The sequence below is a fragment of the Apodemus sylvaticus genome, chromosome 20 (assembly GCF_947179515.1).
Source record: "Apodemus sylvaticus chromosome 20, mApoSyl1.1, whole genome shotgun sequence".
NCBI lineage: Eukaryota > Metazoa > Chordata > Mammalia > Rodentia > Muridae > Apodemus > Apodemus sylvaticus.
The window spans coordinates 58,627,953-58,684,312 of NC_067491.1; the positions used below are offsets into that span (position 1 = coordinate 58,627,953).

At 42.7% G+C, this 56,360-nt stretch overlaps 2 pseudogenes; one reads left to right on the forward strand and one right to left on the reverse strand.

Moving 5' to 3' along the window:
* Positions 1-14,719: 14,719 nt before the first annotated feature.
* Positions 14,720-15,528, reverse strand: LOC127670638 (sperm motility kinase X-like; annotated as a pseudogene).
* A 3,020-nt stretch (positions 15,529-18,548) lies between these two features.
* On the forward strand, positions 18,549-19,200 carry LOC127671178 (peptidyl-prolyl cis-trans isomerase FKBP3-like; annotated as a pseudogene).
* The last annotated feature ends 37,160 nt before the right edge of the window (positions 19,201-56,360 follow it).

Here is a 56,360-nt window from a genome sequence, read left to right on the forward strand (position 1 = left end):
CCAGAGAGAAGTACTTCTATCAGAGTGCAAGGTGGAATGACACACTTAGGGACCTGTGATATCTGCAACCATCTGATCTTTCTTCCTGGAGCTGTAATCTTGAAGGCCATAACTACGGTGATGGTTTTGGCCAACACAGTGGATAGAGTCACAGTGAACAGAAGTCCAAACACGTTCTGTTGCAGGATACATGTGGCTGTGTTTGGAAGACCAAGGAAGAGAAATGGACAGAGGAAACAGAGGGTCAGAGTGATGAGCAGGATGTAACTGAAAGATCTGTTATTGGCCTTAACTACTGAAGTGTCTCTGTGGTTTACAAAGACCCCAATAACAAGAGCTGTGAGAGTAGAAAATCCAAGGGACACGAGTGTGAGTCCCTTCCCCAAGGGATCATCATAGGCCAGAAAGGTGACAGTTTTCTCCAGGTAGTGTGTCTTCTCTGCATTTGCATAATGAGTTTCTGGACACTGCACACACTGATCCATACCTGGTGGAAATGAAGTTGATCATGAATGCACAGTCAAGTTTCCCTTTACCCTACTACATTTTATGCTTCAAACTCATTGGATTGTTATTACAACCATGTCTCCTTGTCACTTTTGGTATGGAGATATGAGTATTCTAAAGTGAATAATCACACAAGTTAAGGTTTATACTTCTTTCCAAAAACCCCATGAAGAGTATCCTTTTCTGGAGAAAAGGGTATTTTTTCACATTATACATTATAAATATATCACTGAGGAAACTATGCAGGAATTGAAGGGAGGATAAGGAGGTAAGAACTGAAGGTGAGTCCACTGGGGTGTGGTGCTGCCTGCTCTGCCTCTGACCTGCTTTGCTATGTAGCTTGTGATCACCTCCTCAGAGCTGCACCAACCCAGTGAGGCAGCGCAGCCCACAGCAACCACTAAACATGAGTATGTACAAAACTCTTTGCTACAGTCCAGCCCTTCAAAGGATTTTCAATTGTGGTTTTTCTTTTATTACATAAATCTTGATTGTGTCAAATTGACAATGAAAACACCCATAAAATCTCATACCGAGAGCCTATTTATTTTAGTTGTATATTGAAGTATTCTTATTTTTTGCTTTTTACCTCTCTTTTATTTATATTTTGTAATACATTTGAAGCACATATTTTCAAACTAGAAAATACCAAATTACATGGCAATAACTAATTCAATTTTTTATGCCAGTTCTCAAAAATATTTCTAAATTTCCAATAGAAGATGCGAATTCAATTTTGAAATAGACATTTTTCATTGAATTTCTTATGTAAAATGATTTTTTAGTCTGGGATATATGACACGAATTCATTTTTATTTATAAATTTCTTTCAGTTTGAAAATGTTTTCATCTCATGTGATCTTGGTTGGAAACTACCAATATGTGTTCAAAGCATTCATTATCTTTCCCCAGCTTCTTTCATTTTTGATGGAAAGAAGTTCGCACAGGTGTTATAGTGAATATATGGATGTTTGAGAAAAGTTAGTAGGCCTTTTCTCTTTTAACTACTTCTGGGTTCTGTGATGAAATTAAGGGTAGAGTAGGGGATGTAAGTTCCTTTTCATATTGAGATAAGTTCGTGGCTATTAGTTTACTGTGTTGGAAAACTTTTTGAAAGATTTTCAGGAAAACAACTACTTAATAGTTAAATTTATGTTTTCTTTGTTCCTCCAGAATAGATTTTAAGAACTAAATCTTTGTGAATAAAACTCAGAGGAGAAAAATAAATGCTCCTAATATTATTTAATCACATATTTCTTGTCACAAATAACTTTCCGTATTTTTGTAAAGGCTTCAATTCAAAAACTATTTAGTTTCACTTTTCCTTAAAAGATACAGAAAGACTACATTTACTTCTTTTTACACTGAGCCCTACATTAGTGTATCTTTCTTTTTTTTTTAACTTTTTGTATTCGATATAATTTATTTACATTTCAAATGATTTCCCCTTTTCTAACCCCCCCACTCCCCGAAAGTCCCATAAGCCCCCTTCTCTTCCCCTGTCCTCCCTCCCACCCCTTCCCACTTCCCCGTTCTGGTTTTGCCGAATACTGTTTCACTGAGTCTTTCCAGAACCAGGGGCCACTACTCCTTTCTTCTTGTATCTCATTTGATGTGTGGATTATGTTTTGAGTATTCCAGTTTTCTAGATTAATAACCACTTATTAGTGAGTGCATACCATGATTCACCTTTTGAGCCTGGGTTACCTCACTTAGTATGATGTTCTCTAGCTCCATCCATTTGCCTAAGAATTTCATGAATTCATTGTTTCTAATGGCTGAATAGTACTCCATTGTGTAGATTTACCACATTTTTTGCATCCACTCTTCTGTTGAGGGATAACTGGGTTCTTTCCAGCATCTGGCAATTATAAATAGGGCTGGTATGAACAAAGTAGAGCATGTATCCTTATTACATGGTGGGGAATCCTCTGGATATATGCCCAGGAGTGGTATAGCAGGAACTTCTGGAAGTGAGGTGCCCAGTTTTCGGAGGAACCGCCACACTGATTTCCAGAGTGGTTGTACCAATTTGCAACCCCACCAGCAGTGGAGGAGTGTTCCTCTTTTTCCACACCCTCTCCAACACCTGCTGTCTCCTGAATTTTTAATCTTAGCCATTCTGACTGGTGTAAGATGAAATCTTAGGGTTGTTTTGATTTGCATTGCCCCAATGACTAATGAAGTTGAGCATTTTTTAAGATGCTTCTCTGCCATCCGAAGTTCTTCAGGTGAGAATTCTTTGTTTAACTCTGTACCCCATTTTTAATAGGGTTGTTCGGTTTTCTGGAGTCTTAACTTCTTGAGTTCTTTATATATATTGGATATTAGCCCTCTATCTGATGTAGGATTGGTGAAGATCTTTTCCCAATTTGTTGGTTGCCAGTCTGTCCTCTTGATGGTGTCCTTTGCTTTACAGAAACTCTATAACCTTATGAGGTCCCATTTGTCAATTCTTGCTCTTGGAGCATACGCTATTGGTTTTCTGTTCATAAACTTTCTCCCTGTACCGATGTCCTCAAGGCTCTTCCCCAGTTTCTTTTCTATTAGCTTCAGAGTGTCTGGCTTTATGTGGAGGTCCTTGATCCATTTGAAGTTGAGCTTAGTACAAGGAGACAAGGATGGATCAATTCCCATTCTTCTGCCTGCTGACCTCCAGTTGAACCAGCACCATTTGTTGAAAAGGCTATCTTTTTTCCATTGGATGTTTTCAGGCTCTTTGTCGAGGATCAAGTGGCCATAGGTGTGTGGGTTCATTTCTGGATCTTCAATCCTGTTCCATTGATCCTCCTGCCTGTCACTGTACCAATACCATGCAGTTTTTAACACTATTGCTCTGTAGTATTGCTTGAGGTCAGGGATACTGATTCCCCCAGATTTTCTTTTGTTGCTGAGAATAGTTTTAGCTATCCTGGGTTTTTTGTTGTTCCAGATGAATTTGATAATTGCTCTTTCTAAGTCTGTGAAGAATTGAGTTGGGAGTTTGATGGTTATTGCATTGAATCTGTATATTGCTTTTGGCAAAATGGCCATTTTAACTATATTGATTGTACCGATCCATGAGCATGGGAGGTTTTCCCATTTTTTGAGGTCTTCTTCCATTTCCTTCTTCAGACTCTTGTAGTTCTTGTCATACAGATCTTTCACATGTTTGGTAAGAGTCACCCCAAGATACTTTATACTGTTTGTGGCTATTGTGAAGGGGGTCATTTCCCTAATTTCTTTCTCAGCCTGCTTATCCTTTGAGTATAGGAAGGCCACTGATTTGCTTGAGTTGATTTTATAACCTGCCACTTTGCTGAAGTTGTTTATCAGCTGTAGGAACTCTCTAGTGGAGTTTTTTGGGTCACTTAGGTAGACTATCATGTCGCCTGAAAATAATGATAGTTTGACTTCTTCCTTTCCAATTTGTATCCCTTTGACCTCCTTATGTTGTCGAATTGCCCTAGCTACTACCTCAAGTACAATATTGAAAAGATAAGGAGAAAGGGGGCAGCCTTGTCTGGTCCCTGATTTCAGTAGGATTGCTTCAAGTTTCTCTCCATTTAGTTTGATGCTGGCTACCAGTTTGCTCTATATTGCTTTTACTATGTTTAGGTATGTGCCTTGAATTCCTGTTCTCTCCAAGACTTTAAGCATGAAAGGATGCTGAATTTTGTCAAATGCTTTTTCAGCATCCAATGAAATGACCATGTGGTTTTGTTCTTTGAGTTTGTTTATGTAGTGGATTGTATTGATGGATTTCCGTATATTGAAGCAACCCTACATTCCTGGCATAAAGCCTACTTGATCATGGTGGATGATTGTTTTGATGTGTTCTTGGATTCGGTTGGCAAGAATTTTATTGAGTATTTTTGCATCGATGTTCATAAGGGAAATTGGTCTGAAGTTCTCTTTCTTTGTTGGATCTTTGTGTGGCTTTGGTATCAGCGTAATTGTGGCTTCGTAGAAGGAATTGGGAAGTGTTCCTTCCATTTCTATTTTGTGGAATAGTTTGAAGAGTATTGGTGTTAACTCTTCTTTGAAGGTCTGGTAGAATTCTGCACTGAAGCCATCTGGTCCTGTGCTGTTTTTGGTTGGAAGACTTTCTATGACTCCTTCTATTTCTTTAGGCATTATGGGACTGTTTAGATGGTCTAGTTGGTCCTGATTTAATTTTGGTATTTGGTATCTGTCAAGGAAATTGTTCTTTTCCTCCAGATTCTCCAGTTGTGTTGAGTACAGGCTCTTGTAGTAGGATCTGATGATTTTTTGGATTTCCTCAGTTTCCGTTGTTATATCTCCCTTTTCATTTCTAAGTTTGTTAATTTGGATACTTTCTCTGTGCCCTTTGGTCAGTCTGGCTAAGGGTTTATCTATCTTGTTGATTTTCTCAAAGAACCAGCTCCTGGTTTTGTTGATTTTTTGTATGGTTCTCTTTGTTTCTACTTGATTGATTTCGGCCCTGAGTTTGATGATTTCCTGCCTTCTACTCCTCCTGGGTGAAATAGCTTCTTTTTGTTCTAGGGCTTTCAGGTGCGTCATTAACCTGGTATTGTATGCTCTCTCCATTTTCTTTTTGGAGGCACTGAGGGATATGAGTTTTCCTCTTAGCACTGCTTTCATTGTGTCCCATAGATTTGGGTATGTTGTGTTTTCATTTTCATTGTGTTCTAAAAAGTCTTTAATTTCTTTCTTTATTTCTTCCTTGACCAAGGTATCATTGAGTAGAGTATTGTTCAGTTTCCACGTGTATGTGGGTTTTCTGTTGTTTCTGTTGCTATTGAAGACCACTTTTACTCCATAGTGATCAGATAGGAGGCATGGGATTAGTTCTATCTTCTTATATTTGTTGAGGTCTGTCTTGTGACCAATTATATGGTCGATTTTGGAGAAGGTACCATGAGGTGCTGAGAAAAAGGTATATTCTTTTGTTTTAGGATAGAATGTTCTATATATATCTGTTAAATCTAATTGGTCCAAAGCTTCGATTAGTTTCATTGTGTCCCTGTTTAGTTTCTGTTTTCTTGATCGGTCCATTGAGGAAAGTACAGTGTTGAAGTCACCCACAATGATTGTGTTAGGTGCAATGTGTCCTTTTAGTTTTAATAATGTTTCTTTTACGAAAGAGGGTGCCCTTGCATTTGGGGCATAGATGTTCAGGATTGACAGTTCTTCTTTTTGTATTTTTCCTTTGACCAGCAAGAAGTGTCCCTCAGGGTCTCTTTTGATGACTTTGGGTTGAAAGTCAATTTTATCTGATATTAAAATGGCTACTCCAGCTTTTTTCCTGAGACCATTTGCTTGTAAAATTGTCTTCCAGCCTTTTACTCTAAGGTAGTGTTTGTCTTTGACCCTGAGGTGTGTTTCCTGTAAGCAGCAAAATGTAGGGTCCTGTTTACGTATCCAGTCAGTTAGTCTGTGTCTTTTTATTGGGGCATTAAGTCCATTGATGTTAAGTAATATTAAGGAATAGTGATTGTTACTTCCTATCATTTTTGACGTTATTTTTTAAATTTGAATGCTTAACTTCTTTTGGGTTTGATGAAAGGTTACTATCTTGCTTTTTCCAGGGTGAAGTTTCCCTCCTTGTATTGGTGTTGTCCTCCTATTATCCTTTTTAGGGCTGGGTTTGTGGATAGATATTGGGTAAACTTGGTTTTGTCATGAAATATCTTAGTTTCTCCATCTATGGTGATTGAGAGTTTTGCTGGATATAGTAGTTTTGGTTGGCATTTGTGTTCTCTTAGAGTCTGCATGAGATCTGCCCAGGACCTTCTAGCCTTCATAGTCTCAGGTGAAAAGTCTGCTGTGATTCTGATAGGTCTTCCTTTATATGTTACTTGGCCTTTTTCTCTTACTGCCTTTAGTATTCTTTCTTTGTTTAGAACATTTGGTGTTTTGATTATCATGTGACGGGAAGTATTTCTGTTCTGGTCCAGTCTGTTTGGAGTTCTGTAGGCTTCTTGTATATTCATGGGCATCTCTCTCTTTAGGTTAGGGAAGTTTTCTTCCATAATTTTATTGAAGATATTTGCTGGCCCTTTAAGTGGTAAATCTTCACTCTCATCTATGCCTATAATCCTTAGGTTTGGTCTTCTCATTGTGTCCTGGATTTCCTGGATATTTTGGGTTACAAGCTTTTTGCATTTTGCATTTTCTTTAACTGTTGAGTCCATGGTTTCTATGGAATCTTCAGCATCTGAGATTCTTTCTTCTATCTCTTGTATTCTGTTGTTGATATTTGCATCTCTGTCCCCTGCTTTCTTCCCAAGGCTTTTTCACTCCACTGGGCACCCGATCCTCCAACCGGACTGGCGCACACAAGGTTAGCCTGACCGCCCAGTCCCTGAGTCCAGGCAAAAGCCTGGGAGGACAAGGTCCGAGCAAAGTTCCCCTAGGGCTATGACTGTTAATTGGGTCCACCAGGTGACTAGGATGGTGGGCGTGCGCGCCCGCGCTCCCTGAAAGCGCCGGGAGAGTCTGCTGTGCTAACAACCTCCTGGGTGGGTTGACTCACAGATGGCCCACCAAGCCGCCCAGTTCTTGGGGTCAGTCCTGTGCCTTTTGGGGCCTAGACCCCCTCTTTGTTAGCCTCAGGCTATGCCTGTTACAGGTCTGCCCGCCAGAGCTCTCTGTAGTCCTGCAGGGAAAATGGCGGCGCGCGCGCAGGCCTGGGCAAAAATCCTCCTGGCTGTGTTGGCACCCCAATGGCCCCCCGACCCGCCCAGGGTCTGGGTGCAGGCCAACGCCTGTCGGGCTCAGACCACCACGGTGTTGGCCTCAGATTATGTTTGTGTACCTCAGTCTGTCCAATCTCTGGAATCTGAAACCAAGATGGAGATGAGCCTCTCCTGACTGGCGGGAGGCTGAGTTTTGAAGTGGCTTCCGTGCAGCGAAAGGCGCTGCACAACCGCAGCTGCTTGCCGCCCGGCTGGTCAGCGAAGGTCAGTGGTCATGGGCGCAGGGCCTAACTGGACCCTGTGTCGCCTTGGTTCCACTGCTGTTGGCCCTTCAGCTGGACCAGCCACTGCTGCACTGCCGCCGGCTCTGCTGCTGCCCCACACTTTCCCTTTAAAGTAGGCCTAACATCACCTAAAGGCACCCAATGCTCTGGGTTCTATATTCTGGTCCATGACTCTGGAAGCTTTCCCAGAGGCCATGTGGGCAGTAGGGACCCAAGGTAAGACATGGTCCCCTGCATACGAGCTCCCCTTAAAGTGTACCCCAAAACCATAAACTACACCCCATCTCCTGGGCAACCATATTAGACACTACAATGTTGCTAGAAGATCTTTACATTCCCAGAGGTCATGCCAGTTCTAGGGATCAAGAGGTGATGGTGGTTCCCCAAATCCAAATCCAAGAGGTTGTCCAGGCCAAAAAGTCTTAGAAAAGAGACCGCACTGGACCTGAAGTCTGACTGATCACCAGAACTGCAGGCAACCCAGGACAGAAGATCAGAACAGAAACAAAATTAAAGGAAAACAATACTCCTGTGATGGAATTAGGGATGAGGAGGAGAGTAACTCTGTAGGAGGATCAGCAGTCTCAATTAACTTCACCCCTGAACTCTCTCAAACACTGGACCACCAAACAGGCAGCATACAACAGTTGATATGAAGCTCCCAACAAATGTACAGCAGAGGACTGCTGGATCTGTGTTCAATCAGAGATGATGCACTTACCCCTCAAGAGACTGAAGGCCCAAGGAAGTTTAGAGGTCAGGTGGGGTGGGGTGGGAGTTTGGAAAATCCTGTGGAGAGAGGCGGTAGGGAGGAGGTGGGATGTGGAATAGTCGGGAGGGCGGATGGGGGGGAATAAAATATGGAATGTAAAATTTAAAAAAAAAATTAAAAAGAAAGAAAAGACCAAACCTCAGAATAATAGCAATAGAAAAAATATTCCCAGGTCAAAGGATCAGGAAATAACTTTATTTCCTGATAAATAATTTTATTTTCAATAAAATTATAGAGGAAAATTTCCCCAAACTAAAGAGATATCTATAAATGTACATGTAGCTTACAAAAAACCACATAGATTGAGCCAGAAAAGATCTTCCACCAAAAGATAATCAGATATATATGTATATGTATATGTATTTATGTATATATGTATATATGTATATATTATTAAAAAACTATATATAGGAAAAATATTTAAAGCAGAAAGGGAAAGAGGGAAAGTACCATATGAAGGCAAATGTGTTTAAATTTCACCAGAATTCTCAACAGATACTCTAAAACCCAGAAAGACCTAGAAAGCTGACTTACAGACTTTAAGACACCAGATATGTCATTCCAGACTATGATATCCAGCAAACCTCTCAATCAACAGAGATGGAGAAAATAAGATATTCTGTGGGAAAAGACACTAAATAACATCTACAAATCCAGCCCAAAGAAGATACTAGAAGGAAAAATCCATTCTGAGCAGGTTAGCACCAAAGAAAACACAGCAAATAAAAAGTTGCACAGGAAAAAAACCAAAGGAAATTACACACACACACACACACACACACACACACACACACACACACACACACAACATGTCTCCAGTATCTAAGAGGTCATCTTGCATACAGCTCCACAAGTGAGCCCAGTTCTCTGCTAAGTGGAAGCAAGGCCCAGATCTGAGTGCCCCATCATCATGCTGGTCTTGAGACGGTCTCAAGACCCAGATTTACTGTACGCTTGTACTAGGGCAAACATAGTATTTAGGCCACGAAAGGCCACTCTAGGACAGACCCAAAACCTAGGATGCAAGTAAATGCTACACACACTCAGATGCTTGGTATCTTAAACACTGAATGCATACTGGACCTAAGGGCAACTCAAGTTCCTTTGGTCAGCCAAATCTCATGGGGTAGACGCCATATATTTATTGCACAAAGACTGGTCAAGTAGCCTCTAGCATCAAATAGTGACTGCTTTGTAATATTAGTAACCCGGAGAACATGCAATGACCTCCTAAGTGTCCAGTGTCCAGAGGACCCAGCCCATTTTTATTACAAGGCAGGACTAGTGCGCAAGCAGCCACATACTGTTCCTCAAGGCAAAAGCAGTGACCAGGGATGGGACTGCAGCGTGACACCGTAACAGGACAACACCTAGGGGAGGCAAAGAAAGGGCATGTTCCAGGAAGGAGCAATAGCCAGGGACCACCATATTGTACTTCCATGTCGGATAAAATATCCACAGCCTATCCCCTAAGTGACCTCATAGAAGACACAATTCTATGGAACTGGGTCTTAGGCTGTGTACAAAGCAGATCAGTATCTATGGGGCACTATCATACTTTTTACGATTTTAAGCATTTGTACCTAGCAGATGCACACACTGATCCACCCCAAGACGGGTCTAGTATCCTAGGTGTCAAGTATATAATGAACAGGTGTCAGGCTTCTATCAAGGATGTCACCAATGAATCAATGATACCACATGACATTAGCAGTATTCTGGGAGCTCAAACTTCTTCCCTTTTGGGAAGGTTCAGTACCACTGGGCCATTGTCATGTGTAGCAGGAACAGAGGTTCTCGAGAGCTTATTTTGGGAACAGGACACCCATTTCTATCAGCAGCCCCTCCCATGACCCTATTGGGGACTATTTGTTCAAATAAAGTTTCAGCTTATTGTTGTACCACATATTCCCCTACGACAGGGGCCCACAATCCTCTGCCAGCAGCTTTTGAATTTTCTGCCTAGACCTATGGCTAGGACATATAATTACTAGTCTATCCCATGGACATACTCCCTAGATGAACATACTATATCCACCGAAGAACCTTTTAACAGTCGTGTCATGAATGAACTTTCCATCCAACCACCCCCAGGTTGCACACCCTTAACTTAAGTACATAGAGGGGACTCTGAGTAAAAGTGCCTTGCTTGTTGAGATTACTCTGGAGGATGTGCTTGACAGGGCCCCCGCCTATTGTTCCAGAGGAAGAAACATATACTGGCTGTGCGACAGACACTGCCAGAAAGTTCCTCCACATCAACGATGGCTTCTGAGAACATCTTCAAGCCATCAACTCTTTAAGGGACTGAAGTCAACAGGCAATGTAAAAACAAGTACAGAAAAATTCTAGTCACAGTAAATGTTTGTGAAGTCTCAATACCTGGGGTTATGATAAGGGTTTGAACCCATGAAATGCTTGCTCAAGACACAAGTCAAGGAAGAAGAATGCCTAAAAATGCAAGAGATACAAACCTGTCACCACAACATAAAGGACCTAGAAAAAAAATGTGAGTTGATTAGCCTGTGCTTCACATTAGCAACCTGTTTCAGAGAAAGAAAGGGCCAAGAAATCCTGACATTTATGTCAAGATAGGTAAAATGAGAGTGTAATATTCTGAGAAAAGGAAGCTACAAAAGGAGGAAAATATTGGATAGAGGGACCAAACACCTGATGCTAAAATGATGTTGGCCTAAGAATGGGAATGAACCAGTGTGTAGCAGGAAGAATTCAGAGATGTACTTCAAGCCATGAATGTGGTAGATTATCATCAATTACCCAGGTTCTGTTCACTAAGCCCAGTAGAATGGTGACTGGTGGCATTGGGCAGCTGAAATTTCTTTTGAAAAGAAAATAATCATCCTTCTTTTGCAGATACAGGGGTTTATTCAAGGTTGCCATGTGTGTGGGGGGGCTCTTCTTGGTAACACTTCTGTTGCTGGCACAGCATGGTACCAAGCTCTCTGTCCACATCCTGGGTCTTCACCCAGACACACAATACCTAAAATCAACAACCATACAGATTCCGCACTCTGGGTCCTTTGAAAATTGATCAGTTCTGCACACATGTGTTGATGTAGCTGCTGTGGGTAGTGCCAACCCAAAGAGCACCCAGTTATCTCTCTTTGCCCCCATGCATACAAGAATGGAGGTGATGGAAGGACGGAACTTGAGAAGTGCCTTGACCTTGTCACTTGGCTCTTGCCAGAACAGAAAGGAACAGTTCCCCGTGAGGAAATTCCTCAAGATGTCTCAGATAGTCTTCCCTTACAACCGTGGTAAGGCTAAGGTGCCAGATGTTCCTGGAATCAGAACACATCTTTCTTTTCTTGTTCTTAGCCCACCCACTTGTGGGACTGGCTTTGCCCTACCTCTGTATCAATGAACAGGTGCCTCTTCTATCAAGAAGACCTGAATAAAAAAGGATTTGCTAAGAAATACAAAAAGTCCAATTGTGCATCCCTTGTAAATAACTACCCACTCCCAATGGCCTGAGCCAGGAAGATGCCATGTGCCCCTTTTTCACGCGGGTTGTCTGTGATGGAAAAGGCGTCAATTTCCAGGTCCCTACAGGTGAGGCTGGCTGCAAACCTTGTTCTGTGTTGAGTGATGTCACTGGTGTTTTCTGCAGTTTCCAGAGCATCAGGCTTTGGAATGCTCACTGAGTGGCTCCATAAGCATCTGGCCTTTCCCTGCTTGCAATGGACATGAGAATGAAGCAGCAGCACACACAGCAGAAGCAGGAGCAGCAGGAGCAGCAGGAGCAGCAGGAGCGGGAGCAGCAGCATTAGCAGTAGCAGCAGCAGTATGGCAGAAGTAGCAAGGACATGATCATGCCAGGAGACAGCTCTAAGGGAAAACTGATCAATATACACCAAATAGTTTGTAATACAGAGTGGTGTCAGGGGACAGAGGGGTTGAGTTACTCTTTAACACATTTGAAGTTCTCTTTGTCTTTATACTTGGAGGGAATGGGGCATGTCACCATGGGCCACCCAAAGGAAAACTTACACTGTCCTGTCAGGGGGACTCATCTGTTTTACCATCAACATTGCCCCCCCATCCCACCCCCACCCCACTGCAATGCTTTTTACCAGCACCTTCTCTGGAATCAAATGGCAAGCACTTCAGATCTCACCTTGGATCTCCTCAAAAGATGGTGCATAGGTCAGCCTCACCTTGCACATGGCTGTGTACCCTGGGCCAAAGTGGGGAACAATGCCCATGCTCACTTCCCATGACTCCCAGAAAGGATGAGAATAGGGAGTTACTTTGTCAGAAGGGAGTGGAGACAAGAGAAAATTGATTTGGGGAAAGGTTACAGAAGGCAGAGTCACTCAAACTATGAAATTACCTTGTTTTGTAACGTGGGCTCTCTCCACTTCAAGGAAACAGCATTAGTACTGACTGTGCCTCTTTGTGTGTCTCTCTGTGTGTGTGTGTTGTGTGGGTGTGTTGTGTGTCCAACCAGAAGTAAAGAATACTCAACAAATGGCTCAAATTTGAGTGCAACATAGACAATCAGAGACTAGAGCTGGTAGTTTTGTGAGGGCTTCAGGATCTCTCTCAGTGTGACTGTGCAGTAATCAGGATGCTCTGCTCTGCATCAGAGCTGTGGGTCTGAACCATCTCTGCCCACTCTGTATTCACTTCTAGACTCCAATGGACACTCATGGCTTCGCAGTTCTGTTACCCCCTTTACAATATCAGACATATCTGTTGGATACATGCAACAGGTCAGGTCTTCTGGGTTCCTTCCTCTGCCTCCAGGACCACTCTCTCCTCAGCTCACAAGTACACCTGGAGACAGGCTGCTGAGCTGACATTCTCACTGTGCATGAAGGTTCTCTGAAGTCTGGTGTTTCTTATCAGTATCCTTGGTAACCACTAGCACTCCATGGATGTTTCTTCCAGGGGCATCTGAGTGCTGTGAAGATTAACTCACTGGGCCACAGCTTTCCTGGGACTGCTGCCCAGTGTGGAACTCCCTACAGGGGACAGGAGGAAAATCATTCAGAACTTCTCAGAATCTTCCTTCAGACTTCAGAGGAAAATAACATTTTGCCTTTAATTTAAGCCTGCACTATAGAAAGATCTTCTCTCTGCCATACAGCCACCTGAAATTCCTGTCTGGCTCTGTCCTCCCTGCTCCTGTCTGCATCCTCAGCAGACTCCTCTCCACTCTCTGGTATCATCCTCCAGGGACCACAGGGCCTCTGATAGCCCTTGAAACAGACAGAAGAAATCTTAGAAATCTGCAGGACTTATGCTTGGCTGTGCTGGCCCTGTGATGGCATGGGACCTCAGGCTGATTCCGCCCAAGTGCTCCATTGATCCCTTCACACATTTCCAGCATCCTTGCCTAGCATTAGGCCACTATCCTCTGCTGTGTACATGTTGCTCAAGTTTTGAGGAAAGGTGTAGTCTTAGGAGGAGGAAGAACAGGATGGGACTTTTCTCTCTGGCATGATAGACCCAATGTCACCAACACCCTTAGTGTGCATGCTGGAATATGTTAAGGGAAGGAGGAACTAGAGAGTGCATCCTTTCCAATCACACCCCACCTACTTGTTTCAGCCTGTGTCTCTGAAGCACTCTTCATTGGCTGCCATGGCCTTGTTATTTTTCACTGGGAGGCAGCAACACAAGTTCCTTAAGGCTTTGGAAATCCTCTTCTTCAGGCTCCTCCAGGCCCGATTTCTCAGTGGGACTCTGGGCATACCCTGGGACCTCCTTCAGAGCTGCTTCTGATGGACTGTTTCCCTTGAGGATGAGCTAGTGTCTTGTAAGGATTCGATGCCTATATTCTCTTCCTGGTTCTCCTCACTGGGGGAAGGGCTGCTGGTTCTGGACTCCCAGGAGGACATGCTGCTACTTGTGTCTGTAGCACTAGAGCTCTCTTGGGCCATATCTTGCGTGTTTTCAAAGGTTGAGGATTGTGTGTATATGAAAAGTGACCATGGGGATTTGATGATGAGGTAAGCGTTGTTGTTGTTGCCTTTCTTTTTCTTGATGATGATTTTGTGGAATTGATGCTTCTCTCCTTCTCTCTGCATGTTCTCTTTCCAACATGAGGCATAAGCCCCTGGAGTGGGGAGGTGTTCTCCAGAAAGCTACTCTCAAGGGAAGAAAGGCTGGGAGGTACACTATGCCTCCTCCTACAGCCTTTCCTTCCACATCCGGGCAGCTCAGAGAGAGTGGGCAAAGTGAAGGTGGAAAGAGTATGGGCACTGGTTCCCTTCCTTACGGGACAGGGAGGGTTGGGGGCTTTTGTAGGGTCCAGAGTACTGCCCTGCCCTCCATCGTGATAAAATTGGGGCTGCCTGGTATACTTCTTTTTTATAATCAAATAAGTCGCCATATCATGATTGTACTTCCGTTCCCTCAAAGCCTCCCTGAGCTCTTTAATGTTGTACCCCATAAGAAACATGTCAAAAGCGAGGTTGGATTCTGGTTCTCTAGGGATTTCCTCTGAAGATCTCAAAGGGTCTTGATCATGGCACAGCCACGGGTGTACCAATATTTCTTTAATGGATGGCCTCATTTTGGGGTCTATAGTCATTAATCTCTTTAATAGGTCTCAAAGCTCTGGAGACAGGTGATACAGGATCCAACAGCTCCGGGCTAGGATCAGATGCTTTATCTTGGAGTGCACTGTCTCTCGGAAGGGAAGGTGGCCAATAACTAAATAGTATAATACTACACCGAGACTCCAGATGTCAGTTGGGAGGCCATCATATTGTTTGTGATCAAACACTTCAGGAGCACAATATTGTGGTGTGCCACAAAATCCTTTGAACTTTTCCCCAGAGGCCAGTCTTTTGCCTAAGCCAAAGTCAGTAAGTTTCACATGCCCCTCCCAATCCAATAGGATGTTCTCGGCCTTGATGTCTCGGTGGACAATATTCTGACTTTGGATATAGTTGACGGCCAAAGAGAGTTCTGTAAATATCCTACGTGCCTCTTCCTCGTCCAGATGCCCACACTTGTTGATGTGTTTCAGCAGGGATCCCCGGGCTGCATATTCTATCACCAGGTACGTTTTGTGCCTTGTCTCAAATATCTGGAACAACTGTATTATGTGACTATGGTTCAGGGATTTCACAAGATCTATCGCAGAGATGACCAGGAAGTCTATATTTGTGCCCCTTTTCAATATCTTGATGGCTACCATGGTCTGGGTCATAAGGTGGAGAGCCACTTTGACTTCTGCAAAAGACCCTTTATCTAGGGTGCCCAGGATATAGTAATGCTGTGCCAGGGGGTTCCCTTCATGACAACTGGCCTCGAGGTCCCCCGACATCGCACTTCCATTCTCTTGGTCACCAGGAGCTACAGCAAGCAAAGATGGCAGGGAAAACAGATCAGAATTCCTTCTAAGGTAGGTTACTGCTAGAGATTCTGAGATTAAGAGACACAGACACTTCCATAGACGAGTCTGGCTCTGCCTAAGGACACAGGGAAACCAGAACAAAGCAAAGACAAACACAGAGGATGGAAAGAAGGAAGAAGGCTCAGAGCAGAAAGAGAACCAGGGTGATGGAAGATAAAATTTTAGCCAGGAGAACAAGGATCCCGATTTCAAAGGAGCAGAACATTGACAAGCTTACCCAAGATGTCCATCTGAAGGACTGAGCTAAAGGCCACACTTAAACATCAAGATAGCTTTACCCAGAAATGTGTGAGATGCAACTTGCCCCAGTAGATACAGTATCTACACGGGATGGGGCCAAAAGTCACACAGCACCTATGAATAAGAATGAAAATTTGTCAGTATTTTTCTGGAATGGATGTTGAGGTCACTCTGATATACAGAACATCTTAGTCCAACAGAGATATATACCACAATTTTTTCCTTATATGCAGGATACTGGTGGTTTGAGGTTGAATTAAAGGGAAGGGGAACTCTGAGGGGACTGGAGGATAAGAGGCAGGATGAGCTAGAAAGTAACAGACAGTGACAAAGTCAAAAGAGAAGTTAGGAAAACAAATATGGATGTTGGCCAGGGAGGGAAGCTGCTCAGGTTTCTTCCCACATTTCATCCCAGAACTCCGGAGGCAGGCAAATCTTTGAGTTTGAAGCTACCCTGGTCTACACAGAAAGTTACAGGTTGGCCAAGGCCATACAAAGAAATCCAGTCTCCCAGGACCAATAAAACAAACTGAAGAAGGAAAGAGAAACGAAGAAAGGAAGGAGAAAGGAGGGGGAAGGAAGGAAAACACATGGATGTTAATCCAGAGAGCAAAGTGAAAATAATTAAACGAACAAGCAAACAACAAGAAGGCAAAGCTGTAAACAAAGCTCCCAAATGAATGAAATCACATAAACAGAAACCCAAACTTCTGAGTTTACGGAAACAGCAGGAAAGAACTCAGTCTGTGGACATGTAGCTGATGTTCAATGTCGAAATCCAAACAATCACCGATGTCCAAATCTGATCCAACTACCGAGTCCTGCAGTTCACTACCAAACAGCTCTCTGCACAGAAGGACAAAAAAGAGCCCGGACAGTGCACTATATGATCAGCTCTTGGTCATTCCTCACAATGGCTCTCTGTGTCATCAGAGCATTAGTGACCAATCAGAGCTGGCACAACCCACAGTGATTTTTCTCACTCCTTACAAGTTGCTCTGTCTGTTACTGTTCATTCATTTCACTGAGAGCAAGCACTGGACAAGAGACACCTTAAGGGAGGGAGAGCTCTATTTAGATTCATGGCATGAGGGGTTTGGAGGGAATGTTAGGGTTCCCCCACTAGGGTTTTAGTCTCATGTCAAAAGGAATGTTTTAGATGGGTTGGGGACAAGAGAATCTCCCCCCCCCTCTCTCTCTCTCTCTCTCTCTCTCTCTCTCTCTCTCTCATGTGTGTGTGTGTGTGTGTGTGTGTGTGTGTGTATGTGCACACATTTGAGTGTGTGTTTCCAACCAGATGTATAAAAGTACAACAAACTTCATTTCGGAGATTTGGGGGTGAGGAAGCATCCAGGAGAGGGGCTCTCTGCTCCAAGACCAAGCAATCAAAGCTTGTCCTGGATTCTTAGCAGGCACAGATTTCTAAGGCTAGGTATTTCCCTTAGAAATAGGTGAAGATTGCTGGAATGTCATGTCCTGATCTTCTGGAGCTCAGAGTTTGGTGGCTTTTTTTCCCCTCAGGAACTAGTGGGTTTTTTGCTTAGTGATTACTCAGTTTTGTTTTTTGGTGTTTGTATTTATTTGTTTCACCCTGTTTCTTCCACATATGCTCCATTGGCCAGGCTGGGAAGTCCTTTCAGGCCACAGGTTGCTTTGGCTTAGGTTCTAGGGCTCAGTCATGGAGCTCTTCAGGACGGGTGGAAAGGACACTGCCCCATGGCAGCCCCTGTGGTGGCACCTCATGTTGATGGCAGGAAGAGGGTGGAGAGTAAGCACACTGCAGTGGTGGCTACTGCTGAGGTACCTCACGGTGGTCACAGGCTGAGGCAGAAAAGGACATGCAGTGGCCTTGGCGGCTTCTCAGCTGTAACCTCACAGGAATGGGGACAGGGAACGATAACAACTCAGGCACTACAATCTAAGCAGAATGTAATAAAGCTTACAACTAACAACAAATAAATCCCTAAGAAATTTACAAACTCCTGGAAATAAAAAAAAAGCATTACTGAATAATTATGTTAATGAAGAAAAAGATTTTCAAAATGTGAAAGCGTAAAATTCCAACATTACATAATCAGTGTCACATACTTAAAGTAGTCCTATGAGGTAAATAGATACCTATAAGTGCTAACATTAATAAAAGAAATCAGTAAAACAAATATTTTAATTTAATGAAACCTGAAAATTTGAGGAAAAAAAAATTCAAACTTAGTTGTTCTGTAAGTCTCTGGTGAGCCTTAGCTTACCAGGACCTCCTGAATGAGCAACTCAGAGTCAGGAATCGATGTAAAAAACAAGAGGAATTTGTCATTCTAACATGATGGGTCACCCTGCACATGGAGAGAGAATGACCAAGTGCAACCCACCCAGCAGGCCTTTATACAGTCCTCAGGGCAGCCGCCATTAGGCACAATGTGATTGGAGGAGGGGGGAAGAGGAGGAAGAGGAGGAGGAAGAGGAGGAGGAGGAAGGGGAGGAGGAGGAAGGGGAGGTGGAAGGGAAGGAGGAAAGGGATGAGGAAGGGGAGGAGGAAGGGGAGGAGGAGGACGAAGAGGAGGAGGAAGAGGAAGGGGGAGGAGGAGGAGGAGGAAAGAAAAAAATGAAAAGGAGGAAATTAAGAAAGAAGATGCAATACTAAAAAATATTCCACAACACACTTGCAAACAGTGCAGCGGCAGCAGCGGGGGAAGATGGCTGAGGCTGTTCCGCAGCGTGTATGGACTGTGGAGCAGGGAGCAGCTGCCCAAGAAGGAAGGACATCATCAAGTTTCTGCAGGATCCCGGTTCAGATTCGTTTCTCACAGAGCATAAATTACTCGGAAACATAAAAAAATGTAACTAAGACTGCTAATGAGGACCATTTGGTTAGTGCTATAACCATATTTTTGAAAGTGTCTCAAGATTGCTGAAACCGGAAGTAAAGCGTCTGAACAGGTGAGAAACGTGAAGCTTGGTGACGATAAACCCAAAGAATCCTAGTCTGAGGAGACTCTCGACGATGGTCCACCAAAATATACAAAATCTTCTAAAAAAAAATGGAGATAAAAACCAACATTCCTAAAAAGCGAGATGTTGTTCACTGCTGGTAAAAGGGGACACTCCCAGATGGAACTGTTTTTGATCCTAATATTCAAACAAGATCAAAGAAGAAAAATGTCAAGCCTTTTAAGATTTAAGGTTGGAGTAGGCAAGGTTAACAGAAGATGGAATGGAGCACTCTTGACTATGAATAAAGACGAGATTGAACCAGAATGGGCGTACAGAAAGAATGGACAGCCCGATGCCAGAATTCCACCAAACTCCAAGCTCACTTTTGAAGTGGAACTAGTAGATATTGACTGAAACCGGTACTTCAGATCGGACGTCATCAAGGATAAAAACCTAATGTGGCCAATTGGAGCTTGTTACTATCGTGACAGAAGAGTCAACAGGAAAATTTAAAGAGTTAAAGTTTGTTTACTTGATCTCAACTTTTGAGAAATTTAATTCCCTGTAACTCCCCTTAAGTCTCAGACATATTCCTACAGTCATGTAAAGTATTCAAGAGAGCTAGATGCAGAAAATTTATTTGATAAATACGTTATGCCCTCATGATAAAAGTCTTAGGAGGGCGGCAGCGGCGGCAGCGGCAGCAGTGACTGCTCCAGCTGAAGGGTCATCAGCAGTGGAACCAAGGCGTCACAGGGACCAGTTAGGCCCTGCGCCCACGACCACTGACCTTCGCTGACCAGCCGGGCAGCAAGCAGCTGCAGTTGTGCGGCGCCTTTCCTGCACGGAGGCCACTTCAGAACTCGGCCTCCCACCAGTCAGGAGAGGAGCATCCATCTTGGTTCCCTACTCCAGGAATCGGACAGACTGAGGTACACAAACATAATCCGAGGCCAACACCGCGGTGGTCTGAGCCTGACGGGCGTTGGCCTGCACCCAGGCCCTGGGCGGGTCGGGGGGCCATCGGGGTGCCAACCCAACCAGGAGGTTTTTTGCCCAGGCCTGCGAGTGCACCGCCGCCATTTTGCCTGCAGGACGACAGAGAGCTCAGGCGGGCAGACCTGTAACAGGTATAGCCTAAGGCTAACAAAGCGGGGGTCCAGGCCCCAAAAGGCACAGGACTGACCCCAAGAACTGGGCGGCTTGGTGGGCCATCTGTGAGTCCACCCGCCCAGGTGATTGTTAGCAAAGCAGACTCTCCCGGCGCTTTCAGGGAGCGCGGGCACGCACGCCCGCCATCCTAGTCACCTGGCAAACCCAATTAACAGTCATAGCACTAGGAGAACTTTGCTCGGACCTTGGCCTCCCAGGCTTTTGCCTGGACTCAGGGACTGGGAGGCCAGGCTAACCTTGTGTGCGACAGCCCGGTTGGCAGATCGGCTGCCCAGCAGAGTGAGCAGAACACAGGGGAGGTCACAGTAGCATACACCATCGGCACTCCCTGGGAGTGCACACGGGCTCCATCTGCTCCACAGACACAATCTGGGGCAAGGCCTCAGGCAGAAGCCCTTAGCTCTACTCTCTCCGCTTCTGGATCCAGATCAGTCTGGGCGGCAGCATTACATCTCCAAGTCCTGCAAGTGGCTAGCTGGGGTTCCGGGCGGCCAGATGGGAGAAGTCAGTGTGCTCCAGTGAATCCAGCGGGCCCCAGCGGGAGCCTTCGGGTGCCTGCTTTGGGATCGGAACAGCCTGGGCAGCAGCACACTGTCTACAAGCAGTGCAGGAGGTAAGCTGTGCACCAGAGGCCAACTGCGAAGGGGCAGCTTGCACTGGTGAGTCCAGCACTGACAAGATAAACTAACACCAGTGAGATCTAGATGGCAAAAGGCAAACGCAGGAACGTCACTAACAGAAATCAAGGCAATATGGCAACATCTGAACCCAATTCTCCTCTACCAACATGTCCTGGATACCCCATCACACCAGTAAAACGAGATTTGGATTTAAAATCACTGGTCATGATGCTGGTACAGGAACACATGAAGGTCATACATAAAGAAATTCAGGAGAAAATGGATAAAAAGTTAGAAGCCCTTGCAAGGGAAACACAAAAATCATTGAAAGAAATCCAGGAGAATACAAAAGCCAACAAGGAGGAAATGCAAAAAACACTTAAAGAAATACAGGAGAACTTTGCTCAACAGGCTGAGGTCATGAAAGACGAAACACAAAAATCTCTTAAAGAAATACAGGAGAACTTTGGTCAACAGGCTGAGCTCATGAAAGAGGAAACACAAAAATCTCTTAAAGAATTAAAGGAAAACACAAACATGCAAGTGAAGGAGCTAAGCAAATCCATCCAGGATCTAAAATCAGAAGTAAAAACAACTAAGAAAACTCAAAGGGAGACAACTTTGGAGATAGAAAGCCTTGGGAAGAAATCAGGGGACAGAGATACAAATATCAACAACAGAATACAAGAGATAGAAGAAAGAATCTCAGATGCTGAAGATTCCATAGAAACCATGGACTCAACAGTTAAAGAAAATGCAAAATGCAAAAAGCTTGTAACCCAAAATATCCAGGAAATCCAGGACACAATGAGAAGACCAAACCTAAGGATTATAGGCATAGATGAGAGTGAAGATTTACCACTTAAAGGGCCAGCAAATATCTTCAATAAAATTATGGAAGAAAACTTCCCTAACCTAAAGAGAGAGATGCCCATGAATATACAAGAAGCCTACAGAACTCCAAACAGACTGGACGAGAACAGAAATACTTCCCGTCACATAATAATCAAAACACCAAATGTTCTAAACAAAGAAAGAATACTAAAGGCAGTAAGAGAAAAAGGCCAAGTAACATATAAAGGAAGACCTATCAGAATCACAGCAGACTTTTCACCTGAGACTATGAAGGCTAGAAGGTCCTGGGCAGATCTCATGTAGACTCTAAGAGAACACAAATGCCAACCAAAACTACTATATCCAGCAAAACTCTCAATCACCATAGATGGAGAAACTAAGATATTTCATGACAAAACCAAGTTTACCCAATATCTATCCACAAACCCGGCCCTAAAAAGGATAATAGGAGGACAACACCAATACAAGGAGGGAAACTTCACCCTGGAAAAAGCAATATAGTAACCTTTCATCAAACCCAAAAGAAGTTAAGCATTCAAATTTAAAAAATAACGTCAAAAATGATAGGAAGTAACAATCACTATTCCTTAATAACTCTTAACATCAATGGACTTAATGCCCCAATAAAAAGACACAGACTAACTGAATGGATATGAAAACAGGACCCTACATTTTGCTGCTTACAGGAAACACACCTCAGGGTCAAAGACAAACACTACCTTAGAGTAAAAGGCTGGAAGACAATTTTACAAGCAAATGGTCTCAGGAAACAAGCTGGAGTAGCCATTTTAATATCAGATAAAATTGACTTTCAACCCAAAGTCATCAAAAGAGACCCTGAGGGACACTTCTTGCTGGTCAAAGGAAAAATACAAAAAGAATTGTCAATCCTGAACATCTATGCCCCAAATGCAAGGGCACCCTCTTTCGTAAAAGAAACTTTATTAAAACTAAAAGCACACATTGCACCTAACACAATAATTGTGGGTGACTTCAACACTGCACTTTCCTCAATGGACCGATCAGGAAAACAGAAACTAAACAGGGAAACAATGAAACTAATTGAAGTTTTGGACCAATTAGATTTAACAGATATATATAGAACATTCTATCCTAAAACAAAAGAATATACCTTTTTCTCAGCACCTCATGGTACCTTCTCCAAAATCGACCATATAATTGGTCACAAGATAGACCTCAACAAATATAAGAAGATCGAAATAATCCCATGCCTCCTATCTGATCACTATGGAGTAAAAGTGGTCTTCAATAGCAACAGAAACAACAGAAAGCCCACATACACGTGGAAACTGAACAATACTCTACTCAATGATACCTCGGTCAAGGAAGAAATAAAGAAAGAAATTAAAGACTTTTTAGAACACAATGAAAATGAAAACACAACATACCCAAATCTATGGGACACAATGAAAGCAGTGCTAAGAGGAAAACTAATAGCCCTGAGTGCCTCCAAAAAGAAAATGGAGAGAGCATACATTACCAGCTTAATGACACACCTGAAAGCCCTGGAACAAAAAGAAGCTATTTCGCCCAGGAGGAGTAGAAGGCAGGAAATCATCAAACTCAGGGCCGCAATCAATCAAGTAGAAACAAAGAGAACCATACAAAAAATCAACAATACCAGGAGCTGGTTCTTTGAGAAAATCAACAAGATAGATAAACCCTTAGCCAGAATGACCAAAGGGCACAGAGAAAGTATCCAAACTAACAAACTTAGAAATGAAAAGGGAGATATAACAACGGAAACTGAGGAAATCCAAAAAATCATCAGATCCTACTACAAGAGCCTATACTCAACAAAACTGGAGAATCTGGAGGAAATGGACAATTTCCTTGACAGATACCAAATACCAAAATTAAATCAGGACCAACTAGACCATCTAAACAGTCCCATAATGCCTAAAGAAATAGAAGGAGTCATAGAAAGTCTTCCAACCAAAAAAAGCACAGGACCAGATGGCTTCAGTGCAGAATTCTACCAGACCCTCAAAGAAGAGTTAACACCAATACTCTTCAAACTATTCCACAAAATAGAAACAGAAGGAACACTACCCAATTCCTTCTACGAAGCCACAATTACGCTGATACCAAAGGCACACAAAGATCCAACAAAGAAAGAGAACTTCAGACCAATTTCCCTTATGAACATCGATGCAAAAATACTCAATAAAATTCTTGCCAACCGAATCCAAGAACACATCAAAACGATCATCCACCATGATCAAGTAGGCTTTATCCCGGGAATGCAGGGTTGGTTCAATATACGGAAATCCATCAATACAATCCACTACATAAACAAACTCAAAGAACAAAACCACATGGTCATTTCATTGGATGCTGAAAAAGCATTTCACAAAATTCAGCATCCCTTCATGCTTAAAGTCTTGGAGAGAACAGGAATTCAAGGCCCATACCTAAACATAGTAAAAGCAATATACAGCAAACCGGTAGCCAGCATCAAACTAAATGGAGAGAAACTTGAAGCAATCCTACTGAAATCAGGGACCAGACAAGGCTGCCACCTTTCTCCTTATCTTTTCAATATTGTACTTGAGGTACTAGCTCGGGCAATTCGACAACATAAGGAGGTCAAAGGGATACAAATTGGAAAGGAAGAAGTCAAACTATCATTATTTGCAGACGACATGATCGTCTTCCTAAGTGACCCAAAGAACTCCACTAGAGAGCTCCTACAGCTGATAAACAGCTTCAGCAAAGTGGCAGGTTATAAAGTCAACTCAAGCAAATCAGTGGCCTTCCTATACTCAAAGGATAAGCAGGCTGAGAAAGAAATTAGGGAAATGACCCCCTTCACAATAGCCACAAACAGTATAAAGTATCTTGGGGTGACTCTTACCAAACATGTGAAAGATCTGTATGACAAGAACTTCAAGACTCTGAAGAAGGAAATGGAAGAAGACCTCAAAAAATGGGAAAACCTCCCATGCTCATGGATCGGTAGAATCAATATAGTTAAAATGGCCATTTTGCCTAAAGCACTATACAGATTCAATGCAATACCCATCAAAATCCCAACTCAATTCTTCACAGAGTTAGAAAGAGCAATTATCAAATTCATCTGGAACAACAAAAAACCCAGGATAGCTAAAACTATTCTCAGCAACAAAAGGAAATCTGGGGGAATCAGTATCCCTGACCTCAAGCAATACTACAGAGCAATAGTGTTAAAAACTGCATGGTATTGGTACAGTGACAGGCAGGAGGATCAATGGAACAGGATTGAAGACCCAGAAATGAACCCACACACCTATGGCCACTTGATCCTCGACAAAGAGGCTGAAAACATCCAATGGAAAAAAGATAGCCTTTTCAACAAATGGTGCTGGTTCAACTGGAGGTCAGCATGCAGAAGAATGGGAATTGATCCATCCTTGTCTCCTTGTACTAAGCTCAAATCCAAATGGATCAAGGACCTCCACATAAAGCCAGACACTCTGAAGCTAATAGAAAAAAAACTGGGGAAGACCCTTGAGGACATCGGTACAGGGAGAAAGTTTCTGAACAGAACACCAATAGAATATGCTCTAAGAGCAAGAGTTGACAAATGGGACCTCATAAAATTACAAAGTTTCTGTAAGGCAAAGGACACCATCAAGAGGACAAATCGGCAACCAACAAATTGGGAAAAGATCTTCACCAATCCTACATCAGATAGAGGGCTAATATCCAATATATATAAAGAACTCAAGAAGTTAGACTCCAGAAAACCAAACAACCCTATTAAACAATGGGGTACAGAGTTAAACAAAGAATTCTCACCTGAAGAACTTCGGATGGCGGAGAAGCATCTTAAAAAAATGCTCAACTTCATTAGTCATTAGGGAAATGCAAATCAAAACAACCCTAAGATTTCATCTTACACCAGTCAGAATGGCTAAGATTAAAAATTCAGGAGACAGCAGGTGTTGGATAGGGTGTGGAGAAAGAGGAACACTCCTCCACTGCTGGTGGGGTTGCAAATTGGTTCAACCACTCTGGAAATCAGTCTGGGGGTTCCTCTGAAAACTGGGCACCTTACTTCCAGAAGATCCTGCTATACCACTCCTGGGCATATACCCAGAAGACTCCCCACCATGTAATAAGGATACATGTTCTACTATGTTCATAGCAGCCCTATTTGTAATTGCCAGATGCTGGAAAGAACCCATTTATCCCTCAACAGAAGAGTGGATGCAAAAAATGTGGTATATCTACACAATGGAGTACTATTCAGCCATTAGAAACAATGAATTCATGAAATTCTTAGGCAAATGGATGGAGCTAGAGAATATCATACTAAGTGAGGTAACCCAGACTCAAAAGGTGAATCATGGTATGCACTCACTAATAAGTGGATATTAACCTAGAAAACTGGAATACCCAAAACATAATCCACACATCAAATGAGGTACAAGAAGAAAGGAGGAGTGGCCCCTGGTTCTGGAAAGACTCAGTGAAACAGTATTCAGCAAAACCAGAACGGGGAAGTGGGAAGGGGTTGGTGGGAGGACAGGGGAAGAGAAGGGGGCTTGCGGGACTTTCGGGGAGTGGGGGGGCTAGAAAAGGGGAAATCATTTGAAATGTAAATAAATTATATCGAATAAGAAAAAAAAGTCTTAGGAGAATGTAGAACCACGGGGACAATACTTCAGCCTAGTGAAAAGATATATGTGAGTAACCCTCAGCCAACATGATCTGATATGGATTAAAGATTAAATCAATCAACCCCTCTGAATTCAGTAATGGGACAGCGATATCTGGGGCTCCAAACATTGTCAATAGCACTTGCTATCTTCACTGTTCTCAAAGTGCAGCTGAGGTAATAAGCAAGGGAAGGAAATTAGAGGCACACAATCAGGAAGGAAGATATCCAGCTATCCCAGTGTACAGTGGACAAGATACTAGATATTAGAGATCCCAGGAATCTGAACAAAAACCTTCTAGAAATGACAAATTCAGCAATGTGGCAGCATAGAGATTCAATATGCATAAATCAATAGCTTTTCTATACATCAAACATTAAAAAATGAGAAAGATCATGAGCATACTCCACTCCACCAGACTCAAAGAAAATAAAGTGCCTGGAAATAAACAACAAAGAGGTGATGGGAATCTACAACGGAAGCTTTAAACCTCTGAAGAAAGACATAAAGACAATGTATTACTCCTGGATTGGTAAAATGAATATTACATCAAAAGAATGAGTATTATACCAAAACCTTTTATAGATTTGATTCAACACCCCCCCCCCGAAAATCCTCATCTCATTCTTCATTTCAATAGAAAAAAGTGAAACTTACCTTCATATGGAACCACAAAAGACCCCGGGGTGCCAATAGCATCAGAAGCAAAAGGGAAAATATTGTGGGCAATACATTCCATATCTTAAGATGTATTACAGAGCCATAATAAGAGGATCAATTTGGTCCTGACCCATAAAAGATCAAATAAACAAAATCAAGGTTGCACACATGACTTCATGTTGTGAGGTAATTGCACCAGCAAAAAAAAATGTTTTTTAATAATTTTTTATTTAATATTTCTTTTTACTTATTCACTTTACATACCATTTACTGCTCTTTTCCTGGCCCCATCCCTCTTTCTTTTCTGAGCCAGTGGGGGCCAACTCTGGTTACACCCCCACCCTAGCACATCAAGTCTTTGTTATACTAAGTGCATCCTCTCCTACTGAGGCCAGAAAATGCAGCCCAGAGAGAACATATCCCATATCTAGGCAAGAGCTCTTAGGATAGATAGTTCCTGCTCTAGTTGTTCGGGACCTGCATGCAGAGCAAGCTCCATATTTGTTATATATGTATGGGGAGGGCTAGGTCTACCCCTGTGTGTTCTTTAGTTGGTGGTTCAGTCCCTGAGAATCCCAAGGGTACAGGTTAGTAGATTCTCTCTGACTTCCTGTGGAATTCCCATTCCCTTAGGGCCCACAATCCTTCCTATTCTTCCATAAGAGTCCCCAAGCTCCATCCAGTTGTGGCTGTCTGGATCTGTCTGAGTCATCTGCTGGGTGGAGCCTCTTAGAGGACAGAAGAGAGTCATGTTAGCCTCCCTTCTTCAAGCATAACAGAGTATTATTAATAGTGTCAGGGATTGGTGCTTGCCCCTGGGATGAGTTTCAAGTTGGGCCAGGTATTAGTTGGCTGTTCCCTCAGTTTCTGCTCCATTCCTCATGGCTGCATTTTTTTTTTTGTAGACAGGATAAATTTTTGGTTGGAAATTTTAAGGTGGGTTGGTGTACTGGCTGGTTTTGAGTGTCAACTTGACACATGTTAGAGTTATCACAGAGAAAGGAGCTTCAGTTGGGGAAGTGCCTCCATGAGATCCAACTGTGAGCCATTTTCACAATTAGTGATCATGGAGGGAGGGCCCCTTGTGGGTGGTACCATCTCTGGGCTGTATTCTTGGGTTTTATAAGAGAGCAGGCTGAGCAAGCCAGGGGAAGCAAGCCAGTAAGAAACATCCCTCCATGGCCTCTGCACCAGTTCCAGTCCTGACTCTTTTAGTGATGAACTGCAACGTGGAAGTGTAAGCTCAATAAACCCTTTCTTCCCCAACTTACTTCTTGGTCATGATGTTTGTTCAGGAATAGAAACCCTGACTAAGACAGTTGGTGTCCCTATGACTCCCCTGGTCTTCCTGCTTCCTTGTTTCAGGAGGTGGCCTCTTCAGTTTCTGTATCTCCAATCCTTGGAGTCACAGCTAAAGACATCTCCATTGATTCTTGAGGGTCTTCCTTATCCCAGGTCTCTGGCTTTTCTTGGAGATGTCATCTATACACCCTCCTATGAGAAGCAGAATTCCATTTATTCTAATGGCCATCTAGACATCCCTTCTGTCCTTCCCCACACCTGATCCTTCCCCATTCCCCTTTCTATCTCCTCTCCCACCCAGTTCCCAGTTTCGTCCCTCCCTCTGCCTCTTATCACTATTTTATTCCTCTGTCTACGTGAAGTTCAAGCATCCTTGCTTCTACCATCCTTCATGTGTAGCTTCTTTAGGTTTGTGGAATGTAGCAGGAGTATCCTGTTGCTTATGTCTAATCTCCACTTACAAGTGAGTACATACCATGCAAACATGTAAAACATTTTCTTTATCCATTCTTAATTGGAGAGACATCTAGGTTGTTTCCAATTTCTGGCTCCTATATGTACAGCTGCTATGAAGAGGATTATCAAGTGTCTCGTGGGATGGGGAGCATCTCTTGTGTATATGCCCAGGATTGGCATAGCTGGGTCTTGAGGTAGAACTATTCTCAGTTTTCAGAAAAACTGCCAACTTGATTTCCACAGTGCTTGTATAAATCTGCAATCCAAGCAGTACTGGAGGAGAGTTCCCCTTGCTCCACATCCTCACCAGCATGTAGTGCCACTTGAGTTTTTTTGTTTGCTTGTTTTTGTTTTCTCATGTCTTCCCCCATCCCACTTCTGAGTGTTTGTATGTGTTGTTCTTTTTTTTTAATGTTTTTATTCGATATAATTTATTTACATTTCAAATGATTTCCCTTTTCTAGCCCCCCCACTCCCCGAAAGTCTCGTAAGTCCCCTTCTCTTCCCCTGTCCTCCCACCCACCCCTTCCCACTTCCCCGTTCTGGTTTTGCCGAATACTGTTTCACTGAGTCTTTCCAGAACCAGGGGCCACTCCTCCTTTCTTCTTGTACCTCATTTGATGTGTGGATTATGTTTTGGGTATTCCAGTTTTCTAGGTTAATATCCACTTATTAGTGAGTGCATACCATGATTCACCTTTTGAGTCTGGGTTACCTCACTTAGTATGATATTCTCTAGCTCCATCCATTTGCCTAAGAATTTCATGAATTCATTGTTTCTAATGGCTGAATAGTACTCCATTGTGTAGATATACCACATTTTTTGCATCCACTCTTCTGTTGAGGGATACCTGGGTCCTTTCCAGCATCTGGCAATTATAAATAGGGCTGCTATGAACATAGTAGATCATGTATCCTTATTATATGGTGGGGAGTCTTCTGGATATATGCCCAGGAGTGGTATAGCAGGATCTTCTGGAAGTGAGGTGCCCAGTTTTCGGAGGAACCGCCTGACTGGTTTCCAGAGTGCTTGTACCAATTTGCAACCCCACCAGCAGTGGAGGAGTGTTCCTCTTTCTCCACACCTCTCCAACACCTGCTGTCTCCTGAATTTTTAATCTTAGCCATTCTGACTGGTGTAAGATGAAATCTTAGGGTTGCTTTGATTTGCATTTCCCTAATGACTAATGAAGTAGAGCATTTTTTAAGATGCTTCTCTGCCATCTGAAGTTCTTCAGGTGAGAATTCTTTGTTTAACTCTGTACCCCATTTTTAATAGGGTTGTTCGGTTTTCTGGAGTCTAACTTCTTGAGTTCTTTATATATATTGGATATTAGCCCTCTATCTGATGTAGGATTGGTGAAGATCTTTTCCCAATTTGTTGGTTGCCGATTTGTCCTCTTGATGGTGTCCTTTGCCTTACAGAAACTTTGTAATTTTATGCGGTCCCATTTGTCAATTCTTGCTCATAGAGCATACGCTATTGGTGTTGTGTTCAGAAACTTTCTCCCTGTACCGATGTCCTCAAGGGTCTTCCCCCAGTTTCTTTTCTATTAGCTTCAGAGTGTCTGACGTTATGTGGAGGTCCTTGATCCATTTGGATTTGAGCTTAGTACAAGGAGACAAGTATGGATCAATTCCCATTCTTCTGCATGCTGACCTCCAGTTGAACCAGCACCATTTGTTGAAAAGGCTATCTTTTTTCCATTGGATGTTTTCAGCCTCTTTGTCGAGGATCAAGTGGTCATAGGTGTGTGGGTTCATTTCTGGATCTTCAATCCTGTTCCATTGATCCTCCTGCCTGTCACTGTACCAATACCATGCAGTTTTTAACACTATTGCTCTGTAGTATTGCTTGAGGTCAGGGATACTGATTCCCCCAGATTTTCTTTTGTTGCTGAGAATAGTTTTAGCTATCCTGGGTTTTTTGTTGTTCCAGATGAATTTGATAATTGCTCTTTCTAACTCTGTGAAGAATTGAGTTGGGATTTTGATGGGTATTGCATTGAATCTGTAGACTGCTTTTGGCAGAATGGTCATTTTAACTATATTGATCCTGCCGATCCATGAGCCTGGGAGGTTTTCCCATTTTTTGAGGTCTTCTTCCATTTCCTTCTTCAGAGTCTTGAAGTTCTTGTCATACAGATCTTTCACATGTTTGGTAAGAGTCACCCCAAGATACTTTATACTGTTTGTGGCTCTTGTGAAGAGGGTCATTTCCCTAATTTAATTGTCAGCCTGCTTATCCTTTGAGTATAGGAAGGCCACTGATTTGCTTGAGTTGATTTTATAACCTGCCACTTTGCTGAAGTTGTTTATCAGCTGTAGGAGCTCTGTAGTGGAGTTCTTTTGGTCACTTAGGTAGACGATCATGTCGTCTGCAAATAATGATAGTTTGACTTCTTCCTTTCCAATTTGCATCAGTTTGACCTCCTTATGTTGTCAAATTGCCCGAGCTAGTACCTCAAGTACAATATTGAAAAGATAAGGAGAAAGGGGGCAGCCTTGTCTGGTCCCTGATTTCAGTGGATTGCTTCAAGTTTCTCTCCATTTAGTTTGATGCTGGCTACCGGTTTGCTGTATATTGCTTTTACTATGTTTAGGTATGGGCCTTGAATTGCTGTTCTCTCCAAGGCTTTAAGCATGAAAGGATGCTGAATTTTGTCAAATGCTTTTTCAGCATCCAATGAAATGACCATGTGGTTTTGTTCTTTGAGTTTGTTTATGTAGTGGATTGTATTGATGGATTTCCGTATATTGAACCAACCCTGCATTCCCGGGATAAAGCCTACTTGATCATGGTGGATGATCGTTTTGATGTGTTCTTGGATTCGGTTGGCAAGAATTTTATTGAGTATTTTTGCATCGATGTTCATAAGGGAAATTGGTCTGAAGTTCTCTTTCTTTGTTGGATCTTTTTGTGGCTTTGGTATCAGCGTAATTGTGGCTTCGTAGAAGGAGTTGGGTAGTGTTCCTTCTGTTTCTATTTTGTGGAATAGTTTGAAGAGTATTGGTGTTAACTCTTCTTTGAAGGTCTGGTAGAATTCTGCACTGAAGCCATCTGGTCCTCTTCTTTTTTTGGTTGGAAGACTTTCTATGACACCTTCTATTTCTTTAGGCATTATGGGACTGTTTAGATGGTCTAGTTGGTCCTGATTTAATTTTGGTATTTGGTATCTGTCAAGGAAATTGTCCATTTCCTCCAGATTCTCCAGTTGTGTTGAGTACAGGCTCTTGTAGTAGGATCTGATGATTTTTTGGATTTCCTCAGTTTCCGTCGTTATATCTCCCTTTTTATTTCTAAGTTTGTTAATTTGGATACTTTCTCTGTGCCCTTTGGTCAGTCTGGCTAAGGGTTTATCTATCTTGTTGATTTTCTCAAAGAACCAGCTCCTGGTTTTGTTGATTTTTTGTATGGTTCTCTTTGTTTCTACTTGATTGATTTCGGCCCTGAGTTTGATGATTTCCTGCCTTCTACTGCTCCTGGGCGAAATAGCTTCTTTTTGTTCTAGGGCTTTCAGGTGTGTCATTAAGCTGGTAATGTATGCTCTCTCCATTTTTTTTTTTTTTGGAGGCACTCAGGGCTATGAGTTTTCCTCTTAGCACTGCTTTCATTGTGTCCCATATATTTGGGTATGTTGTGTTTTCATTTTCATTGTGTTCTAAAAAGTCTTTAATTTCTTTCTTTATTTCTTCCTTGACCAAGGTATCATTGAGTAGAGTATTGTTCAGTTTCCACGTGTATGTGGGTTTTCTGTTGTTTCTGTTGCTATTGAAGACCACTTTTTCTCCATAGTGGTCAGATAGGAGGCATGGGATTAGTTCGATCTTCTTATATTTGTTGAGGTCTGCCTTGTGACCAATTATATGGTCGATTTTGGAGAAGGTACCATGAGGTGCTGAGAAAAAGGTATATTCTTTTGTTTTAGGATAGAATGTTCTATATATATCTGTTAAATCTAATTGGTCCAAAGCTTCAATTAGTTTCATTGTGTCCCTGTTTAGTTTCTGTTTTCCTGATCGGTCCATTGAGGAAAGTGCACTGTTGAAGTCACCCACAATTATTTTGTTAGGTGCAAAGTGTGCTTTTAGTTTTAATAAAGTTTCTTTTACGAAAGAGGGTGCCCTTGCATTTGGGGCATAGATGTTCAGGATTGACAGTTCTTTTTGTATTTTTCCTTTGACCAGCAAGAAGTGTCCCTCAGGGTCTCTTTTGATGACTTTGGGTTGAAAGTCAATTTTATCTGATATTAAAATGGCTACTCCAGCTTGTTTCCTGAGACCATTTGCTTGTAAAATTGTCTTCCAGCCTTTTAATCTAAGGTAGTGTTTGTCTTTGACCCTGAGGTCTGTTTCCTGTAAGCAGCAAAATGTAGGGTCCTGTTTACGTATCCAGTCAGTTAGTCTGTGTCTTTTTATTGGGGCATTAAGTCCATTGATGTTAAGAGATATTAAGGAATAGTGATTGTTACTTCCTATCATTTTTGACGTTATTTTTTAAATTTGAATGCTTAACTTCTTTTGGGTTTGATGAAAGGTTACTATATTGCTTTTTCCAGGGTGAAGTTTCCCTCCTTGTATTGGTGTTGTCCTCCTATTATCCTTTTTAGGGCTGGGTTTGTGGATAGATATTGGGTAAATTGGTTTTGTCATGAAATATCTTAGTTTCTCCATCTATGGTGATTGAGAGTTTTGCTGGATATAGTAGTTTTGGTTGGCATTTGTGTTCTCTTAGAGTCTACATGAGATCTGCCCACGACCTTCTAGCCTTCATAGTCTCAGGTGAAAAGTCTACTGTGATTCTGATAGGTCTTCCTTTATATGTTACTTGGCCTTTTTCTCTTACTGCCTTTAGTATTCTTTCTTTGTTTAGAACATTTGGTGTTTTGATTATTATGTGACGGGAAGTATTTCTGTTCTCGTCCAGTCTGTTTGGAGTTCTGTAGGCTTCTTGTATATTCATGGGCATCTCTCTCTTTAGGTTAGGGAAGTTTTCTTCCATAATTTTATTGAAGATATTTGCTGGCCCTTTAAGTGGTAAATCTTCACTCTCATCTATGCCTATAATCCTTAGGTTTGGTCTTCTCATTGTGTCCTGGATTTCCTGGATATTTTGGGTTACAAGCTTTTTGCATTTTGCATTTTCTTTAACTGTTGAGTCCATGGTTTCTATGAAATCTTCAGCATCTGAGATTCTTTCTTCTATCTCTTGTATTCTGTTGTTGATATTTGCATCTCTGTCCCCTGCTTTCTTCCCAAGGCTTTCTATCTCCAAAGTTGTCTCCCTTTGAGTTTTCTTAGTTGTTTCTACTTCTGATTTTAGATCCTGGATGATTCACTTGCTTGTTTGTGCTTTCCTGTAATTCTTTAAGAGATTTTTGTGTTTCCTCTTTCATGACCTCAGCCTGTTGACCAAAGTTCTCCTGTATTTCTTTAAGAGATTTTTGTGTTTCCTCTTTCATGACCTCAGCCTGTTGACCAAAGTTCTCCTGTATTTCTTTAAGTGTTTTTTTGCATTTCCTCCTTGTTGGCTTTTGTAATCTCCTGGATTTCATTCAATGATTTTTGTGTTTCCCTTGCAAGGGCTTCTAACTTTTTATCCATTTTCTCCTGAATTTCTTTAAGTATGTCCTTCATGTGTTCCTATACCAGCATCATGACCAGTGATTTTAAATCCAAATCTTGTTTTACTGGTGTGATGGGGTATCCAGGACATGTTGGTAGAGGAGAATTGGGTTCAGATGTTGCCATATTGCCTTGATTTCTGTTAGTGACGTTCCTGCGTTTGCCTTTTGCCATCTAGTTCTCACTGGTGTGAGTTTGTCTTGTCAGTGCTGGACTCACCAGTGCAAGCTGCCCCTTCCCAGTTGGCCTCTGGTGCACAGCTTACCTCCTGCACTGCTTTTAGACAGGGTGCTGCTGCCCAGGCTGTTCAGATCCCAAAGCAGGCACCCGAAGGCTCCCGCTGGGGCCCACTGGATTCACTGGAGCACACTGACTTCTCCCAGCTGGCCGCCCGGAAGCCCAGCTAGCCTCTTGCAGGACCTGGAGATGTGGTGCGGCCGCCCAGGCTGATCTGGATCCGGAAGCGGAGAGAGTTGAGCTGAGGGCTTCCACCTGAGGCCTTGCCCCAGATTGTGTCTGTGGACCAGATGGAGCCCGTGTGTACCCCCAGGGAGTGCCGACGGTGTATGCAGCTGTGACCTCCCCTATGTTCCGCTCACTCCGCTGGGCAGCCGATCCCCCAACTGGGCTGGCGCACACAAGGTTAGCCTGGCTGCCCAGGCCCTGAGTCCAGGCAAAAGCCTGGGAGGCCAAAGTCCGAGCAAAGTTCCCCTAGGGCTATGACTGTTAATTGGGTCTGCCAGATGACTAGGATGGCGGCCGTGCATGCCCCCGCTCCCTAAAAGCGCTGGGAGAATCTACTGTGCTAACAACCTCCTGGGCGGGTTGACTCACAGATGGCCCACCAAGCCTCCCAGTTCTTGGGGTCAGTCCTGTGCCTTTTGGGGCCTAGACCCCCGCTTTGTTAGCCTCAGGCTATGCCTGTTACAGCTCTGCCCGCCAGAGCTCTCTGTCGTCCTGCAGGCAAAATGGTGGCGTGCGCGCAGGCCTGGGCAAAAATCCTCCTGGCTGGGTTGGCACCCCGATGGCCCCCCGACCAGCCCAGGGCCTGGGTGCAGGCCAATGCCCGTCGGGCTCAGACCACCACGGTGTTGGCCTCAGATTATGTTTGTGTACCTCAGTCTGTCCGATCCCTGGAGTCCGAAACCAAGATGGATGCACCTCTCCTGACTGGTGAGAGGCCGAGTTCTGAAGTGGCTTCCGTGCAGGAAAGGCACCGCACAACCGCAGCTGCTTGCCGCCCGGCTGGTCAGCGAAGGTCAGTGGTCGTGGGCGCAGGGCCTAACTGGACCCTGTGTCGCCTTGGTTCCACTGCTGATGGCCCTTCAGCTGTACCAGCCACTGCTGCACTGCTGCCGCTGCCGCCGCCACCGCCGCCCGCCACTTGAGTTTTTTATCTTAGCCATCCTTACCCATGTAAGATGGAATCTCAGTTATGCTGAAATTTCCCTGGTGAGTAAGGACTTTGAACATTTCCTTATGAGCTGCTCAGCCGTTTGAGATTTCTATGTTGAGAAATCTCTGTTTAGCTTTGTGGCACATTTATTAACTGGGTTAATTTGGGTTGTTGCTATTTAACTTCTTGAGCAAGACATCTCTGTCAAGGTTGGTGAAGGTCCTTTGCCAATCTGTAGGCTACTGTTTTGTCTTGCTGACAGTGTCCTTTGCCTTACAAAAACTTCGCAGTTTCATGAAGTTCCCTTAATCAATCATTGATTTCAGAACCTGAGCCATTGGTGTTCTGCTTAGGAAGTTTTCTTCTGTCAGAATGAGTCTGTAGCTGTTTTCCAGCCTTTTACTCTGAGGTAGTGTTTGTCTTTGACACTGAGTCTGTTAGGCTATGTCTTTTCTATTGGGGAATTGAGTCCATTGATGTTAAGAGATATTAAGGAATAGTGAATGTTGCTTCCGGCTATTTTTGATGTAATTTTTATATTTGTATGATTATCTTCTTTTGGGTTTGTTGAAGGAAGATTAATTTTTGCTTTTTTATAGTATGTATTTTCCCTCCTTTTGTGGGTGTTTTCCATTCATTATCCTTTGAAAGGCTGGATTTGTGGAAAGATATTGTGTAAATTTGGTTTTGTCATGAAATACCTTGGTTTCTCCCTCTATGGTAATTGAGGTATTTGCTGTATATAGCAGTCTGGGTTGGAATTTGTGTTCCCTGAGGGTCTCTATGACACCTGCCCAGGATCTTCTGACTTTCATAGCCTCTGGTGAGAAATTCAGAGTAATTCTGATAGGTCAACTTTTATATGTTACTTCACCTTTTCCCTAACTGCTTTCAATATTCTTTCTTTGTTTAGTACATTTGGTGTTTTAATTATTATGTGAAGGGAGGAATTTCTTTTCTGGTAAAAATCTATTTAGAGTTCTGTAGACTTCTTGTATGTTCATGGGCATCTCTTTCTTTAGGTTAGGGTCATTTTCTTCTATAATTTTATTGAACACATTTGCTGGCCCTTTAAGTTGGAAATCTTCACTCTCTTTTATACCTATAATCCTTAGGTTTGATCTTGTCATTTTGTCCTGGATTTCCTGGATGTTTTGGGTCAGGAGCTTTTTGCATTTTGCATTTTCATGGACTGTTGTGTCAATGCTTTCTATGGTATCTTCTGAGATTCTCTCTTCTCTCTCTTATATTCTGTTGTTGATGCTTGGATCCGTGACTCCTGACTTCTTTCCTAGGTGTTCTATGTCCTGAGTTGTTTTCCTTTGTGATTTCTTTATTGTTTCTACCTTCATTTTTAGATCCTGTATGGCTTTGTTCAATTCCTTCACCTGTTTTGTTGTGTTTTCCCTTAGTTCTTCAAGGGTTTCTCCCTGTTTACTTGTGTTCTCCTGTGTTTCTTTTAGGGAGTTATTTATGTCCTTCTTGAAGGCCTCCATATTCCCTTGATTTCTGTTAGTAACATTCTTACGTTTGCCTTTTGCCCTCTGGTTATCTCTGGTGTTAGTTGGCCCTGCTGTCAATGGCACTGTGATTGTACCTCCTGTGTGCCTGCAAGCCTATATCAGCACCTGGGAGGGCCGTGTCCCAAGTCCTCTTCTACTCAGGTGATCTCTGTGTACTTGTCTGCACCTCTACAGAGTCACAGGAGCAAAAATAGTGGCACCTCATCTCTAAAGGCGGAACTCCCTCTAACCATCTCCCTTCAGGGTAGATGACCCCTGGCAAGGTAGGTGCCCAGCTGTCTGTGGTGCTGCCAAGCTCCTGGGTGTAGGTGGAGCCCTGGTGGGGTGTGTCCCAAGCGCTCTTATACTCAGGTGATCCCCGGGTACCTGTCTACACCTCTACACAGTCACAGGAGCAAAGATATAAAAACAGATCTTAACAATAACAGAATGGCTGGGGAATCACAATCCCTGACTTCGAGCTTTACTACAGAGCAATAGTGATAAAAGCTGCATGGTGTTGGTACAGAGACAGACATGCTGATCAATGGAATAGAATTGAAGACCCAGAAATAAAACCACACACTTATGGACACTTGATCTTTGACAAGGAAACTGAAAATATACAATGGAAAAAAGAAAGCATCTTCAATAAACAGTGTTGGTCTAATTGGCTGTCTGTATGTAGAAAAATGAAAATAGATCCATATTTGTTACCTTGTGCAAAGCTCAAGTCCAAGTGCATCAAAAACCTCAACATAAAACCAGATACACTAAATATAATAGACAAGAAAGTGGGAAAGAGCCTTGAACCCACCGACATGGGGAAAACTTCCTAAACAGAAGTCCAAGTGCTCATTCTCTACCATCAAGAATTGACAAATGGGATCTCATGAAACTGGAAAGCTTCTGTAAGGCAAAGGAAATAATCAATATGACAAATTGGCAACCTACAGAATGGGAAAATATCCTCACTAACACCACATCCAATAGAGGGCTAATATCCAAATTTATTAAGAACTCAAGAAGCTAACACACACACACACAAAAACCCAAACCAAAAATGTATAGAACTAAACCAAGATTTCATAACTGAGGAATCGAATGGCTATGATGCACCTACAAAATGTTCAGAGTCCTTCCTGATCAGGGAAATGCAAATCAAAATGACCCTGAGATTCCACCTTACACCAACCAGAATGGCTAAGATCAAAACCTCAGGTGAAAACACTTGTTGGAGGGGATGTGGAAAAAGAGGAATACTCCTCCATTGCTTGTGGGATTGCAAGCAGGTACAACCACTCTGGAAATCAATCTGGAGTTTCCTCAGAAAACTGGAAATAGATATTTCTGAAGACCCAGCTATACCACACTTGGAAATATACTCAAAAGATGCCCTACCATGCCACAGGGGTACGTGTTCCACTGTGTTCATAGCAGCCTTATTTGTGATATCCAGAAGCTGGAAACAACCTAGATATCCCAGGACAGAAAAATGGATTCTGGAAATGTGGTTCATTTACACAATGGAATACTACTCAGCTGTTAATAACAACGACAACCTGAGCTTTGCAGGCAAATGGATAGATTTAGAAAATATCATCCTGAGTGAAGTAGCTCAGACCAGACCCCAAAGGAAATGTATGGTATATACTCAGAAATAAGTAGATATTACCAAAAAAAAAAAAAAAAAAAAAACCCAACGAACCAAACAAACAAAAGACAGAATACCTGAGATACAGTCCATAGAACTCAAAAAGGTCAACAAGCTGAAGTGCCAAGTGAGGACGCCTCAGTTTCACTTGCAAGAGAGAAAACAGTAATCACATGTGAGGAGGAAGCGAGGGACTTGGGAAGAAAAGTAGACATGGCAGGGAAGAAGAGGGAGAGGGGAGAGAGGGGAACCTGATCTGACATTTGTGGAGGGAAAAGGATTGAAGCCCTGAGAGCCAGCAAAAAGAATGGGAATAGGCAACCTTAGAAGATAGGTTGGGGGGACCCTACAGGATGCCCCAGAGACCTGGGAGTTGAGATACTCACAGGACTAAAAGGAAGGGACCCTAGATAAAATGCCTTACAGTAGAGAGAGGGAACTTATAGAGCCTACCTCCAGCAGGAAGACAGGACTTCAAATGAGTGAGAGGGGGACCATCCCGCAGTCATAACTCTGACCCATAATTGTTCCTGTCTGAAAGAATATGGGAATGGAACTTGAGAGGAGCCTGAGGAAAAGAAGGCCCAGCAACAGATTCAAAGTGGGATCCAGTGCAAGGGAAGGTTCCAAGGCCTGGCACTATTACTGATGCTATAGAGCGCTCACAAAAAGGGACCTAGCATGACAACACTCTGGGAGACCCAACAAGCATCTGAAAGAGTCAGATGCAGATGATTGGAACCAACCAATGAACAGAAACAGCTGACCCCTGCTGTTGAATTAGGGAAGGCTGAATGAAGCTGAGGGCAACCTTGTAGGAGGTCCAGCAGTCTCAATTAATCTGGACCCCCAGATTGTCTCAAACACTGGACCACCAAACAGACAGCATATGCCAGCTGATATGAGGCCCCTAGTACACATACAATAAAGGACTGTCAGGTCTGTGTTCAGTCAGAGGTGATACACCTAACTCTCAAGAGACTGGAGGCCCCAGATAGTTTAGAGGTCAGGTGAGGTGGGGTTTAGCGATATCCACGTGGAGACAGGGGGAGGCGAAGTGGTATGGCATGTGGAACAGGTGGAGGGTAGACAGGGTTTGGCAGGGTAGAGAATAAAATATGGAGTGTATAAAATAATTAATTTTAAAAATTATATTAAAAAAGAATAATAGGAAAGGAAGAGAGTGAAGATTCCCAACTCCAAGGACCAGAATAATGTCTTAAGCAAAATCATAGAAGAAAATTTCCCCAACCTAAAGCGAGAGATGGCCATAAATGTACAAAAAGCCAAATAGATTGGACCAGAAAAGAAAAATCCTCTCATCACATAATAATCAACATACTAAATATATACAACAAAGAAACTATTAAAAGTTGTAAGAGAAAAAGGCCAAGTAACATAAAATTGCAGACCTACAGAATTACACCAGGCTTCTCAAAAGTCTATGAAAGCCAAAAGAGCCTGGATAGAGATCATGCAGACCTTAATAGAACAAAAAACATCAACTAAGGCTTCAGTCGACTTGAAAACTCTCAATCATCATAGATGAAGAAACCAAAACATTCCATGACAAAAGCAAATTTAAGCAATATCTACCTACCAATCATCCATGATCAAAGCAATCATCCACCATGATCAAGTAGGCTTCATCACAGGGATATAGGGATGGTATTAATATACAGAAATCTATCAATGTAATCCACTATATGAAGGAACTCAAAGGAAAAAAAACACATTATAACTTCATTAGATGCTGAGAAAGTATTTGACAAAATCCATCACCCCTTCATGATACACGTAATTCACTATATAAAACAACTCAAAGAAAAAAATCACATGACCATTTCATTAGATGCAGAGAAAGTATTTGACAAAATCCAATACCCTTTATGATAAAAGTCTTGGAAAGATCATAAATTCAAGGACCATACCTGATAACAGAAAAGCAATACACAGCAAAGCAGTAGCCAGCATCAAACTAAATGGAGAGAAACTTGAAGCAATCCCTCTAAAATCAAGAACTAGACAAGACTGTCTATTCTCTCCCTACCTGTTCAATATAGTACTCATAGACCTAGCAAAAGCAATTAGACAACAAAAGAAGGTAAAGGCAAATAAATTGGAATGGAAGATATCAGAATATCACTATTTGTAGATGATATTTGCCTAAGGGAGTACTACTCAGTTATTAAAAACAACAAATTCATGGATTTCTTACGCAAATGGGTGGAACTAGAAAATATCATCCTGAGTGAGGTAACCCAGTCACAAAAGAACACACATGGCATGTACTCACTAAAAAGTGGATATTAGCCCAGAAGCTTGGAACACCCAAGATAGAATTCATAGAGCAAATGAAGCTCAAGAAGAAGGAAGACTTCAGTACTTCTTAGAAGGGGGAACTAAATACCCACAGGAGGAGATACAGAGACAAAATGTGGAGCAGAGACTGAAGGGAAGGCCATCCAGATACTGCCCCACTTGGGGAACCATCCCTCATACAGTCACCAAACCCAGAAACCATTGTGGATATTAGCAAGTGCTTCCTGAAAGGAAGATGATATGGCTGTCTCCTGAGAGGCTCTGTAGGTGCCTGACAAATACAGAAGTGCATACTCACAGCCAACTAGTGAACTAAGCACAGGGTCCCCAATGAAGAAGCTAGAGAAAGGACCCAGGGAGCTGAAGGATCTTGCAGCCTTGTAGGAGGAGCAAATATAAGAACTAACCAGCACCCCCAGAACTCCCAGGGACTAAACTACCAACCGAAGAGTACACATGGAGGAACCCATGGCTCCAGCCACATATGTTGAAGGGGATGGCCCTGTCAGACCTCAATTACAGGAGAGACCCTGGGTCCTGTGAAGGCTCCACGCCCCAGTATAGGTGAACGCCAGGATAGGGAAGCGGGTGTGGGTGGGGTAGTAAGCAGGTGGAGGAGGGATGGGATAGGGGCTTGGAGGGGAAATGAGGAAAGGGGATAACATTTGAAATGTGAATAAAAAAATATCTAATAAAAAAGTGAGTGAAATAAAAAGTAACAAACACAGTGAAAGTAAGAGCATTGTTAGATCAGAGCAGGAGGAGGGAGCAAGATTAGAAGGAGAATGTAGAGTTTAATATCTTAAATATAAGGCAACTTTATAAAATAACAGCAATATGCACAATGCAGACAGAAAGAGGCAAAACGAAGAAACTACAGAGAGAGTGGAAGGAGCAGGTAGGACCCTCCTTACTACAGGACAGAACAGGTATTTTCTTAATGGCAAGGCAAGCTTAGTCTTACTAAAGAGGACAACGCTTTCTGCTATGGACTTGGGTTAAATTCATTTAGCAACAAACTTGAAGAAGCTTTTCTTTCTCTATGCAATAAAGATTGGAGCTCATTTTTCATCCAGAATGAATGAGTTCATTCTGTGCTGGTGCTTGATCTTTTGCTCCAAATGCATTTGTAAGTATAGATGTGTGTGTGTGTGTGTGTGTGTGTGTGTGTGTGTGTGTGTGTAATTATGAGATAAGGATGTAGTTTGGCCCAACTGGTTATAATGGAGATATATGAATGTGTAAGCATGAATCCATATATAATTTTATGTGAGTTTATCCATGTTTACTTATGTAAAAGATTCTTCTGCAAATTTGACTCTCTTCTTCTGGTTCAATAGAAGTTTATTGCTCCAAATCTCGCCCTAGCCAAACAAGCAAGAGGCATCTGGACATGAGGGGAAGGGTTCTAGCAAGCAATCCCTCACTTAATCCACTGCTGTTTTAAAATGAGGTGCTAAGTGCCAGTCTGATTTGAAGATGCTACAATTTTGGTTGTATAGTTTTGGCTTCTTTATCAAAAGACGTGTCCACAGGTGTGTGGGTTTAATTCTGGGTCTTTGACTCTATTCAGTTGATTAACCTGACTGTCCGTGTCCACTATCATGCAATTTATATCACTATTGCTCTGTAGTACAGCTTGAGGTCAGGGATGGTGATTCTTTCAGAAGTCTTTACTTGTTCAGAATTGTTTCATTCATCCTGGTTTTTTGTTTTTCCACGTGAAACTGAGCATTGCTCTTTCCATGTCAGTAAATTATTGTGTTGCTATTTTGATGGGGATTGCATTGAATCAGTAGATTTCTTTTAGTAAGATGCCCATTTTTACTGTATTAAACCTATCAATTCATGAGAATGAGAGACCTTTCCATCCTCTGCTTCCCCAGCATTGCAATATTTTTTCTTCAATATATTCTTTTAAAAATATCTCTTTGCAGCCTGACTGCAGTCCCCCATCTCCTCTTCTAGTTATGATCTTACAAATCCCTCTCCCTCCATATTCCCCTCTACCCTGTGCACAGTGAAGAGGAAGACCCTCGTGGGTACCAACCTAGTCTGGGACATCTAGTCCCAGGAAAAGGTGACAGCATGGCAATTCTAAAACTTCCTTCTTTCAGTGATCTACTGTCTGAGAAATCTAAAGTCCCACCTCTATCTCCCTGTCCAGTCATTTGCTACCAGCAAATTTATTTAGCATTTAGCACAATCTGGGAGGAAGGACAGTGTCTCACACTTAGACATGCAAATTCTCCTATAATTTGGGAACCGCATTAAGATAATATTAGCAATAAACCAAATCTACAACTGTATATACTTACTTGTAAGTGGATATTAGCCAAAGAGTAAAGAAGAAGGTTGAGGCTTCCAACAGGCATGAGTGCCTGGGCAGGGCCATGCTGCACCACTTCTGATGGGGTGGAACCCTTCAGGTTCAGGGATGCACTGCCTCATCAGGCTTCCTAGGATCCCGCTGGATGGAGGACACCGGGCTCAGGGAGGCCAAACTCAACTGGTCTGTCCATAGCATGTGGGGCATTGCTCGCAGGAGGCGCTGCTGTGACTGCTGCTGGTCACTTCCTCGGGCGCGCTGGGCAGTGGCTTCCTCCTCTGGCTCCTGGACATGAGTGGCAATGACCTCGCAGTGCTGGGACCCGACCTGCTGACACTGAGCGGCCTGTGCATGCTGCTGGCCAGGAACAACCAGCTGGGCGGCCCAGGCTTGCTGCCCAAGGGCCTGCCTGGCCCAGTCGCTGCTCTGCTGCAGCCTCCAGGTGCTCAGCCTCAGGGGCAACTACTTCCAGGAGCTGCCCGCCTCCCTGATGGAGCTTCCAGAGTCTATGGGGGTCAGAAGAGGGCATCAGATCCCCTTGAACTGGAGTTAGAAGCTGCTGCTGTGAGCTGCTGTGTGGGTGCTGGGATCTGAACCCCCATCCTCTGCAAGTGCACTGAGCGCTCCCAACCCCAGAGTCCACTATCCAGTCCCTCATCACATTAAAGGTTGAGGCATGGACTCTCACTCAACCTGGACCTGTGCAGTCCTGTTTGACTGGCCAGCAAGCTGCAGTCCTGGGATAAGGAATGCACTGCCTCCTTTGATGTGATTATTAGGGTGGCTAAGGTCCTCTGGCTTGCACAGGGGGCACTGTCCTGGCTGACCGTCTCCCGGCAGGAGCCTTCGAGTGCCTGCTTTGGAATCTGAACAGCCTGGGCCACAACACTCGGTCTCCAGGAAGTGCGGCAGACCTTGTGTACACCCTGAGGCAGTCTGGGAGCACACAGCTTGATCTGGTGACATGGAGCTTAGGTTCCAGTCCTGAGACCTCTGGCGGGAGCCCTCAGATCTCTCGGCATCCAGATCCATATCAGCCTGGGTGGCAACACCTCATCTCCAGGTCCTGCAAGAGGCAAGAGGGGCTTCCGGGCAGCCAGCTGGGAGAAGTCAGTGTGCTCTGGTGAACCCAACAGGCTCAAGAAGGAGCCTTCATGTGTCTGATTTGGGATCTGAACAGCCTGGGCCACAGCACTCAGTCTCCAGGCAGTGCAGGAGGTAAGCTGTGCACCAGAGGCCACCTGGGAAGAGGCAGCTTGCAGTGGTGAGTCCAGCATTGACAAGACCAACTAACAAAAGTGAGAACTAAATGGCAAAAGGCAAGCGCAAGAACGTCACTAACAAAAATCAAGGCAATATGGCAACATCTGAACCCAATTCTACTTTACCAGCATATCCTGGATACCCCATCACACAAGTAAAACAAGACTTGGATTTAAAATCACTGGTCATGATGCTGGTACAGGAACACAGGAAGGACATACTTAAAGAAATTCAGGAGAAAATGGATCAAAACTTAGAAGCCCTTGCAAGGGAAACACAAAAATCATTGAAAGAAATCCAGGACAATACAAAAGCCAATAATGAGGAAACACAAAAAACACTTAAATAAATACAGGAGAACTTTGGTCAACAGGTTGAGGTCATGAAAGAGGAAACACAAAAATCACTTAAAGAATTACAGGAAAGCAGAAACAAGCAAGTTAAAGAGCAAAGCAAAACCACCCAGGATCTAAAATGAGAAGAAGAAAGAACTAAGAAAACTCAAAGGGAGACAACTTTGGAGATAGAAAGCCTTGGGAAGAAATCAGGGGACATAGATGCAAATATCAACAACAGAATACAAGAGATAGAAGAAAGAATCTCAGATGCTGAAGATACCATAGAAACCATAGACTCAACAGTTAAAGAAAATGCAAAATGCAAAAAGCTTGTAACCCAAAATATCCAGGAAATCCAGGACACAATGAGAAGACCAAACCTAAGGATTATATGCATAGATGGGAGTGAAGATTTACAACTTAAAAGGCCAGCAAATATCTTCAATAAAATTATGAAAGAAAACTTCCCTAACCTAAAGGGAGAAATGCCCATGAATATACAAGAATCCTACATAGAACTCCAAACAGACTGGACCAGAACAGAAATACTTCCCGTCACATAATAATCAAAACACCAAGTGTACTAAACAAAGAAAGAATATTAAAGGCAGTAAGAGAAAAAGGCCAAGTAACATTTAAAGGAAGACCTATCAGAATCACAGCAGACTTTTCACCTGAGACTATGAAGGCTAGAAGATCCTGGGCAGATCTCATGCAGACTCTAAGAGAACACAAATGCCCACCAAAACTACTATACCCAGCAAAACTCTCAATCACCATAGATGGAGAAACTAAGATATTCCATGACAAAACCAAGTTTAACCAATATCTACCCACAACCCAGCCCTACAAAGGATAATAGGAGGAAAACACCAATACAAGGAGGGAAACCTCACCCTGGAAAAAGCAAGTTGGAACCTTTCATCAAATCCAAAAGATGTTAACCAATCAAATTTAAAAAAAAATGTCAAAGATGACAGGAAGTAACAATCACTATTCCTTAATATCTCTTAACATCAATGGACTCAATGCCCCAATAAAAAGACATAGACTAACTGACTGGATACATAAAAAGGACCCTACATATTGCTGCTTACAGGAAACACACCTCAGGGTCAAAGACAAACACTACCTTAGAGTAAAAGGATGGAAGACAATTTTACAAGCAAATGGTCTCAGAAAATAAGCTGGAGTAGCCATTTTAATATCAGATAAAATTGACTTTCAACCCAAAGTCATCAAAAGAGACTCTGAGGGACACTTCTTGCTGGTCAAAGGAAAAATACAACAAGAAGAACTCCCAATCCTGAACATCTATGCTCCAAATGCAAAGGCACCCTCTTAAGTAAAAGAAACTTTATTAAAGCTCAAAGCACACATTGCACCTAACACAATAATTGTGGGTGACTTCAACACTGCACTTTCCTCAATGGACCGATCAGAAAAACAGAAACTAAACAGGGACACAATGAAACTAATTGAAGATTTGGGCCAATTAGATTTAACAGATATATATAGAACATTCTATCCTAAAACAAAATAATATACCTTTTTTTCAGCACCTCATGGTACCTTCTCCAAAATCGACCATATAATTGGTCACAAGACAGACCTCAAAAAATATAAGAAGATCGAACTAATCCCATGACTCCTATCTGAATACTATGGAGTAAAAGTGGTCTTCAATAGCAACAGAAACAATAGAAAACCCACATACACGTGGAAATTGAACAATACTCTACTCAATGATACCTTGGTCAAGGAAGAAATAAAGAAAGAAATTAAAGACTTTTTAGAACACAATGAAAATGAAAACACAACATACCCAAATCTATGGGACACAATGAAAGCAGTGCTAAGAGGAAAACTCATAGCCCTGAGTGCCTCCAAAAAGAAAACGGAGAGAGCATACATTACCAGCTTAATGACACACCTGAAAGCCCTAGAACAAAAAAAAGCTATTTCACCCAGGAAGAGTAGAAGACAGGAAATCATCAAACTCAGGGCCAAAATCAATGAAGTAGAAACAAAGAGAACCATACAAAAAAATCAACAAAACCAGGAGCTGGTTCTTTGAGAAAATCAACAAGATAGATAAACCCTTAGCCAGCCTGACCAAAGGGCACAGAGAAAGTATCCAAATTAACAAACTAAGAAATGAAAAGGGAGATATAACAACGGAAACTGAGGAAATCCAAAAAATCATCAGATCCTACGACAAGAGCCTGTACTCAACACAACTGGAGAATATGGAGGAAATGGACAATTTCCTTGACAGATACCAAATACCAAAATTAAATCAGGATCTACTAGACCATCTAAACAGTCCCATAAAGCCTAAAGAAATAGAAGGAGTCATAGAAAGTCTTCCAACCAAAAAAAGCACAGGACCAGATGGTTTCAGTGCAGAATTCTACCAGACCTTCAAAGAAGAGTTAACACCAATACTCTTCAAACTATTCCAGAAAATAGAAACAGAAGGAACACTACCCAATTGCTTCTACGAAGCGACAATTATGCTGATACCAAAGCCACACAAAGATCCAACAAAGAAAGAGAACTTCAGACCAATTTCCCTTATGAACATCGATGCAAAAATACTCAATAAAATTCTTGCCAACCGAATCCAAGAACACATCAAAACGATCATCCACCATGATCAAGTAGGCTTTATCCCGGGAATGCAGGGTTGGTTCAATATACGGAAATCCATCAATACAATCCACTACATAAACAAACTCAAAGAACAAATCCACATGGTCATTTCATTGGACGCTGAAAAAGCATTTGACAAAATTCAGCATCCTTTCATGCTTAAAGTCTTGGAACGAACAGGAATTCAAGGCCCATACCTAAACATAGTAAAAGCAATATACAGCAAAGAGGGAGCCAGCATCAAACTAAATGGAGAGAAACTTGAAGCAATCCCACTGAAATCAGGGACCACACAAGGCTGCCCCCTTTCTCCTTATCTTTTCAATATTGTACTTGAGGTACTAGCTCGGGCAATTCGACAACATAAGGAGGACAAAGGGATACAAATTGGAAAGGAGGAAGTCAAACTATCATTATTTGCAGACGAAATGATCGTCTACCTAAGTGACCCAAAAAACTCTGCTAGAGTGCTCCTACAGCTGATAAACAACTTCAGCAAAGTGGCAGGTTATAAAATCAACTCAAGCAAATCAGTGGCCTTCCTATACTCAAAGGATAAGCAGGCTGAGAAAGAAATTAGGGAAATGACCCCCTTCACAATAGCCACAAACAGTATAAAGTATCTTGGGGTGACTCTTACCAAACATGTGAAAGATCTGTATGACAAGAACTTCAAGACTCTGAAGAAGGAAATGGAAGAAGACCTCAAAAAATGGGAAAACCTCCCATGCTCATGGATCGGTAGAATCAATATAGTTAAAATGGCCATTTTGCCAAAAGCAATATACAGATTCAATGCAATACCCATCAAAATCCCAACTCAATTCTTCACAGAGTTAGAAAGAGCAATTATCAAATTCATCTGGAACAACAAAAAACCCAGGATAGCTAAAACTATTCTCAGCAACAAAAGAAAATCTGGGGGAATCAGTATCCCTGACCTCAATCAATACTACAGAACAATAGTGTTAAAAACTGCACGGTATTGGTACAGTGACAGGCAGGAGGATCAATGGAACAGGATTGAAGATCCAGAAATGAACCCACACACCTATGGCCACTTGATCCTCGACAAAGAGGCTGAAAACATCCAATGGAAAAAAGATAGCCTTTTTAACAAATGGTGCTGGTTCAACTGGAGGTCAGCATGCAGAAGAATGGGAATTGATCCATCCTTGTCTCCTTGTACTAAGCTCAACTCCAAATGGATCAAGGAAGTCCACATAAAGCCAGACACTGTGAAGCTAATAGAAAAGAAACTGGGGAAGGCCCTTGAGGACATCGGTACAGGGAGAAAGTTTCTGAACAGAACACCAATAGCGTATGCTCTAAGAGCAAGAATTGACAAATGTGACCTCATAAGGTTACAGAGTTTCTGTAAGGCAAAGGACACCATCAAGAAGACAGATCGGCAACCAACAAATTGGGAAAAGATCTTCACCAATCCTACATCAGATAGAGGGCTAATATCCAATATATATAAAGAACTCAAGAAGTTAGACTCCAGAAAACCAAACAACCCTATTAAAAATGGGGTACAGAGTTAAACAAAGAATGCTCACCTGAAGAACTTCGGATGGCAGAGAAGCATCTTAAAAAATGCTCAACTTCATTAGTCATTAGGGAAATGCAAATCAAAACAACACTAAGATTTCATCTTACACCAGTCAGAATGGCTAAGATTAAAAATTCAGGAGACAGCAGGTGTTGGAGAGGGTGTGGAGGAAGAGGAACACTCCTCCACTGCTGGTGGGGTTGCAAATTGGTACAACCACTCTGGAAATCAGTGTGGCGGTTCCTCCGAAAACTGGGCACCTCACTTCCAGAAGATCCTGCTATACCACTCCTGGGCATATATCCAGAGGATTCCCCACCATGTAATAAGGATACATGCTCTACTATGTTCATAGCAGCCCTGTTTATAATTTCCACATGCTGGAAAGAACTCAGGTATCCCTCAACAGAAGAGTGGATGCAAAAAATGTGGTATATGTACACAATGGAGTACTATTCAGCCATTAGAAACAACGAATTCATGAAATTCATAGGCAAATGGATGGAGCTAGAGAACATCATACTAAGTGAGGTAACCCAGACTCAAAAGGTGAATCATGGTATGCATTTACTAATAAGTGGTTATTAACCTAGAAAACTGGAATACCCAAAACATAATCCACACATCAAATGAGATACAAGAACAAAGGAGGAGCGGTCCCTGGTTCTGGAAAGACTCAGTGAAACAGTATTCGGCAAAACCAGAACGGGGAACTGGGAAGGGGTGGGAGGGAGGACAAGGGAAGAGAAGGGGGCTTACGGGACTTTCGGGGAGTGGGGGGGGGCTAGAAAAGTGGAAACCATTTGAAATGTAAATAAATTATATCGAATAAAAAAATTAAAGAAAAATATAGAATAAAAAAAAAAAAAAGAACTCCAAACAGACTCGACCAGAACAGAAATACTTCCCCTCGCATAATAATCAAAACACCAAATGTACTAAACAAAGAAAGAATATTAAAGGCAGTAAGAGAAAAAGGCCAAGTAACATTTAAAGGAAGACCTATCAGAATCACAGCAGACTTTTCACCTGAGACTATGAAGGCTAGAAGATCCTGGGCAGATCTCATGCAGACTCTAAGAGAACACAAATGCCCACCAAAACTACTATACCCAGCAAAACTCTCAATCACCATAGATGGAGAAACTAAGATATTCCATGACAAAACCAAGTTTACCTAATATCTACCCACAAACCCAGCCCTACAAAGGATAATAGGAGGAAAACACCAATACAAGGAGGGAAACTTCACCCTGGAAAAAGCAAGTTGGAACCTTTCATCAAATCCAAAAGATGTTAACCAATCAAATTTAAAAAACAATGTCAAAGATGACAGGAAGTACCAATCACTATTCCTTAATATCTCTTAACATTAATGGACTCAATGCCCCAATAAAAAGACAGACTAACTGACTGGATATGTAAAAAGGACCCTACATATTGCTGCTTACAGGAAACACACCTCAGGGTCAAAGACAAACACTACCTTAGAGTAAAAGGCTGGAAGACAATTTTACAAGCAAATGGTCTCAGAAAATAAGCTGGAGTAGCCATTTTACTATCAGATAAAATTGACTTTCAACCCAATGTCATCAAAAGAGACTCTGAGGGACACTTCTTGCTGGTCAAAGGAAAAATACAACAAGAAGAACTCTCAATCCCGAACATCTATGCTCCAAATGCAAGGGCACCCTCTTAAGTAAAAGAAACTATATTAAAGCTCAAAGCACACATTGCACCTAACACAATAATTGTGGGTGACTTCAACACTGCACTTTCCTCAATGGACTGATCAGGAAAACAGAAACTAAACAGGGACACAATGAAACTAATTGAAACTTTGGAACAATTAGATTTAACAGATATATGTAGAACATTCTATCCTAAAACAAAATAATATACCTTTTTCTCATCACCTCATGGTACCTTCTGCAAAATCGACCATATAATTGGTCACAAGACAGACCCCAACAAATATAAGAAGATCAAACTAATCCCCTGCCTCCTATCAGATCACTATGGAGTAAAAGTGGTCTTCAATAGCAACAAAAACAACAGAAATCTCACATACAGGTGGAAACTGAACAATATTCTACTCAATGATACCTTGGTCAAGGAAGAAATAAAGAAAGAAATTAAAGACTTTTTAGAACACAATGAAAATGAAGACACAACATACCCAAATCTATGGGACACAATGAAAGCAGTGATAAGAGGAAAACTCATAGCCCTGAGTGCCTCCAAAAAGGAAATGGAGAGAGCATACACTACCAGCTTAACGACAACCTTAATGCCCTGGAACAAAAAGAAGCTATTTCACCCAGGAAGAGTAGAAGACAGGAAATCATCAAACTCAGGGCTGAAATCAATCAAGTAGAAACAAAGAGAACCATACAAAGAATCAACAAAACCAGGAGCTGGTTCTTCGAGAAAATCAGCAAGATAGATAAACCCTTAGCCCGACTAACCAAAGGGCACAGAGGCAGTATCCAGATTAACAAACTTAGAAATGAAAAGGGAGATATAACAACAGAAACTGAGGAAATTCAAAAAATCATTAGATCCTACTACAAAAGCCTGTACTCAACACAGCTGGAGAATCTAGAGGAAATGGACAGTTTCCTAGACAGATATCCAACACCAAAACTAAATCAGGATCAAATAGATCAAATAAACAGTCCCATAACACCTGAAGAAATAAAAAGGGTCATAGAAAGTCTCCCAACCAAAAAAGCCAGGACCAGATGGCTTCAGTGCAGAGTTCTATCAGACCTTCCTAGAAGACCTAACACCAATACTCTTCAAACTATTCCACAAAATAGAAACAGAAGGAACTCTACCCAACTCGTTCTATGAAGCCACAACTACACTGATACCAAAACCACACAAAGATCCAACAAAGAAAGTGAACTTCAGGCCAATTTCTCTTATGAATATTGATGCAAAAATACTTAATAAAATTCTTGCCAACCGAATCCAAGAACACACCAAAACAATCATCCACCATGATCAAGTAGGCTTCATCCCAGGGATGCAGGGATATAAGGAAATCCATCAATGCTATCCACTACATAAACAAACTCAAAGAAAAAAAAATACGATCATCTCATTAGATGCAGAAAAAGCATTTGACAAAATCCAGCATCCTTTCATGCTAAAAGTATTGGAAAGAACAGGAATTCAAGGCCCATACGTAACATCATTAAAGCAATATACAGCAAACCGGTAGCCAACATCAAACTAAATGGGGAGAAACTTGAAGCAATCCCACTAAAATCAGGGACTAGACAAGGCTGTCCTCTCTCTCCATATCTTTTCAATATAGTATTTGAAGTTCTAGCTAGAGCAATTAGACAACATAAGGATGTGAAGGGGATACAAATTGGAAAGGAAGGAGTCAAATCATCACTATTTGCAGATGACATGATAGTCTATTTAAGTGACCCGAAATCCTCCTCCAGGGAACTCCTACAGCTGATAAACAACTTCAGCAAAGTGGCTGGTTATAAAATCAACTCAAGCAAATCAGTTGCCTTCCTGTACTCAAAGGATAAGTAGGCTGAGAAAGAAGTTAGGGAAATGACACCCTTCAAAATAGCCACAAAAAATATAAAGTATCTTGGTGTGACTAACAAAACAAATGAATATCTATATGACAAGAACTTCAGGTCTCTGAAGAAGGGAATCGAAGAAGACGTCAGAAAATGGTAAAATCTGCCATGCTCGTGGATTGGCAGGATTACTATAGTTAAAATGGCCATCTTGCCAAAAGTGATCTACAGATTCAATGCAATCCCATCAAAATCCCAACTCAGTTCTTCACAGAGTTAGAAAAAGCAATTCTCAAATTCATCTGGAATAACAAGAAACCCAGGATAGCTAAAACTATTCTCAACAACAAAAGAAATTCTGGGGGAATCAGTATCCCTGACTTCCAGCAATACTACAGAGCAATAGTGTTAAAAACTGCATGGTATTGGCGCAGTAACAAATAAGTGGACCAATGGAATAGAATTGAAGATTCAGAAATGAATCCACACACCTATGGTCCCTTGATCTTCGATAAAGGAGCCAAAAACATCCAGTGGAAAAAAGATAGCCTTTTCAACAAATGGTGCTGGATATATTGGAGGTCAGCATGCAGAAGAATGCACATTGATCCATTCTTATCTCCATGTACTAAACTTCATTCCAAGTGGATCAAGGACCTCCATGTAAAACCAGAAACACTGAAACTAATAGAAAAGAAACTGGGCAAGACCCTTGAGGACATGGGCACAGGGGAAAAGTTCCTGAACAGATCACCAATAGCTTAGGCTTTAAGATCAAGAATTGACAAATGGGACCTCATAAAATTACAAAGTTTCTGTAAGGCAAAGGACACTGTTAAAAAGACAAAAACGGCAACCATCAAATTGGGAAAGGATATTCACCAACCCCACATCTGATAGAGGGCTAATATCCAATATATACAAAGAACTCAAGAAGTTAGACCCCAGGGAACCAAATAACCCTACTAAAAATGGGGTACCGATCTTAACAAAGAATTTTCACCTGAAGTATTTCTGGTGGCCGAGAGGCACCTTAAGAAGTGCTCAACATCATTAGTCATTAGGGAAATGCAGATCAAAACAACCCTGAGATTTCACCTTACACCAGTCAGAATGGCTAAGATCAAAAACTCAGGAGACAGCAGGTGTTGGTGAGGTTTTGGAGAAAGAGGAGCACTCCTCCACTGCTGGTGGAGCTGTAAGATGGATGGTACAACCACTGTGGAAATCAGTCTGGAGGTTCCTCAGAAAACTGGACATGAGACTTCCAAAGGACCCTGCTATACCTCTCCTGGGCATATACCCAAAAGATTCCCCGGCATGCAATAAAGACACATGCTCCATTATGTTCATTGTAGCCTTATTTATAATAGCCAGAAGCTGGAAAGAACCCAAATGCCCCTCAAAGGAGGAATGGATACAGAAAATGTGGTATATTTCCACAATGGAATACTACTCAGCAATTAGAAACAATGAATTCACAGAATTTTTAGGCAAATGGTTTGATCTGGAAAATATCATCCTAAGTGAGGTAACCCAATCACAAAAGAATACACATGGAATGCAATCTCTAATAAGTGGATATTAATTACCCCAGAAGCTCTGAATACCCAAGGCACAAATTGCATAAGAAATGACTCCCATGAAGAAGTATGGAGAGGGTCCTGATCCTGGAACAGATCGATCTAGCCTTGGAAGGGATTATAAGGACAGAAAAAAAGAGGGAGGTGATTGGAGAAGGGATGGAGAGAAGAAGGTTTATGGGACATATGGGGAGGGGGGATCCGGGAAAGGGGAAATCATTTGGAATGTAAACAAAGAATATACAAAATAAAAATATTTAAAAAAAAGAAAAGTTAAGGTGGGGAGAAGCTTCACAAGGCAACTCCTCATCTGCAGCCCCTCTGATGAGTGGAATTGGCATCAAACAGCCCCTCTCTGCTGGCCCCACCCATCCACATGACTACCCCCACTCACCTTCTCCCTCAGGGCCCCCAGAAGACATTCTTTTTCATCCAGTCCTACTCACTGCCTTTCCCCCTCCCCAGGTCCACTATGTTTCAGATTTCTTCAAATCCCGGCCGCCCCAGCCCTTCCAGGAGGGTGAAGAGCGAGAGCGCAAGCCCAGTCTGTCGCTGACGCTGACCCTTGGTGACCGACCCTAGCTGCTATGGAAGCTGGACAGTCACCCGTGGGCCAATCATGTGTTGGACCCATACCCCTGATCAGGCACTCCTGTCTTTGGAGCTGTCCCCGGGTCCTGGCTGGTGACTGTGGACCAGGGTCTTGGGTGCCTGTCTAGCCCTGAGTGTGGGCAGGGCCCATCCTCAGCATTCCTTGACTATCGCATGGCCTCAAAAGATGCGGTCCTGCTCGGAGGGCTTCTCTAGTCACCAATGGGTTTTCGAGGAGGGCCATCCCAGCATGGCCCCAGGAATGGTTGGCCCGAGACTGTTCACGAAGTCAGCACCCTCCTTGACCGCCCTGAAGGTGATGAACACCTTGTTAGCCTGCGTGGGCAGGTGGCCTTGGGAAGATGGCTGCCAAACCTTGGACTACCTGGAAGGTCACACATTGCTTTTGGTCTGAAACCTTTCCTCAAGCCTGTGGAAGATTACTGCTTGGGGCCTCCAAGCCCCTCCCTCAGGCTTGATATGCTGTCCTGTCCCCACTCTGACCATGTGGACCAAATGTGTAGCCAGGTATTGGAAGTAGGTCCTCCTGGATCTGCCATTCCTGATTGTTTCAAAACACTTTAATTTACTGTCTCATGGGAGGGTGTGTTATAAACTTTGTACCAAATGTCTTTGCTGTGCATGTTGCTTTTCAAGCTCTCCTGGTGAGGTAGAAGGTCCTCCTGCACCTACCTAACCTCTCAGTGCATCATTGTGCAGGACCTGCCAGTCTTAGCAGAGACTTGGGGGACAGAGACCTGTCCTGGGTATCTTGTATATAGGCCAAGACAGAGGCCTCATAGCCACTGTGGCCTTCCTCTGTGCATGGTGGATACTTATCCTAGGTCCAGCTTACAAAACACAGACCCTTCACGGTAAATGCTGGTTAGGTGCCTGATCGTGCTCCCAGGGTGCCTGGCCGGTCTCCCAGGGGCAGCAGGAGGGGTGCAGGTCTTGCTGTATCCCAGGAGAAGGTGTGTGTTTCTCTGGGACTGGGCGGGCTCCTTATGTCCTTCAGGTCTTTGGATCTGGGAGCTTGGGGGGGATAGTCAAAAGCACCGACCCCCCCTCCATTTCCTTCCTCTCCTTAGAGGCTGGGTCAGGATCCTCTGTATGCCACTGGCAGACACTGAAATCCAGGAGGCCCAAGGAATTCAGCTCAACTCAGAGAGCATGCCGGATGCCTCTGCCCTTGGTAGCTGATGTTCAGCCTTTGACAGCCTGCATTTTCACGGGGATCCTCCCTGTTAAGTGACTGCGTGCCAGCATCCTCCAGCCAATGCTCTGCACTGTAGGGTCCTACAGGTCCCAACTGTTCTGTTAGAGGTAGAAGTTCCCAGTGAAAAGGCGGGCTCACATCCTGAGCACAGCAGGGCTCTGCTTGTACAGATCCTCTGTTTGGCCTGACTGCAGCTGAGCTGAGCCTCTCCCAGGCACCCATGCCTGCCTCTCTGCCTCACTGCCCGGTGCTGGCTCTGTT